At 52.4% G+C, this 70,674-nt stretch overlaps 2 protein-coding genes and 1 pseudogene across 2 annotated transcripts; 2 read left to right on the top strand and 1 right to left on the bottom strand.

Moving 5' to 3' along the window:
* The first annotated feature begins 29,639 nt into the window (after positions 1-29,639).
* LOC134366196 (histo-blood group ABO system transferase-like) lies at positions 29,640-33,748 on the top strand. The gene is made up of 3 exons (XM_063082612.1): positions 29,640-29,675; positions 30,855-30,989; positions 33,058-33,748. The coding sequence occupies exons 1-3, from the start codon at positions 29,641-29,643 to the stop codon at positions 33,746-33,748; spliced, it is 861 nt and encodes a 286-aa protein (XP_062938682.1). The 5' UTR covers position 29,640.
* A 17,388-nt stretch (positions 33,749-51,136) lies between these two features.
* Positions 51,137-53,208, top strand: LOC134365510 (ral guanine nucleotide dissociation stimulator-like; annotated as a pseudogene).
* A 775-nt stretch (positions 53,209-53,983) lies between these two features.
* On the bottom strand, positions 53,984-56,972 carry LOC134365509 (odorant-binding protein 2b-like). The gene is made up of 6 exons (XM_063081638.1): positions 56,883-56,972; positions 56,223-56,356; positions 55,913-55,983; positions 55,388-55,498; positions 54,589-54,690; positions 53,984-54,105 (listed from the first exon to the last, which is right to left on the bottom strand). The coding sequence occupies exons 1-6, from the start codon at positions 56,970-56,972 to the stop codon at positions 53,984-53,986; spliced, it is 630 nt and encodes a 209-aa protein (XP_062937708.1).
* Positions 56,973-70,674: the final 13,702 nt, after the last annotated feature.

Here is a 70,674-nt window from a genome sequence, read left to right as displayed (position 1 = left end):
TGGGAACATTCCTACAAGTGCCTTTTCTCTGTGACTAAGAGACGTAAAGGCTAAAGAAACTTCCACATACACCCCTGGGTAATAAGGAAAATCCTTATTGCCCCGAAATGTGATCTTGTTTCCTCCCCAAGTGATACTTGTGCAAATATCTATCCCAGGAAATACTTTGCTTATAACTGAATTCCATAAAGGGAGCTGACAGAGGAAATATAAGATAATGTTACAAGATAAACAGAAGAAAAGAACATGTAAAACAAACGGTAAATGGAGAACACAGGACAAAAAATTTTTATATGCAACAGATGGAGTTTTTTCAAATATTTCTCCATAAATTAAAAAAAAAAAAAAAGAAGAAGAAGCAATCATCACTATAAGACAAAATCCAAAAGAGAAAAACATGAGCATGTGGGGGAGACTATGAGTCAGCAGAAGTATTAAAAATGTAAGTTAGACGAGCTCACAGAAAGCGTGCAAGAGAAAAATAAATTATTACAGAACTGAAACAAAATTGGAAGCAGCCTGTGACAGAATAAACACTCCTAAAACACATTAAGGGATACAGAAGGAAACACATGGTGACAGTAAGGAAATGAAATGGGATGATAAGACATTAAAGATGTTTAAAGAGAAAAGGATGGGCAGGCTGGTTGGCTCAGTTGATTAGTGTTTGATGTTGACACACCAAGGTCAAGGGTTCAGACCCCCGTACAGGCCAGTGCCAAAAAAATAAAATAAAATCATAAAATAAAATAAATCACACTGAGCCAAACTTCATTCAAGCATAAAGGTGACAAACAGCTTTGAACGTACAAAAACTCAGGAGTATTGCTCCCATCAGCCCTTCTAGAAACTGTTAGAGAACAAACCTCAGGTGCTGTGTTTTGAGTGGGAAAAGGAAGACAAAAACCTGGAGGAAACAGGACACTATCTAAATCCAGACCCGAGTCAGAAGCAGGTGTGAAGACAGTGGCTGCAGAAGGTAAACAGAGATCACATAATTCCCACACGAGGTGAGAAGGGAAAACGGGAGGCATTAAAGTAAGAGAATTTCTTCATCTTTTATAGACATGAGTAAATGATACCATTTAAAACAGAAAAGTCAAGTAATAGAGGCATAGACATATTTACAGCACCAATGTACACATTTAGAAACACAACAACATCAACTAAATTACAGGAGGAGGGAACCGAAGGGAGAGTGTGGAGGGAAAACGGGCAGATCCGCTCATTACTCACGACAGGGCGTGCATGTTGCTTAAATAAACAGAGGGTGAAAGGTATTCCGTGAAATGTCGGTTATAAAATATTACATTAGATTAAAACCCAAATCTTTCCAATCTTAAAAAAAAAGAAAAAGAACTTGAAAGGTTTTTTTCAAAGCTATAAAAGCAAAGCAACATAAAATAACTTTATTGAAGAAAAGTAAACATATCGTCGTAGTTGCAACTGAAAATGTGTTCAGTTTCTTTATTTTAGAAAAATAGTTTAAAATTGCTTTCGCTTTTTTTTTTTTAAAAAAAAAGATGACCGGTAAGGGGATCTTAACCCTTGGCTTGGTGTTGTCAGCACCACGCTCACCCATTGAGCACACCAGCCATCCCTATATGGGATCTGAACCCGTGGCCTTGGTGTTATCAGCACCACACTCTCCCGAGTGAGCCACGAGCCAGCCCCTAAAATTGCTTTTGCTTTAACTGGACCACTTCCACCTGTTGGTAGCCCTGGCTTTGACTGTGCTTTGTCTTCTGGATCGTACTGGTGAAGACATGTTTTATCCCCTGTTGCAATTCTTCAAAGAAATGCTTCAGGGTCTTGATCCCGCTTGTTTAACATTTCCATTGAGAGCTCTGCCCTTGTCTGCAGCTCATCTGGGTATCACGGTCTTGGCACCATGAGCAGAAATTTGCTCAGCTGTAATTTTTCAGTCAGAATTGTGCAAGATGAACCAGTTGAGATGTCGATGGTGTTGGCTGCTGTTTCTGTGGTTAATCTTCAGTTCTGTTCAATTAGGGCATGAACAGGATTATTTTTTTCCTCACAAGTTAATGTGGATGGTCTGCTGCTGCAAGCCTTGTCTTTAACACCATCTCATCCCTTCTTAAAATGAGTCATCCATCTGTAAACTGCGGATTTCTTTGGAGCACTGTCCCCATAAACTTATTTCTTTCTTTCTAATTTCTTTTTCTTTTCTTAAAAAAAAAATTTTTTTTTTTTTTTTTGGTTTAAAAAAAAATTTTTTTTTTTTTGGTTTAAAAAAAAATTTTTTTTTTATTATTTCCTTTTTTTCTGTCCCCATAAGCTTTTCATAAAGCATCAGAGATTTCACCATTCTTCCACTCAGGCTTCATCATACATTTGATGTTAGTTCTTGCCTCAATTTTAGCAGAATTCATGTTGTTCTGATAGAGGCTGTTTTTTAAACTAATGTCTTACCCTTTTTAGGGCCCCAAACTAAATCCTGTTCAGACATGTTAAGACAAGTTATTATGAGTTGATTTGGGTACAAAAAAATACTGTCATCCATACAGTTTTTTTTTTTTTTTTTTTTTTAAGATGACCAGTAAGGGGATCTTAACCCTTTGACTTGGTGTTGTCAGCACCACCCTCTCCCAAGTGAGCCAACCGGCCATCCCTATATAGGGATCTGAACCCATGGCCTTGATGTTATCAGCACCACACTCTCCTGAGTGAGCCACGGGCCGGCCCTATCGATGGATAGTTTTTTCATAACACCCATTTCCACTGAAAAAAAATTTTTGTTTTTGGTAGCTGGCCAGTACAGAGTTCTGAACCAGCGACCTTGGTGTTATTGGGCAATGTTCCAGACAACTGAGATATGAGCCAGCCCCTTTCCATGAAATTTTTGGAGATTCCTTGTAAAACCCAACAAAGAGAGCACAAAAGAGAAAGCCAAATACAGAGAGCACTTAAAGATATAGGTGCAAAAAAAAAAATCTAGAATAAAATATTAGCAAACAAAATCCAGCAGTTCATTAAAAAAAAAGAATATACAAAGACCAACTGAGATTTATCGCAGAGAGGCAGAATGGTTCAATAACAGGAAATATAAAGTATAACTTATTATATTAACAGATCTAATGACAAAAAAACATATGACCAGTTCCTAGATGCTGAAAAGACTTTTGATTAAATTTCACTTCCTTTGTTTGTTTTAAAAAAAGAAGCAAACGGGCCCGGCCCATGGCTCACTCGGGAGAGTGTGGTGCTGATAACACCAAGGCCCCGGGTTCGGATCCCATATAGGGATGGCCGGTTCGCTCACTTGGAGAGCGTGGTGCTGACAACACCAAGTCAAGGGTTAAGATCCCCTTACCGGTCATCTTTTTAAAAAAAAAAAAAAGAAGAAGCAAACAATAAGCTAGGAATAGATGGGGTGGCAGGGGCTGCAAGTCGATCCTCGATATTCTCTCCTTCCTCCTTGATAATGAACTCCCCGACTTTTAGCTGGGTCTATGCCCACCTTAGATATTACTACGTTTCTTAGCCTCCCACACAGTTAGGTATGACTATGTGACCAGGTGTCGACAAATGGCACACAAGTAGGAATGCTGATTGGGGAGTCTCATTAAGTTGGGAGAGGCCCACCCTCCTCTGGCCCTTCCATGGGCCTGGCATGCGGTGTGATGATGGGAGCTCAGCCCTGCCTTTGGAGAGGAAGCCTTCTGCAAGGGGTGGAAGAGCCTGGGACTCAGACGCCAGTGTCATTCCAGCCTTGGGTGCCCATCCCCGGGCTTATTTTAAGGAGGAAGAAATGCACTCATGTCTTGCTTTGGCTACTGTGAAGAAAACCTGTTCATTTCAATTTCAGAGCAAGCACCATGCCTAGAGGAGAAACATTAGAGGCGTTCCCACCGAAACCAGGAGCAAGACAGAAGGTGTTCACTGTCACCTCTTCTCAACTGTGCTCCGTAGGTGCCAGCTAACGCAAAAGATGAAAGAAAATGGAGGAAGGAAGGCAGGCGCAGGTGACAAAGTGGTGACACGGCCTGGAGTCTGCTGAGAGCAGGCACCCTACTGGGTGCTGCAGCAAATGACTCATCGGACGATCCTCATCAGCAGTGCCCCTCAGGCTGGGGACAGTGACTTGGGACACTGAGCTAACAGGGGTGGCTAAGGGAGTTGAGGCCACCATGCACGGAATCGTGCTGGGGAGAGAGGGCAGGACAGGAGGACAGGGTGCGGGAAGTGAGGCGTCAAGGCCTGGTCTCAGCAGGTGGGGCTGGCAGGGAGAGAGTGCCAGATAAGGAGGGTCCTGGCCTACTGCTCTTCATGGTGACTCCCTAGTGCCCAGGACAGTGCCTGCCACATAGCCAGTCACCAAGCAGTGGGTAAGTGAACGTTTACGCACCAGGTGCTGTTCTGGGTGTTGAGGACAACCTCACAATCTTATCCCTGCCCGTGACCCTCACATTCTAGAGGGGACAGAAAGCACTCTTCGGTGGTGTGGTCGGGGCTTCTGGGGGAAATGCCCAGTGCACTATGGGGAAACTGAGGCTCCCAGTGCTGGCTCGAGGGTGTCAAGGAAGATCCCCAGGGAAGCAGCCATGAGGGAGAAGCCTGGAGAGCAGGCTGGAGCCGGCCCGTGTGGCTTCTGCTGTCACTACGGCCTCGCTAGCAGGTGTGCAGCAGCGTCGCGGGGCCTTGCTCTGCATCTCCCTGGTGACTAGTGACGCTGAGCGTCCTTCCACGAGCCTCATGGCCATTTCTGCGTCTTCTCTGGAGAATGTCTGTTCAAGTTCTCTGTCCATTTTTAAAACTGGGCTGTTTGTTGTTTTCGTTGAGCCGTAAGAATCCTTCATATTTTCTGGATATGAGACCATTGTTCGATAAACGATTTGCAAGTGTTTTCTCCCATTCTGCAGCTTGTCTTTTCATTTTCTTGATAACGTCCTTGATACACAAAAGGTTTTAACTTAGGTGGAGCCCAGTTTCTCTTTTTCTTTCTTTTGTAGCTTGTGCTTGAGGGGTCATATCTAAGGATCCAGCTCCAAATCCAAGGTCAGGAAACCCCCGCGTTTTCTCCTGAGAGGTTTACGGTTTCACTCTTAGTTCAGGTCACCGAGCCGTGTTGAGTGAATCTGTGCGTGGTGTGAGGCATGGGCGGCGCGGTCCATCTGCCCTGCACACGCCTGCTCTGCCCAGGCGACACAGGCCAGGGCACACCCTCGGGGTGCTGTGTGGCAGGGACCCTCTCTTCCAGCCCCAGCAGCCGGGCCCGCAGCTCAGCCTCGTCCCCAGACGCGGGTCTGGCTGTCCGGCCCTCTGTGCCTGTCCCTCCCCGCTGCTGCCTGGCCACCACCCCAGGGCTTGCTCAGCAGAGGCCTCCCCGGCCCCTGGCCCACCCCGTGGGGTCCGGACTCGTGCGTGCGGCGCCCCCACGAGGGGCGTCCTGTGCGGTTGCGGAGGACGCGCCGGCCGGGCCGGTGGCCGCAGGTCCCTGGGCGCGACGTTGGGAATTCCCGCCCCGGGGCCTGCGCCCACCTGCCCCCCGCAGAGCCACGCTGTCCCCCAGGCAGGCCCGGCACACAGGTGGCCCTCGGAGGGCGCCGCGGGTGCTCGGCCCAGTCCCCTGAGGACGGCAGGGGGCGGCCCGGTGGGGAGGGGACAGCGGGTGCCTCGCTCCCTTCCCTCCGGGCTTTTGGGACGGGACTGGCCTGGGGCCGGGGGCTGGCCGGGGAAGGGGCTTTGGGGGTCGTTCGGGGAGTCCAGGCTCCGCCGGGGCAGGACGCGCGCCTCCATCGCCTGGTACCTGGGGAGCCACCGGGCGCCCGAAGGATCCGCCTTCCTGGAAGACAGAACCCGAGGTGACAGCGCCTCTTTTTCCGATCACAGTTTTGCCGCTGTCATCAGACTTCTCTCGGGCTTCTCGTTGATGCGAGGGGGCAGCGCCACCGGCCTGGCACCGGCTGGGCACGGCTGCCTGAAGCAAACCTGTCGCCAGACGGGCTGGGAGGACGCCTGGGTGTTTGCTGTCACATGTGCGCTGGCTTCCTGTGTTCTGAGAGTCTGCCCTTTACCCCCAAAGCAGACAGGCCCTTGCTGTGGGTGGTGGGTGGCGGCGCGGCGACCGCCTCGCAGGGCCAGCCGGATCCAGAGGGCGCGAGAAGCCGTGAGCAGAGTCCAGGCGCCCCTGCAGGGCTCAGCGCCCGAATGCAGCGGAGGCTCCGAGCTTCCTGGTTCCCCGAAGGGCACAGCCCAGCGCTCTGCAGACGGCGACGCTCGGGTGGGGTTGCCCACCTGGAAGACGCAACTCGGAGAGACAGCCTCTCTGGAGCAGGAGGGTTTCACTTCTGTTTTTCTTTAGGTTTTTGGGGGGTTTTTTTGGCGACTGGCTGGTACAGGGATGGAACTCTGGACCGTGGTGTCATCAGCACCATGCTGTGACAGAGAGAGCAGACCAGCTGGCCCTGGAATAGAAGATTTTAATCGAGGACAGCAAAGGATTGTAACCCACAGAGTGCAGACCACAGGAGTCCCGCGCACACCAGGGGACCAGACAGAGGGGGCTTTTAAAGACAAAGAGAAGCTCGAAAACTGCCTGAAACGGAGCAGGTGGTCTCAGGGACTCACTGATTGCAGGAGCTGGCAGTTGGGGGCTTCGTTCACTGCGGGGGTAGGCGCTGCTCGGCTCCTGCCCTGGCCTGGGAGTCTTGTCTGAAAAACTGCAGGCCAGAGGACATTCCTGTGAGGTGCTGATTGCTCTGTTTATGAGGCACAAGGAGTCATGCAGGATTTTAGAAACGCAAGTGCAAAGACCTCTTCTGCACAGCCCCTCTTGGCTCCATTTTGGCTAGTTTGAGGTAAGTGATTCCATCCTGCATCATCAGCTTCCACAGCGACCACCACAGGCATGTGTTGGTCCTGATGCCAAGTGTCCCAGAGGATGCAAGGCTGGAAGCCACAGACTTAGCCAGCCACACCCCGCAGGGAGATCCTTCCTTTTAGAATCCCACAGGTAGCAGCAACCACCTTGGTCTGAAGGTCATGGACCTGGTAGGGTGATCAACTCATCCTACTTTACATAGGCCTACCTGATTTGAGCGTTAAAAGTCTGATGTGCTGGGACCCAGTTAGTCCCATGCCAATCAGAATGGGGGTCACCTCAGACCTGGGTTTGGGCCCCAACATTGTCATGAATTCTTCATGACCTCAGGTAAAACTGTTCCCTTTTCAGTGACAGGTCCTTGCCTGGCCCAGCGTTTGTGAGTAATACATTATTAAATGACTACACCTAAGGTTCTGACCTGTGCTCTCCTTTGCAAAACTTTTGTTCCTTCCCTTGCCCTGAACACTGACTGCGTGCTTTCAGGGAAGTTCAGGGTGGTGCTGGAGAATACCTGAGGGCCTTTCGATGACATATATATAAATCACTTCCTTGATTAGTTAAGAAAAAATAATTTAAGTGATTCATTTTCAGAAATAATTCAGGCCCAGCCCCAAAGTTGTCGACTGGTCCAGCCCACTCCCAGAGGGTCACTGAACAGATAAAGCTCTCCTTGAGATGATAATGAGATACTAGCCTTGACGCTTTCCTCATTGCCTGGTGTTTCTCCTTTCACAGGACTTTCGAGGCCTTTTTCGCAGCTCATTCTGGGCCCCCAGACAAAGAAATTACTTGCAAGGGGGTAATAAATTTTAGGAGCCGTCTGGAAAGATTGTGCACCCTGTAGTACTCACAGCCAGTGAGGAGGCAGGGGAGGGACTTTCGTACTAGGAAATAAATTGCTTGTTATGCCTTTTCCGTGTGCCTGCCCTTCAGACACCTGAACCTTATAAGGCCGTAATTAAAGTCTCCCTTCACTGTACCTCATGTCTCCATGTTCATCCTTTGGCCTTGGATGGTGAGGGCATTTCTCACAATTAGTGGTTAGTAAAGCACCTGTATTAGTCCATTTTTGTTGCTTATAATAAATACATGGAACTGGGTAATTTATAAAAAAAAAACCGAAATTTATTGCTTACAGTTTCTGAGGCTGTGAAGTCCAAAGTCCATCTAGTGGTGAGGACAGTGACCCAAGGGTCTCACATTGCAAGATGGTAGAAGCAGAGAGAGCAGAGAGAGAGAGAAAAAGACGCTTCTCTTCTTTTAAAGCCCTCAGAACCACACCCGTGGCCACCATTTTTAATCCATTCACTACTACATGGTTTTACAATCCAATCAGCTCTTCCAGGCTCCACCTTTCAATTACCGTGATAGGATTTCCCACCCTCTCAACAGTCACAGTGGGGTCTAAGTTTCTAATACATAAAACTTGGGGACACAATTCAAGCTTCAGGGAGTTTGGGGGGACATAATTCAATCCACTACAGCATCCTCTGTTCTTCTGACCTAATCTGTGGTCAGCAGCCCAGGGATACGTTTGGTGCATTTTCCCTTGTGTGGGCACAGCTTCAGTGGTCCCTCCCCCACCCAGCCCCAAACCCTCTCCCCCACTGTGCTCACAGTCTTCCCACCAAGCACTGCGGCACCATTTCACCGTCCTTCCCAGACGCCATGCATACCAGCCCCGGAGTCTGGCCTTCCAGCTCCAGTCTCCCTGTTGGATCCTCGGATGCTGGGTGCTTGCTGTCCTGTGCTGTCTTTCTCCATGTCCTTTCCACTGCTCCTGTCACCTGCCTGCCCCTTCCTGCCTCTCTCTCTCCTCTCTGTGTTCTGCCTGCTGGCCCAGCCCGGTGTCAGTGTTGCCTTTCTTCCTGGGCTGGACTCCCAGTCCAGAGGGTGCACGCTTTACCTCAGGGAGCACAGGAGAGCTCCTTGCACATTGCCATGACACCATTTTCATGGAAACAGTGAGCTGATGTGACCTTTGGACTCACCTGGTCAGCCTGCTCTGTTCTGGAAAGGAACAAAGAATGAGAGTCACATAAGGTCATCTGGAAAATGCCAGAACCCAGGATAGCCCCAGCCCTGAGCTGCATGCAGCTGCGTGGTTGTAGGGGAGGTGAGATCTATCTGAGGTTTTCAGCTGGGGGTCTTTAACAAATAGATAAAGAAGAGAAAAACACAGTGCATTAATGTGTGCAGCACACATCAGGCAGAAGAATTCTCAGGAAAAAGGAACTCAAACAGTAACTTGGAACAACTCCGCTTACCTAGGACCTCCAACAAAGAGCAGTGGATTGCAGGGAAGTGACAGGACAAAGGCAGGTGGTTTAGGCTTCCAAGGGCAGCAGCGGGAGAGGGGAGGGAGATGTGGAGAGTGGGCCCCGCCCCAGGCAGGAAAGGGAAGGGGGGCGGCTTTTCCTGCCTTTGCTGCTGCTTGATTGCCTTCAGCTCAGGAGAGCTTTGAGGCATGTTTGGGGTGACGTATTCCGATCTGCTTCGGTGTCCAAGGCATGGACTCAGGGGATTTGATCTGTGCTGTTATTAAGCCCCTCCCTCGTGCCAGGCAGCGCCTGGGGACCAGGAGAGGTGGCAGAACTCTCAGCCCCAGTGCCCCAGGCGGACAGCATGAGGCTGGGGGGAGCTTACCAGCAGAGCACCAGGCTGTGGGGCAGGTGGAGACCACGCAAGCTCAGTGTGGGAGCGGGCCTGTCGGAAAGGGGCCTGCCCAGCCCTTTCTTCCGGGGGCAAGAAAAGAGCCCCCAGGCCCCTTCAAATAGGTGAGGCTGCCCCAGGGAACCTCCCTTGCGCCCTGGACCCTCCCTCCCCTTCTCACTTCCTTCCTTCCTTTTTTATTGTGGTAGGATACACATAACACAAAGCCTACTGTCTTAACCATTTTCTAGTGTGCAGTTCAGTAGTGTTACGCACACTCACGCTGTGTGCAGCCATTGACATCCGTCCACAGAAATTTTATCATCTTACTAAACTGAAACTCTATAGCCATTCAATAAGCCCCCTTTCGCCCCTTCCCTGAGCCCCGGCACCTACCATTCTGCCCTCTGTAAGTCTCGCTATGCTAGGTCCCTCACATGAGTGGAATTACCCAGGATTGGTCCTTTTGTGACTGGCTTCTTTCACTGAGCATAATGTCCTCAAAGTTCATCTGCGTCGTAGCACGTGTCAGAATTTTCTTCCTTTTTAAGGCTGAGTGATATTCCATTGCATGGACAAACCCCATTTTGTTTATCTGTCATCCGTTGATGGACACTGGGTTGCTTCCACCTTTTGGCTACTGTGAGTAGTGCTGCTGTGAGCACGGGTGTGCAAATGTCTCTTTGAGACCCGTCTTTCAGTGCTTTGGATGTATACACAGAAGTGGAATTGCCAGATCATATGGTAGTTCAATGTTTAATTTTCTGAGGAAGTACCAGCCTGTTTTTCACTGCACCTGCACCGGGACACATTTTGAAGGTGGAGCTGACAAGACATGCTGGCAAATTGGATTTGGGGTGGGAAGTATCACAAATGACTCTGAACTTGCAGGGCAGGCTGGTGCCCTGTCATGAGGTGAGAAGAGTGCCTCGTTGGGGTTGGTGAAGGAGATCCACAGTCCTGATTGGCCACGATGAACTTGATGGTGGGGATTGCCTGTGAGTCGTCAGGTTTCCTAGTCCAGAGGTCCACAGAGTGGTTCAGGCTGGAGACACCCCTGGGGGAGTCAGCAGGAGAGAGACTCTATTTAATGCTCTGGTACAAGGTAGGAACCCCTGGGCAGTGAGTGCAGGTACAAAAGACAGCCTGGGAGCATGCCTGGAGCCCCCCATCTTTGTACTCAGGAGGAGAAAGAGCAAAGACAACTGGGCAGGAGTGGCCAGGGAGGTAAACTAAGGAGAACTCGGAGCTCTGGGAGCTCAACTTTCCCCAGGAACCATTGTCAATGGTATCAGCTGTGCTAGTGGTCAAACAGCATGAGGGCAGTGGAGAGAACACGGGATCAGGGCTGCTGAGTCCCCAGAGCGTTTGCTAAGAGAAGGTCCAGTGGAGCAGTTGGGGTGAGAGGCTGGTTAGAGAAGATGGAGAGATTGGGAGGAGGGTCAGAGGATGTGGACACAGATGACTTTCTCAAGGAGGTTGGGAAGGTGAGGACGGGCAGGGAGCTGGAAGGGGAAATGTCACAAGAACCCAGATGACATGTTCTGCCACATTCCTCTCATTCGTGTCCTGCTCTGATCCCAACTGTTCCTCCCTGCTCACCTGGCCTGGCACAGCCTTACCTGGGCGGGCACACCAGTGCCCCTCGCTTACCTGTTGGCTGAGAACTGGCATCTCCCGCAGTCCTCGTGGGCACTGCTGTCACCGTAGCGAGGTCGAATGTCTCTTTCCACGTCTGCATCCTCCCTAAACAGCCTGCTCATATCTTGTGCTATTTTTAAAACAACACAACCATTGCCCTTTTCTTTATTATATGGTAGGAGCTGTCATTAAGGGAATGAAGGCTTTTTGTAATATGAGTTGCGACTATTTTTTTTCCAATTTGTTTCTTTTGATTTTGTTTTTAACCATGCACAAATCTCTTTCTTTCTTTTTTTCCCCAATAGACTTTATTTTTATAGTACTTTTAGGTTTACAGAGAAATTGAGAAGAAAGTACAGAGAGTTCACATCCTCCCCCCACCTCAGTTTCTCCTATTGTTAACGTGTTACGTTAGGGAGGTACATTTGTTACAATTCTCAACCAACATTAATCTACTATTATTAATTCAGTTTTACATTAGTGTTCCCTCTTGGTGTTGTACAGTTCTATGGGTTTTGCCAAATGCATGTCACATATTTACCATAACAGAATCATATAGAATAGTTTCGCTGCCCTAAAAATCCTCCGTGGTCCACCTACCCATCCTCCCTCCTACCCTCATCCCCTGAAACCCTGGCAACCACTGATCTTTTTCCCCCATTACCTCAAACGTTTATTATCATTTCTGTGTTGGGAACATTCAAAGTCCTCTCTTCTAGCTGATTGAAAGTATACAATAAACTGTTGATCAGTCACCGCACAGTGCTATGGGACACGGGATCTCGTGCCTCCTGTCTGCTGTACCTTTGTATCTATTCACCAGCTGCCCCCTGCCCCCTGCCCCCTGCCCTTTCCAGCCTGTGGCAACCACCCTTCTCCTCTCCCCTCCGTGTGATGAGCGTCTTAGCTCCCGCCTCCCAGTGAGCACGTGCACTACTTCTCTTTCTGTTCCTGCTTATTTCACTTAACATAATGCCCTCCGAGCTCATCCACGCTGCTGCAGATGACGATTTCATCCTTTTTGATGGCTGAATACTATTCCATCGTGTAAATACACCACCGTTATTTGCTGATGGACACTGGGTTGATTCTGTGTCCTGGCTGTTGTGAGTAGCGCTGCAATAAACCCGGGGTGTAAATCTCTCTGCGACACTCTGACTTCCGTCCCTTTGGATACATACCCAGCGGTGGGACTGCGGATCACATGTCAGTTCTACTTTTATTTTGTGCACATCTGTGGAGCCACCGCTGCAGTCCAGACAAGGGCCACCTCCCGCACGGTCGGAAGTTCCCTGGTGGCTTCTGCGTCAGTCCCACCGTCCCCAGCCCTGCGCACGCGCGACCACTGGCCTGTGTCTGTCCCTGCAGAGCGGCTGGCCGTTTCTAGAATTCTCTGTGACAGGTTCGCAGTAAGTTGCTTCTTGTGCGGCTTCCTCCACGCGGCATAACTATTTGCAGAGTCACTCGTGGGGTTGAGTTTGTCCTTTGCCGTTCTCTGTAGGGACACGCCCCAGTTCGTGTGTGTCCCTGCGTCCGTCGGTGGACGTTTGAGTCGTTTCCAGTTTGGGGTCTTACAGATAAAGCTGCTGTGGGTCCCTGCGTGCAGGGCTCCGGGAGGACGTCCGCTCTCGTGTCTCGGGACGACGCGGCCTGTGCAGGACGTTCCCACAGAGGGCGAGTCGCGCCGCCTCCTCACCCGTGTTTGGCCTGGTGGCTCTTTTAGTCCTAGTGTAAGGCAGGTCACACGGTCCCGTCAGGAGTTTTTAAACTAAGCCGTGAACTGAGAAGTGTCTCGTTGCGGGTGTGTGTCTGTCTGCGGCGGCTGTCCGGCCGGGGACCCGGATCGCCGAGCTGCGACGTGCGTTTCCCCGACGACTGACGATGCTGGACACCTTTTCACGAACGTCTTCGCCGTCCTCGAGTCTTTGGCGAATGTGTCTTCAGATCTTCTGCCACGGCTGTGCCAGGCCTGGAGGGCTCGGGCCGGAGCACCCCGGGTGGGAAGGTGTGGCTTCGCCCGCCCGGGGCTGTGGGTGGCACCTGAGCCCGGCGTCGGGCGGTCGGAGCTTCTGCGGGCGGGACGACGGGGACAGGTGCGGGGGGAGAGGCCGGAGAGGAGGGCGGGGCGACAGGTGGTCGGGCCCAGGTGGCGGGGGGCGGGCGACAGGGGGCCGGGGACGGGCGACAGGGACAGGTGCAGGGGGAGAGGCCGGAGAGGAGGGCGGGGCGACAGGTGGTCGGGCCCAGGTGGCCGGGGGCGGGCGACAGGGGGCCGGGGGCCGGGCGACAGGGACAGGTGCGGTGGGAGAGGCCGGAGAGGAGGGCGGGGCGACAGGTGGTCCGAAACGGGGGCCGACGGCGGGCGACAGGGGGCAGGGGACCGGGGGCTGGGGCCGAGGGCGGGGCGACGGGGCGACGGGGACAGGTGCGCTGGGGAGAGGCCGGAGTGGAGGGCGGGGCGACAGGTGGTCGGGCCCAGGGGCCGAGGGCAGGCGACTGGGGGCCGTGGACAGGACGACGTGGTCGGGCCCAGTGGCCGAGAGCGGGAGACAGGGGCCCGGGGGCGGGGCGACGGGCGGTCGGTCGGGGGACGGGGTGACAGGTGGCTCCGCGGGCTGCGCGGGTGGCCCGCCCCTTCCCAGACGCGCCCGGCCGGCCTCGGCGCAGCGGCGGGTGTGGCCGGCCCGGGCGGGCGGTCCCGGCGGAGGCGCGGTGGCCGCAGAGCCGCGCGGGCCATGGCCGAGCTGCCGCGGACGCTGGCCGGTGAGTGGGCGCCGCGGGGCCGGGGTTGGGGGGTCCGGGCACCCGCCGGGCGCCGGAGCGCGACTGTGGCCGCCGCAGTAGCCGTGAGCAGTTCTCCTCTCAGACCGTCAGTCTTTCGTGACCTGTTTTATTGTCCTGAGCGATTGTCAATCAGGACGCCCTGCACTTATTTCCAAAGGCGATGAGTCTCGGGCGGAACAAGGCGCAGAGAAGGGACCTCAGCTCGTCCGGGAAGGAGCCCAGGTGCGTTGTCCATTCGGTCTGGACGTTTCCAAGCCTTATGTAGATGGCCGGAATATCCATTTTTTCTAAAACTGGATTTGCTGCTTTTTAAAAAAAAAATTGGTCTTGAGGATTCTCTCTGGAGGTGGCCGTGAACTCTGGTTTTGGCCTGACAGGTTTGTCAACCCCCCCTTTTTTTTTAGAAGTGCCCTGATGGGAGACGGTTAGGTTTAGGAATGTCATTTAGATAAGACTCAGAGGAGAATTTTATGTTATTTTTTTGGTGGCTGGCCAGTACAGGGATCCCAACCCTGGACCGTCATCCAGCCTAGGATTTTAAAAGAAATATTTAGGCATAAAATCATCAGAATTTACTACAGGATTTTACAAGGAAATGCATAGAAATTTTAGAAGTCTCTTCAGAACAAGCAGCTGAATGCCTGAAAGTCCTATGTTTGGGGACTAATCTAGTTAGACAGGTGACTTCTTTTAGATTAGGATTTTGTTCCTCAACTGGGTGACTGAGATAAGAGTGAAGCCCATTAAGGAGGAAAGACGAGAAAAAGGTTTGGTCAACTAAAAACATATAGCTTGAATTATTAGCTTTTAAGCCAAATTTAATCATAGAGCTCTAAAAACTCTTCTTAAATCCATCTTTAATTAATGAATTTATTTTTCAGCTGGAACAAACAGTAAATATTTTTGGCTTTTCAGTTTTAAGGTAGCGACCGAGAGACTCAAACAAAACCAAAGAGGTGCAGAGAAGCCCTCTCGAGATCCAGCATCGCTCCCCAAAACAAGGCCCTGAGAGCCGGCAGCAGTCAGCGTGCTGGCCAGAAACTTATTTAGCTTCGGAGAGAAATTAAACCGTAAAAGTTTTTAACACGTTACAAACCACATTTTAGATTAAAGAAATATCAGAACAAATGACCCCAAAATACAAAACAAAGAAGAATTTTATGCCCTTCCACAATCTAGACTGGTTTTAATGACACTTAAAGAGAAAAGCCGAAAAGCTTTGCTGGCTTAGAGGGTGTGACCCATGTGCTTGCGTGGCCATCGTTTCTAGATTCTCAGCTTCTTAGCTGACGTGAAGTTCCTGTGTGTCCCTGTAGGTGGAAGATCAAAACCCATTGATAAACAGGAAATCAAAAGCTGTCTTGGGGTAGAAGGATCACACATGTGTACCCCCAAAAGTTGAGTCATAATTTTTACATGATAATTTAAGTTAATTTTTAGAAATATTTCTTAACTAAGTTGAAGGAATTTTGTGGCTGTTCTGAAGAACTTTAACTGTTTTAAATTTAATCTCTGTTTAAAAGGCTGTTTTGTTCATTTTCCCCACATAGATATCTGTAAGACAGTTGTTTAAGACAAGAGCGCTATTAAAAGTGTATATATATATACACACACATATATATAAATATTAACAATAATCAATTTATTTGAAAGGGTACACGTTTGGCCATTGTAATTTTGAGGTCACCTTGAGTTATATGGGGCCATTTTCAAGTATTTGCAAAATAAAAACACCATAAGAAACAGCTGTTATTTTATTTTATTTTATTTATTTTTTTTAAAGATGACCTGTAAGGGGATCTTAACCCTTGACTTGGTGTTGTCAGCACCATGCTCAGCCAGTGAGCGAACCGGCCATCCCTATATGGGATCCGAACCCGTGGCCTTGGTGTTATCAGCACCACACTCTCCCAAGTGAGCCACAGGCCGGCCCAAACAGCTGTTATTTTAAAGCATGCTATGTAATTTTCCCTTCGGAGAGAAATTAAACAATAAAAGTTTTTAACACGTTACAAACCACATTTTAGATTAAAGAAATATCAGAACAAATGACCCCAAAATACAAAACAAAGAAGAATTTTATGCCCTTCCACAATCTAGACTTGTTTAACGGTGTCATATCTACCCGTACTGTGACCCAGTACACTCACCTGGTGGCGGCAATTGAAATGATAGAATTCCCCTTTTCCCCACCTCCTGCCCTGAAAGGAGTCAGCTGCCAAACCATAACCTAGAATCTCCCACTGTGCAGGCGGAGCAGAAATTAGCATCACCTTTATCTGAAACTCTCATTCTTAAAGGGAAGAGAGGGTTGGAAAAAACCCAGAAAACCCCACTCCATAGATCCTCTGAGCTCAGCCAAAAAGAGGGAGATCAGAACACAGGAGAAACTCACCCTTCCCCACCAGCAAAGCCCCTGGAGGCGGAAGGCATGACGGGCCCCTCTTTTTGCCAGAACTCAAGAGGAGACGCTGGGCGGTCGGGGGAGCTGGTCTGGAATCCCTGTTCGTGGTCACCAAAATGTTATTCTAAAAAAGAAACTGAGACCAAATATATGCAGCAGGGATTTATTGAGCCAATGTGACGACTGCCTCTGGGGCGACACGTAGATCAGGTGGCTCAGAAAACGTGATCCAAGAGGGCCAGCAGAGCTTAGCATGTTATAACACAGGAAGGGGAAGGGTCAAAGGACAGAGAGAGAAGGTCAGCCCCGCCTACCTGCTTCATCAGGCTCTGCACTGATTGTAGCTTTGGGATTGTTACAGGTTACATCCCGCATTCAGGGGTCTAGAGTAGGGGTAATAAGTCTTCTGGGTTATTTTATGGCTTTTTGGTGCTATTATGGCTGTTTCTGAGTAAAATGGTCTTAGGATAGCAGTTTTCAGGACTGGTGGGCACGAGTACTGACTTAGTCCGATCTCCCAAGACACTATCATTTAGCTGACCTGGTCAGACCAGATCCTTCTGGTTATCATTTCTGGGACCCTCAGCCGTTGGGACCCAGCAGGCAGGATGGGCACGGTTGCACTGCTTGCTGGCAGCAGCGGGCTCGCCTCCGGGATCCTGGGTCCTGGTTAGGTAGGGTGGCCCGGCGATGCCAGGGCCTTCTCCAGGCCTCTCCCCACCCCCTCTACTCTCACCTTGCTTTCCCTGAACTGGGATCCCCAGTGCTGACTGCCAGGGGGAGCGACAGTGAAATCGTGAGCAGGGACTCCGGGGACCCTGGGAAAGGCCCTGGGGCTGTTCACTGTGCCAGCCCAGCTCTGCCCCTTTGGCACAGGTGCCCTAGCACCCTCGTCTCCCTGGAAGAGCCTCCACGCCCAATAAGGGGAGGTGCCTCTGGAGAGCAGTGTGGGCACTTCAGAACGTGCGTGTGGACTGGGGCCAGTGCCAGGCCACCAGAGCGGAGTATGGGGGGCCGGCTGCAGCCGTGTGCCAGGGTGGAAAGGGGACAGGGAACCAGGGCTGAGGTGCCCAGAGCTGGTAAATATTCCTTTCAGTTAGAGTCCTGCTGTGTATACACGGTTGGGTAGGGAAGTGTTGGGCTGGAATCGGGAGAGGATACAGTAGAGCAGAGGCCTGGCCTGGGTTCCGGGAGGATGGCGGGGCAGGCGGGCTGTCCCGGAACAGGAGGGGAGGTGCTGTGCTGGTGGCAGTCCCTGTCCTCGTGGTGGCCACACTGAGCCTGCGTTTGCAGCCAGGACGACGGTGCCCACATCATGGAGCCCTCGGGAGGGCCCTGGGGGTGCGTGGTGTTCTCACGGACCTGCGGGAAGCCCCGTGTGGAGAGGCCCAGGACGCTGTCTCTGGTCACACAGGGAGGGAGGGAGGGTGGACTGCAGCGTGGCATCCAGGTGGCCGGATGCCGAGACCTGCCTCCTGTGTCACTGCTGATGCTCTCTGGGTTCTTCCTTGTTCCTCCTTGTGTCCCTCTTTCTGTTTTTTTGCTTCCTTTCTTCCTTCCAATATATTTATCAGCTTTCATACAACAAACTGCACATAAACTGTGCAGTTGGGTAAGTTTTGACACACGCAGACAACTGTGGAACAGTCACCTAATCAAAATAACCAACACCCGTCACCCCCGCCCCTCGGTCCCTGTGGGTTACACTGTCTGTTTTAGTCCATTTTGTGTTGCTATAACAGAAGTACCTGAGACTGGGTGATTTATAAAGAGGAGAGGTTTATTTAGCTTACGATTCTGGGACAGCTGCATGTGGCCTGGGCCTCAGGCTGCTTCTACTCATGGTGGAAAGTGGCAGGCAGCGGATACAAGCAGATCACATGGCGAGAGGAAGCAAAAGAGAGAGAGAAGGTGCTAGAGTCTTTTTAAGCAATGAGCTCTCATGGGAACTAATAGAACGAGAACTCACTCATTAATCCTCCTCCCCCAGGGAGAGCATTAATCCATTCATGAGGGATCCACCCCCATGACTCAATCAGTTTCCAGCACTGCCACGTCGGAGATCAAATTTCCACATGAGTTTTGGAGGGGACAACACATCCAAACTCCATCATTCTTCTCCTGGCCCCCCAAAACTCATGTCCCTCTCACATACAAAATACAATCATTCTATCCCAACAGTCCCAAAAGTCAGCTTGCTCCAGCACCAACTTAAAGGTCCAAAGTCCAAAGTCTCCTCTGAGACCAAAAGCAAAAGTCCTTCCAGCTGTGAACCTGTAATAGTCAAAACCAAATTTATCTACCAGCAAGAAACAATGGTGGAACAGACATTGGGTACACGTTCCCATTCCAAAAGGGAGGAATAGACCAAAAGAAAGGAAAAATAGGCCTTAAACAAGTCCAAAACCTAGCAGGACAGACATTATGTCTTAAACCTCCAAAATAACGTTCTTTGACTCCAAGTCCTGCATCCTGGGCACAATTGGGCATCTGGGCCCCCAAAACATCAGGCAGCCTTGTTCCCACAGCTCTGCCAGTTACAGCCCAGCGGGCCACACTGGTGCCTGTGGCTTTTCCAGGCCTACGTTGCACATTACCAGTGGCCGTGCAGTTTTGGGGTCCTGGCAGTAGCCCTGCTGCATTGGCTCTACTAAACATTTCCCTAGTGGGGGCTCTCTGTGCAGGCTCCAACCCCACTTTTCTGCTCGGCATTGCTCTAATAGATGACCTCTGTGTTGGCTCCGCCCCTACAGCAGGTCTCTGCCTGGGCTTCTAGGCTTTTCTATACATCCTCTGGAATCTGGGTGGAGGCTGCTATGCCTCCACTGCTCTCACGGCCTGCTGGCCTGCAGACTTAACACAACGTGGACGCCACTGAGGTTTCGCGCCTCTATTCTCCAGGGCTGATGCATGAACCACACTTGGGACTGCTCTAGCTGGAGCAACTGGGAGGCAGGGAGCAGGTTCCTGAGGGTAGCTGTGCCCCAGGTCTGTCCTCCAGGATAACTCAGTCCTTCTAGGCCTCAGGGTCTGTGATGGGTGGGGCACCCTTCCAGACTTCTCAAATGCCTTCGGGGCTTTCCTCTCATTTTCTCTGCTATTAGCAACTGGCTTCCTCACCCCCAAGATAATGTCTTTAGCAACCAGTTTATCTGCTTCACCCTTGCATTGTTCTCTGGCTCTCTGCTTCTTTACTGCATGGCCAGGCTGCAAAGTTTCCAAATCTTGACGCTGTGCTTCCATTTTAAATTCTGGCTTTACATCATGCCTTTGCCACCATAACTCAGAGTAGGCTGTTAGAAGCAGCCTTGCAGCGTCCTGAATGCTTTGCTGCTTGGAAATTTCTTCAGCCAAATGCTCTGGTTCACAACTCTTAAGTCCCACCTTCCACGAAGTCCAAGGGCATGGACACAATGCAGCCAGGTTCCTTGCTATGGTGTAGCAAGGGTGATCTTTTGTCCAATTCCCAATAAGTTCCTCATTCCTATCTGAGACCTCATCATCCGCATTTCCTTTACTGTCCACATTTCTATCAGCATTCTGCTCGCCACCACATAAGTCTCTAAGACATTCCCAACTCTCCCTCATCTTTTTCTCTTCTTCTGAGTCCTCCACACTCTTCCAACCTTTGCCCATTACCCAGTACCAAAGCTGCATCCACATTTTCAGGTATCTGTTTAGCAACACCCCAGTCCTCGGTACCAATGTTCTGTTTTAGTCCATTTTGTGTTGCTATAACAGAAACACCTGAGACTGGGTGATTTATAAAGGAAAGAGGTTTATTTGGCTTATGATTCTGGGACAGCTGCATGTGGCATTGGCCTCAGGCTGCTTCTCCTATGGCGGAAAGTGGCAGGCAGCTGGCGGGTACAAGCAAATCACATGGCGAGAGACGAAGCAAGAGAGAGAGAGAAGGTGCCAGGGTCTTTTTTAAGCAACGAGCTCTCATGGGAACTAATAGAGCAAGAACTCACTCGTTAATCCCCCTCCCCCATTAATCCATTCATGAGGGATCCGCCACCATGGCTCAATCAGTTTCCAACACTGCCACACTGGAGATCAAATTCCCGCATGGGTTTTGGAGGGGACAACACATCCAAACTCCATCACTGTCTTAGTTGGTCCCAGGCCAGGTTGTACCTGCCCTGGGGCCCTCTGAGGACCAGGGACTCTGAGGCTGGTCTCCACGCCCCTGGGGTTCCAGCGTCGGGTGTGGCCCTGGACTGGATTGGAGACACAGTCCTGAAGATTGAGACGCTCAGGTCTCTTGAGAAACGCAGTAAACAGCGCCCATTTCGGGTTACCCAGGTTCCCCTTTTTGTTCATTCATCCAGCAACTGCCAGGGCATTCAAAAGTTCACAGGAAGATTTGTGTCGTCTTTTAATTCTCTTTTTCTGTGAACTTTCTGAAGTACTGTCGTTTTTGCCAAACACTTGTTAAGTATCAGAGGGACTGGTGCTGTGACAGTGAGCCGGGTGGGGAGATGGCCTTAGAAGCTGAATGGTGCTGGTGGGCCGGCCGGTGGTGAAAATCTGGGGGTCAAGCATGCGGGGGGGAAGGCCCTACCCCAGGAGTCTGTCGGGCGTGTTAGGGCAGGGCAGCCACGACAGAAGGGATGGCAGGAAGAGCATGTGGACAGCCTGGGAGAGGACGAGGAAGCAAGCAGCTGGCAGCGCTAAGCTGGGCGTGGTGGTGCCGGCTGCTGGGTGGTGGCACCTGGAAGGGTACTTGGGTCCTTTGCGCCCACGTGACTCACTGGAGGACTGACAGGCCCCATGTGGGAGTTCTGGAAAATGGTAGAACCCCAGGTTCTGCCCACCCATGTTACGGTGGGCCTCACCCAGGATGGAAGAGAGTCAGCGTCTGACATGGAATGGCACGGGTGACTTCTTAAAAGCAGCCTGTACTGAGCGCTTCTCTGAACACAGTAGCATCTCTCTCCCTTCAGTTTAGGGCCAGTGATCTGTGACGGATGGCATTTTTAAAAAAAACAGCTTAATCAAGGTATCAGTTACATAACATAATATTCACCTGTCTTAGATGTACTATTCACTTATTTTCAGTCAATTTACAGAGTTGTGAAATCGATTTTAAAACTCTTCCATCACCCTCCAAAATTCCGTGTGCCTGTTTGCAGTTATGCCCCAGACCCAGCCCCAGGCTGAAACTTAACCCCAGGCACAGGCCCAGCCTCAGCCCCAGCCCCAGGCCCAGCCTCAGCTCCAGCCCCAGCCCCAGGCACAACCTCAGCTCCAGCCCCAGCCCCAGCCCCAGCCTCAGCCCCATCCCCAGCCCCAGGCGCAACCTCAGCTCCAGCCCCAGCCCCAGCCCCAGCCCCAGGCCCGGCCCCAGGCCCAGGCCCAGCCCCAGGCCCAGCCCCAGCCCCAGCCCCAGGCCCAGCCCCAGCCCCAGCCCCAGGCCCAGGCCCAGCCCCAGGCCCAGGCCCAGCCTCAGCTCCTGCCCCAGGCTCAGCCTCAGCCCCAGCCCCAGGCTCAGCCTCAGCCCCAGCCCCAGCCCCAGCCCCAGCCCCAGGCCCAGGCCCAGGCCCAGCCCCAGCCCCAGCCCCAACCCCAGCCCCAGGCCCAGCCCCAGGCCCAGCCCCAGCCCCAACCCCAGCCCCAGGCCCAGGCCCTGACCCAGGCAGCCACTTTCTGACTCTATAGCCCTGCCTCTCATGGACATTTCGTATAAATGAAGTAATGTAACATCTGACTTCCTTCAGTGAGAGTAATGTTTTTGAGGTTCATCCCAGTTGTAGCCTGTATCAGTATCTCTTTTTTTTATTTAATTGCTTTTTTTATTTTATTAATATTATATTTTACATTCCAGGATGTTGTTGCAGAGCAGTTGGGAGGGACGGCAGAGGGGAAAGGGGAAGGAAATGGGATGGAAGAAGGAGGAAGGAGGAAGGGGCGGGATTGAGGCCTGTGGCACCCCCGTCATTCCCATAGGGGAGACCAGGGGGCTTCCAGTGGTGGCTTGGTCATTGCTGGGCTGGGTGCAGATGTCAGGGGGGTGTGGCAAAAGCCCTCGCCCCCACCAACTCAGCTCTGGAACCCAGGGCCCTTCCTGCAGTAGCTTGGTGGTCAACACTGGGGTGGTTGAGTGTGTTGGGGGGTGTGGCCGAGGCCTTTGTACCCAACCAGGGACTGGTTGCGGGTGTCAGGGGCCATTGCTGAGGCCCCCCAGGCCTCCCCCTTTCTGGCTTGGTAGCCCAGGGGACTTCCAGTCCTGCTAGGTGTTATAGGTGTTCTTTGGTAAAGTGAGACCTTTACTAGTTAGTATCAAGCTTTGTCTCTGGTTGCGGGTCCCTTTCTTTTCTTTCAGTTCTGTGTTGGATTATTTGTTGTTCCCACCACTTAAACTCTGCACTGGAACTAATTTGTTGTCTTTTGCATACTTCTAAAATGGGGGAACTCCCTGTGGGGATCAGCACTTGAGCCCTGTGGTTGAGCTAAATTGCTGCTTTGCTGCTGATTTCCTAGGGAAGGCTTTTTGCACAGCTCAGGTTTTAATAGTTGACTTTGTAGGTACTTCTGGCTCTCAAGAGATCCAGTGTACCTGGTTGTGTAGAATCTCTGATCTGGGCCTGAGTCTTTCAGCAAACTGCACCCCATGCAATTCTGCATTCCCAACCAGTCTGCTCTGAGTGGTCCTGCGCTGACGAGGGAGCAGATCAGCTGTCCTTGCTGTGCCGCAGTGTTCCCCCAGTGGGCCCATCTCCCCCCGCTGCCCATGCTCCAAACACTTCCCATGGGACAGGCAATGCTCCAGTCCCTTGTGATGACTCACCAGCCTCTAAGTGGCTCCTTTTATTCAGTTGTTGTGGCCCCTCACTCCTGTGTGGGTCCATGGAAACACTGTTAGTGGTCTTGCTGGCCTGAGGGTCACCAAGGCCCTCTTCTCCCCTGCCACCTCCAAGCAACTCCATCCGAAGGGCTCCGCTGTTGCTTTTGCCGGCTCCTGCTCCGTGAGCTCAGCAGCCTGAGCCTGGAAGCGGCCGGGGCTCGAAATGGTTGGAGCGGCTTTTTCTTTCTCTCATCGTGGCTTCTCCTGCGTTCATGCACTCCATAGGTCTCTCCTCCTCTACCCCTGAGCTCTAGCGGCCCCAGCTTGGCTGTCAGCCCAGCTTGTTGCTTTTTTATAGTTGTAAATTGATTGATTTGTGGGAGAGAGTGATGCTGGGAATGTCTATTCTGTCATCTTGACTAGAAGTCTTGCATCAGTATTTTGTTCCTTTTATTTTTTGAGGGATCTGGCCAGTAGGGAGATCTGAACCCTTGACCTTGGTGTTAACAACACCACCCTCTAACCACCTGAGCCCACCAGCCAGCCCATTCCTTTTATTGCGGGATAATACTCCACGGACTGCGTTTTGTTTACCCATTCATCAGTTGATGGGCATTTGGGGCATTTCCACTTTTTAGCTGTTCTGAACGAGACTGCTGTGAACATTCGTGTACAAGTGTTTGTGTGGATGCATGGTTCCTTTTCTCTTGGGTAGATACCCAGTGTGGAATTGCTGGGTCACGAGGTAAACATGTTTAACGGTTTAAGAAACCAGCTCGCTCGTTTCCACAGTGACTGCAGCATTTTATGTTCCCATCAGCAGTGTACAGGGTCCCGATTCTCTCTGTCTGCACCAACACGTTATAGCCGTTCCTTGGGGACCAGGTGGTGTCTCACTGTGGTTTTGAGCTGCATTTCCGATGACAAATAAAGCTGAGCATCTTTTCATGAGCTTATTAGCCACATGTATATCTTCTTTGGTAAAATGCCTTTGAAAACTTTTTGCCTTTTTAAAAATTGAGGTATTTATCTTCTTGTTTGTTTATGTTTGAGAGTTTTTATGTATTCTAAGTACACATGATAGGTAAATGATTTTCAAATATTTTCTGTCCATCTATACTTTTCTTATGACTGCCTTATAGGTGCTTTTGAAGTAAAAACATTTTTAATTTTGATTAACTCCAATGATCAAAATTTTATTTTATTGATTGCGTATTTGGTGTCACATGTAAGAAATCTTTGCTTAATTCAATGCCCCAAAGATTTATGTTTTCTTCTAAGTTTTCTGGTTCCTGTCTTTTTAAGAATCTGCCCATTCTATCTAAGTTGTTTAATTTGTTGGCAAACAGTTGTTCTTACTATTTGCTTAAAATCCTAATTTTTTTTTTTTTTTAAAGATGACTGGTAAGGGGATCTTAACCCTTGACTTGGTGTTGTCAGCACCACGCTCTCCCAAGTGAGCCAACCGGCCATCCCTACATAGGGATCCAAACCCACGACCTTGGTGTCATCAGCACCGCACTCTTCCAAGTGAGCCACTGGCCGGCCCTTCCTTCTAATTATTTTAAGATTGTTTTTGATGTCTTCTCTTTCATTCCTGATTCTGGTCGTTCGTGTTCTCTGTCTCTCTCTGTTTGCTTTGGGACGCTATTAGAGATCAACTGTCCCGTGGTCCCAGGATTCAGAAACGTGGAGCTGAACACAGACAAGCATCGTAAGATAAGAAGTAGCAGATGGATCAGCTGAAAGGGGCTGATTTGGGGAAAAAGGAATAGGAGCTGGGGCCAGGCGATGGAAACCTTTTCAGAAGGAAGCCTTGTAGGAATATTTGTACTCTTGACTGTGAACACGTGACTTCCATAAACATAAGAATCCCCTTAAAAGAAGACCAGTGCTGGCCCGTTAGCTCATTTGGTTAGAGCGCAGTGTGGTAACACCAAGGTCAAGGGTTCAGACCCCTGTCCTGGCCAGCTGTCCCCCCAAACACCGGTTTTTATTTCCCCATGCACGCGCACACAAGGGGCCGTGGGATGCTTGGGGAGGTCAGTGGCCACTTTCTCGTGGATGCGCTGGTTTGAACATGCGGGTTAAACACGCGGGTCAGCCGCCGTGAGACCTGCCCCGCGTCCTTGGCGGGGCTCAGCTGTGGCTCTGCGGACTTCCCTTCAGTCTCCCATGGGGAAGGGGCGCTCCGGGAAGGGGCCACCGAGGGGCTGGGGGAGCAGCTGGGGTGATGAGCTGGGAGGGACGGGCGCGTCCCCCTGTCTGAGTGGGAGGAGGGAGCGGGGTGTGGACATGCTCGGGTTGTGGAAGCAGGAGGACAGGCAGGTCACAGGGGCTGGGGGAGCACGGTGTGCAGTCCGATCTCCCACGGCTGTTTTTCAGGAATGCCGACGTGCGGCTCGCTCCGTCCTCCAGCCCTTCTGCTAGTAACGCTCGTGTTGGTTTTCTTCGGGTAAGAGACATTGACCTGCGCAGCTGGCCCAGCTTGCGGGAAGCTGACAAAGCAGCCAGCCCGACCCTCGTGGGGAACCCCTGAGCTGCCCAGCCCCGAGCATCACAGGATGCTGAGGGCCCTGATGACGGGTGTGGCACATGCCTGGCTCCTGCCAGCCGGTGTGTCCCCCTTCGCCTGCTCCCTTGCTGAAGCCTCACCTGGGGAATGGGCTTGTCTCCCTCCCGTTTCACAAACAGGGGGGCTGGGGTTAGGAGGCTGAGAGCAGCTGCATGGCTGGGGGTGGGGAAGACAAGCCTGGGGGCCCGAGCTGTCAGCCATAGAATCTCCTGGAGCCACAGATTGAGGTCACTGGCCAGCTCTCCTAGGGCATCTGTGGACACAGCCAGAAAACTCTCCAGGGTGGCCTTGGGGGCTGCACTGACCCAAGTAATGGGAACCCCCTGCAGCTGCCATAGGTGCCCACACATGGAGCACAGTCCCCAGGGACCTCCTTCCTGCTGACCCCCTGGTGTGGGATGTGGGAAGTCACCTGGGCTTTGCCCAGAACGCACCTGGCCCTGCAGCAAGGCCTTGCGGCCTCCCTGGGAAGGTCTGTGCTGGCTCCAGCACGCGTTGTTCGGAGGGAGGGCTGGACAGGTGGTCGTTGGCTCAGTGTCCTGAACCGCTGCCTTCGGTGCACTTCCTCCCCACAGCTACGGGTTCCTGAGCCCCAGAAGCCAGACGCTGGGTAGCCCGGGAGCTAGGGACAGGTGAGTGAGGGCGAAGCACGTGTGACTCTCAGTGCTGGCCCTGGGGGACTGGCTCCACCGGTTTTCCCTGCCCTGCCAGGGCCTCCTCTTCTCTCCTCTCTATACTCTGCCTGCAGCAGCCTCAGCCACCTCCATGGGCACCACTGCCTCCACATCTGTGGCTCAGCCTCGACCTTCCTCTGACCTCCACCCCCAACTCCACGCTTACCCGGAGAGGTCCCATGCGTGGCCTCTGCTCCCTGCCCGTGCCCCTCCCCTGAACAGACCACTCAGTGGATGGCTCTGCCTTGCCCAGTGCCCATGCTGGAGGCCTGACCATGCTCCTGGCTCTTCCTTCCTCCTCACCCCTATGCGGGGTGGCTCCAGATCCTGTCGGCTCTGCTTTTCGGTGTTTCTCATGCCCATGGCTTTGCCTCCATACCCTGCTCCGGTCGAGGCTGCTCTCAGCTGCAGCAGCCTCGTGCTTGTCTCCCTGTCTCTCTCTGCCCCGACTCCTGTCCTCCTTGCAGTAGCCAGAGAGATCTTTCTGGAACATAACATAGCAGCCCTCTGTGGTCTGACCCCGCCTGCCCAGCCTCTCCAGCCTCATCTCTCCCACCACGGCCCCCACTCTCTGTGCTGCAGCAGAGCAGCCTGTCACCATTTATCCATGTGCTGTGTGGTCCTGACTCCAGGCCTTGGTCCCTGCTGTGCCCTCTGCTGGACCACTCCTGTGTCCTGCTTTCTGTATCTGCTAACTCCCACTCGCATCGCTTATCCACTAACGGAAAACACTCACGATCCTGGCTTGCCATCTCTCCCTGGGTTCCTGGGGCTGCTGGGGCTGACTGGGTTCAGCTGGGCGGTCCCCCGTGGTCTCTCCAAGCAGTCCTAGGCAGATGGTGGCTGGTGCCAGGATCATCTCAGAGTTCCTCATGTTTCTGGCATTGATGCTGGCTCTTGGCTAAAACACCTTCCCGGGGGCTCCGCATGTGCCCTGGGCTCCTCTCAGTTTGGTTGGGAGGTTCCAAGACCAGCATCCCAAGAGACATGAGACAGAAGCTGTATCGCCTTTCAGAACCTGGCTTCAGAAGTCACCCTGCATCATTGCTGTCGCATTTTATTTCCTAGAAGAATGGGGAATCAGACCCCACCTGTTGAAGGAAGGGGGCTTCAGAATTTGCAGACATGTTCTGAAACCTACACCCTGTTCAGCCTCAGCTTAGGAATGTCTGGTGGATGTGTGAGCCATGTGGATCTGCGGAGGAGAACCTACACTGCAGTGTGTGATGTTGTGGTGGGTGGGTACCTGGCAAGGACACGGGCCAGTGCCACAGCCCCTTGCCACAGTGGCAGCTGTGCTGTGACTGTTTCAGACAGATTCACTGCACATTCCAGGTCACCGCTGCACCCCTTCCACCGGGACCCCCGGCTAGATTTCCTGCTCTTGTGCCCCTACAACCCCATCTCGTATGTTCTCATTCCGCAGTGTGGCTGTTAGAGAAGTGGATGGCCTGCAAGTTGTAACACTGTCAAGGTATAACATCTTCATTGGGTGCCCCCCACATCCCAGAGTTGCCCCCCAGCGAGAACGGCTGCTCCTTCCCAGGTGTCCCCGCTCTGACTTTGCCCTCATCCTGCAGTCACCGAGAGACCAAGCTATAGCTGGTGCTTTTGTTTTGACCAGCTGCGTGTCATTGGCTTTGAAGGAGGCTGACAAGTATATTAGTCCATTTTCTGTTGCTTATAACAGAATACTTGAAAGTGGGTGATTTATGAAGACATGAAATTTATTTCCTACAGTTTCGGAGGCTGAGAATTCTAAAGTCCAGGGAACACATCTAGTGAGGGTCTTCCTCTAGGTGGAGACTACGGTGACGCAGGGTGTCACATGGTGACAACGGTCTGAGCGAGAGTGAGCTACCTGCTCACCTGCCCTCCTTATAAAGCCATCAGGCCCACGACCATTACTCCATGAACGGATCAATCCATTCACGAGGGCACAGTCCTTACAATCTAATCACTTCTCAAAGGCCCCACCTTGCAAACACCATAATCAGATTTCCCACCCTCTTAGCACTGTGACAGTTGGGGTCAAGTTTTCAATACATGAACTTACGGGGACACATTTAGTCCCTAGCACCAACTGACTTGGTTTGCCTGGGACTCAGGGAGCGATTTCCTGGGATGTGAACCTTTACTGGTGCTGAAACGGGGACAGTCTCAGGCAATCCAGGCTGAGTTGGCCACTCTGCTCTTCATGTATTTATTTTTATTTTTAACTGTGGTAAAATACACGTAACGTGAAAGCTCCCACCTTAGCCATTTTCAAGTGTGCGGCTCAGTAGTGTTAGTTACACCCACATCTTTGTGCAGCCAGCACCACCGTCCATCTGCAGAACTTTTTCATCTTCCCAAACTGAAAGTCTGTCCCCATGAAACAACTCCCCGTCCCCTCCCCCAGCCCCTGGCACCCACCAGTCATTCTGCTTTCTGCTGCTGTGAGTTTCACTGCCCCAACTACCCTGTATAAGTGGAATCACCCAGTATCTGGGTTTTTTGTTTTTTGTGTGTGACTGGCTTAATTCACTGGGCATAATATTCATCCATGTTTTAGCATGTGTCAGAATTTTTTTTGCTTTTTAAGGCTGACTCCCTACTTTTAAATTCCATCATTGGAAATGCAAATTATAGCCATTTTTTACATTGAAAATGGGCCACTGGCTGCTGTCTCCCGGGGGCTCTACCGTACTCTGGGTGGGTATCCACTGCTCACACATTTCCACAGGCTATTGCACCTGACAGTGCTCTAAGCCACCGTGGGAACTGCACCCGTGAGGACCGAGAGAGGGAGGTGTTACTCTCCCATTTCCCAGACAGGAAGCCTTGGCTCTGGGAGCCATAAGACCTGCCCTGTCACCAGCCTGTGAAGGGGCAGAGCAGACTTCAGGCCCAGGTGGGATACCCTGTGATGACAGCCTTTCCCTGGGAACTACCAGGGACAGAGGCCAGGTCCGACAGCCTCCCTGCCCACAGTAAATTAAAACAGAACCCCTTAGGTCTCTTCCAGCCTGAGTCAAGTAGAAGGCACCATGCCCTGAGGTGACTTCATTCCTCTTCCATTAAAAATGCTGAATCGGAGGCTCTAAGCTTCAGCCCTTCCCCAGGGCCTGGGATGATGGAATGCTTTCATTAGCGCAGCCTGCATGGAATTGCTCACCCTGGCCAGAATGCAGGAGCTCAGTCACATTTCGGCAGCTGTACGTGCCCCACCTACTATGTACACCCCACATAATTTTCATTCAAACTCACGTTATGGTGTTTTGCTTTTGCAGGATGGTATATCCCCAGCCAAAGGTGCTAACACCCTCGTGAGTAAATTTATTGAAAATCTAACATAGAACAAGGTGCTGTTCTAAAGATACTAAAGGGTGGTTTTCTTCATTTCAATCTCAATATCAGTTTGCTTTGTCAGAGTCTTTTCCTCTTAGGTTTTCTGATATCTGAATTTGCAGGCCCACTGTTGACCTAAAAGGAACTGACGCCAAATGTTTGAGTACGGGGTCTACTGAGCCCGTGTGATGGCTGCAGCCAGGAAAGACATACGTCAGGTGGCCAGGTGGCAGCAGAGCTCGGCATTTTATGACACAAAGGTGGAGAATCAGAGAGGAGAGGAGAGGACAGCCCCTGATCATGACATCAATTTTTCTATTGGCTAGTACCTATGTGAGGGGTCTTCAAAAAGTTCCTGGAAAGATTCACGTTATTTTTTAACCCTATTTTTCTATGAATTTTTGGAAGTACCCTCACAGATAGATTTTGGATCATTCCTAAGTTACATCCTACATGCAGGAATCTAGGGTAAAGTTTACAAGAAACATTCTAGGTTATTTCGTTTCTTCTTCTGGTGCCTGTATGTCTGGCTTCTTAAGTTAGAATGTCCTTATGATTCCATTTTCCAGAACACGTGGATGTGACGGCTAACGTATCCCAGATTTCCCAAGGCACTACAGCTTAGCTGACCTGGTCACAGCAGATGTTCTGTAGTTTATCAACACATAGAGGGCCGGCCCGTGGCTCACTTGGGAGACTGCGGTGCTGACAACACCAAGTCTAGGGTTAGGATCCCCTTACTGGTCATCTTTTAAAAAAACAAAAACAAAAACACATAGGATTCTCTTTCCCTTTTCTCTTTGACTTGGGTCTTGTTTCCTATCCCTTTGTCCACCAAAGAATGTGGAGAGGTGTGATGGGCCCTTCTTTCTCCAGCGGGGATTCCTGCCTCTTTGCTGGCAGATCTCAGCCTCCTTTGTGGTCCAGCAGAGTCTCACATTCAGTCAGATCTGACAGTGATCTGCCCAGTTGGAGTCTGGATGTGCCTCTGGGTGGTGTTCTGGCAAGTGCTAGCTCTGTCTGGAAGGGTGGTCAGCTCTGGGCTGTGCTGAGGAGACAGAGGCTGAGTGGGGGGCCGGGGGCAGAGGCCAGCAGCATGTGTGTGTGGTCACCCCTGCTGTCAGCTCACATGTTGCTGCGTGGCTTTCCCTGTGCAGTAGAAATGATGTCCTCGTTGTGACTCCTTGGCTGGCTCCCATTGTCTGGGAGGGGACCTTCAACATCGACATCTTGAACGCACAGTTCCGGCTCCATAATGTCACCATTGGGTTGACCGTGTTTGCCATCAAAAAGTAAGTAGGTGAGGTGACTGAGCGCAGTGACCTGGGATATAGTGAGTGACTGGGGACTTCAAGATCTGTCCTTATGTTCAGGACACAGTGGGGCGGGGATAGTCTTGTCCTCCCAAAGGGTACATGTTAAGGCTCATGTGCTCTATGGTCATACCGAGCTCTTGTGGGCTCCCTGGGTGAATAAAACCCAGCTGCTTCTCCTGAGGCTATGTCTCACCCAGGGGTGGCAGCTCCAGCCTGCGGCTCCCACTCTGTTCCTGTCAGAGGTGGGGGACAGAGAATCCCAGGCAGTCCCCCTTCTGAGCCTGGCCCAGCTGCACCCCCTCAAGACAGGTCCCTTTCACTGACCAGAGATGGCAGGAAGGGGGTAGCCTGTTTGCTGTCCTCGGACCAGTATGAATAGGATGCCCGCAGAGCTGCAGCTGCTCTGCCCAGATGTAGGATGAGGCAGAGAGGGAGGGTCGGGCCAGGCACCTGTGGAGGCAGCTGATCAGTGAGGTCTTGCAACGGGGTCCGGCCAGCTTCACTGGGAGCTCGCGAGGCCGCTGCAGGCGCGCAGTACCATCCCTCGGAGTCTGTGGAGCGGGGCTGGCAGCACTAACCAACCGCAGGGACTGCTGTGGGGCACGGTTCCTGCGTGCTGAGGTGCCTGCATGCGGGAGGGGTTGCAGGAGGGAGAAGCCTCCTTCCCTCACAGGCTGGACACCTGCAAGGTGGCCCTGGGGCCTTTGTCATCCCCTTTACCAATTCAGACATGGGGGCTGGCCAGTTTAGCTCAGTTGGTTAATTTGCACAGACTGAGGGCAGAGAGGTCGGCCTGAGAATTCCTACTCCAGCTCCCAGGGACAAAGGGCTGTGGAGTCAGCCCCCACTAAGCACACCGCCCGGCTCCCACGGCCAGCACAGGGCTCTGTCACAGCACTGCCTTGCTGTCTGTCTGTCTCCCCTCTCGATCCCGGGCGTGGTCTGTGCCACGTGTGGGCAGGTGCTGTGCCTTCATGGAGCCCTGCGTCCCCAGCCCCTCTGAGGGAAGTGGCCGCACAGCCAAACCACAAGCCCTGTCACCCATCCCTGGCGGCCAGGCCTGGAGCTGCACCTGGCAGCCTGGCTCTCCTGTCTGAACTCCGGGGGCTGGGCTTTGTCATCCCATGCGTGTGTGGGTGTCCCCTAATTAACCATAGTGCCTTCCTTCCCCTTGTGAGGGATTTACCCACCAGCCGGGTGAGGGTAAAGCAGCCACGGTGTCTGCTCCAGACACTTAGGGTCTCACAGGGGGCACAGCACACTCTCTGGGAGCCCCTGTCCCCATGGTGGGGAGCACATAGTCCTGGGGGGCCTCAAGGAGGGACCAGCCATCTGAATGAGTTGGAGAAACCTTCCCGGGGTGGGGGGCCTAAAACATTTTACCTCTGGATTCAAGGTTTGAGGCCTAAGCAAGCCCTTACATGTCCCTTCTTTCTGGGACCCCCTTTCCCCCCTTCCCCTGTCCACAGTGCTGGACCTGATCCTTGATCCAGTGAAAGAGTTCAGGAAAGACACCCTCTTAGGAGCATAAGCAGTTTACTGAGGGCCTTGTCAACACAACAACCTGAACCCTCCAAGGGAGGGAGCTCTAGCGTGTAGAGACAGGGGAGGGGGCCCCAGGCAGAGCCCACCGCAAGTGAGGGCAGCAGGTGACGGCCCCCGCTGGTCCCAGCCAGGCCGGCTCTGCCAGGGCAGCAAAGGGGGCGCGTGGGGGACGCTTCCTCAGGCCAGCCAGGGAGGGTCTGCCAGGGGAGCTCAGGCGGGGGCGTGTGTCCCACCTCTGGCTCTGCTGCCTGTGGACGGTGGCAAGTTTCCCAGCCTCCTCAGGCTCAAAGCTCCTTCCCTGCTGAGACGGGGGTGCTGATGGGCCCGCCACCTCTGGGCGGGTCACAGCCCACGCTCTGGCTCAGGACAGGGCAGGGGAATGTGCGCCTGCTGCTCTGAGCCTTCGCGAGGCGGCTGGATCCGCGCAGGGCCCGCCTCTTTGGGCACCGAGGTGGCCCTGGCCCTGATGTCCCCCGTCCCTGCTGTGGCTCCCCTGCAGGTACGTGGTCTTCCTGAAGCTGTTCCTGGAGACGGCGGAGAAGCACTTCATGGTCGGATACCGGGTCAACTACTACGTCTTCACCGACCGGCCGGCCGAGGTGCCGCGCGTGGCCCTCGGGGACGGGCGGCGGCTGGAGGTGCTGGAGGCGCGCAGCTACGCGCGCTGGCAGGACGTGTCCATGCGGCGCATGGAGGTGATCGGCGACTTCTCGGAGCGGCGCTTCCTCCGCGAGGTGGACTACCTGGTGTGCGCCGACGTGGACATGCAGTTCCGCGACCACGTGGGCGTGGAGATCCTGAGCCCGCTCTTCGGCACGCTGCACCCCGGCTACTACGGCCGCGGCCGGGAGGCCTTCCCCTACGAGCGCCGGCCCCGGTCCCAGGCCCACATCCCCCGCGACGAGGGCGACTTCTACTACATGGGCGCCTTCTTCGGGGGCTCGGTGCCGGAGGTGCAGCGGCTCACCAGGGCCTGCCACCAGGCCATGATGACCGACAAGGCCAGCGGCGTCGAGGCCGTGTGGCACGACGAGAGCCACCTGAACAAGTACCTGCTGTACCACAAGCCCACCAAGGTGCTGTCCCCCGAGTACATGTGGGACGAGCGGCTGCTGGGCTGGCCCGCCGTCATGAAGAAGCTGCGCTATGTGGCCGTGCCCAAGAACCACCAGCAAATCCGCCACCGCTGACCGCGTCCGGGAGCGCAGGGGGGCCGGGCCCGCGGCCGCGTCTCCCCGGGACCCTCCTAGACCCGGGCGGGCTGAGCCGGAGCTGCGCTTCCTTCTTCTGCCCTGTTGACAGGAAGGGCTGCAGCCTAGGCCGCGCCACCACCTCACGTTCAGACAGGCCTAGCAGCAGGACACGCGGACACGCAGACACACGGACACAGAACCGCGGGCGCCGGACACGCAGACACAGACACACGACACAGACCCGCGGGCGCCGGACACGCAGACACAGACACACGACACAGACACACGACACAGACCCGCGGGCACGTGGACACGCAGACACAGACACACGACACAGACCCGCGGGCGCGCGGACACGCAGACACAGACACACGACACAGACCCGCGGGTGCGCGGACACACAGACACAGACACACGACACAGACCCGCGGGCGCCGGACACGGAGACACAGACACACGACACAGACCCGCGGACACGCAGACACACGGACACAGACACACAGACACAGACCCGCGGGCGCGCGGACACAGACACACGACACAGACCCGCGGGTGCGCGGACAAACAGACACAGACACACGACACAGACCCGCGGGCACGCGGACACACAGACACAGACACACGGACACAGACCCGCGGGCGCCGGACACGCAGACACAGACACACGACACAGACCCGCGGGTGCGCGGAGACGCAGACACACGACACAGACCCGCGGGCGCACGGACACACGACACAGACACACGGACACAGACCCGCGGGCACGTGGACACACAGACACATGACACACGACACAGACCCGAGGGCGCGTGGACACACAACATAGACACACGACACAGACCCGCGGGCGCACGGACACACGACACAGACACATGGACACAGACCCGCGGGTGAACGGACACACAGACACAGACACACAGACACAGACCTGCAGGCGCCGAACACGCAGACACAGACACACGACACAGACTCACGGGCGCACGGACACACAGACACAGACACATGACACAGACCCGCGGGCACACGGACACACAGACACAGACACACGACACAGACCCGCGGGCACACGGACACACAGACACAGACACACGACACAGACCTGCGGGCGCCGGACACGCAGACACAGACACACGACACAGACCCGCGGGCGCACGGACACACAGACACAGACACACGACACAGACCCGCAGGCACACGGACACGCAGACACAGAGACACAGACACAGACCTGCAGGCACACGGACACGCGGACACAGACACACAGACACAGACCCGAGGGCGCGCGGACACGCAGACACAGACACACGACACAGACCCGCGGGCGCCGGACACGCAGACACAGACACACGACACAGACCCGCGGACACGCAGACACACGGACACAGACACACAGACACAGACCCGCGGGCGCGCGGACACAGACACACGACACAGACCCGCGGGTGCGCGGACACACAGACACAGACACACGACACAGACCCGCGGGCACGCGGACACACAGACACAGACACACGACACAGACCCGCGGGCACACGGACACACAGACACAGACACACGGACACAGACCCGCGGGCGCCGGACACGCAGACACAGACACACGACACAGACCCGCGGACACGCAGACACACGGACACAGACACACAGACACAGACCCGCGGGCGCGCGGACACAGACACACGACACAGACCCGCGGGTGCGCGGACACACAGACACAGACACACGACACAGACCCGCGGGCACGCGGACACACAGACACAGACACACGGACACAGACCCGCGGGCGCCGGACACGCAGACACAGACACACGGACACAGACCCGCGGGCACGTGGACACACAGACACATGACACACGACACAGACCCGAGGGCGCGTGGACACACAACATAGACACACGACACAGACCCGCGGGCGCACGGACACACGACACAGACACACGGACACAGACCCGCGGGCGCCGGACACGCAAACACAGACACACGACACAGACCCGCGGACACGCAGACACACGGACACAGACACACAGACACAGACCCGCGGGCGCGCGGACACAGACACACGACACAGACCCGCGGGTGCGCGGAGACGCAGACACAGACACACGGACACAGACCCGCGGGCGCACGGACACACAGACACAGACACACGACACAGACCCGCGGGCACGCGGACACACAGACACAGACACACGGACACAGACCCGCGGGCGCACGGACACACGACACAGACACACGGACACAGACCCGCGGGCGCACGGACACACAGACACAGACACACGACACAGACCCGCGGGCACGCGGACACACGGACACAGACACACGACACAGACCCGCGGGCACGCGGACACACAGACACACGACACAGACCTGCAGGCACACGGACACGCAGACACAGACACACAGACACAGACCTGCAGGCACACGGACACGCGGACACAGACACACAGACACCGACCCGAGGGCGCGCGGACACGCAGACACAGACACACGACACAGACCCGAGGGCGCGCGGACACGCGGACACGCAGACACACGGACACAGACCCGCAGGCGCCGGTCACACAGACAGAGACACACGACACAGACCCGCAGGTGCGCGGACACGCAGACACAGACACACGGACACAGACCCGCAGGCGCCGGTCACACAGACACAGACACACGACACAGACCCGAGGGCGCGTGGACACGCAGACACAGACACACGACACAGACCCGCGGGTGAACGGACACGCAGACACAGACACACGACACAGACCCGCGGGTGAACGGACACGCAGACACAGACACACGACACAGACCCGCGGGTGAACGGACACGCAGACACAGACACGACACAGACCCGCGGGTGCGCGGACACACAGACACAGACACACGGACACAGACCCGCGGGCGCACGGACACGCAGACACAGACACACGACACAGACCCGCGGGTGAACGGACACGCAGACACAGACACACGACACAGACCCGCGGGCGCACGGACACGCAGACACGCAGACACACGACACAGACCCGCGGGTGCGCGGACACGCAGACACAGACACACGACACAGACCCGCGGGTGAACGGACACGCAGACACAGACACACGACACAGACCCGCAGGTGCGCGGACACGCAGACACAGACACACGACACAGACCCGCGGGCGCACGGACACGCAGACACGCAGACACACGACACAGACCCGCGGGTGAACGGACACGCAGACACAGACACACAGACACAGACACACGACACAGACCCGCGGACGTGCAGACACGCGCGCACAGACACGCGGGCACACGCGTGTACTTAGCCCCAGTTAGTATCTGCGGTGGCCGCCACCTTCGGCCTCCCTGGACGCTCCGCGGCGCCTTCAGCTGGGAGGGTCTCAGCTCCTGACAACATCAGAGATGAATTCTCTTCCCGGACAAGGAAGAACACTCCGGGGCACAGTGTGACAGGGGTCTGCTTGGCGCAGTCGTCTTCAGCTTTAGGTAGAATTCTTTCCTCTCCTCAGTCACCTGCTCCTCCCCAGGCCCCCCCAGCTCAGGAGATGGCAACGCTGGTCTCCAAACTGTCAGCAGATCCTGCCAGCTCTACCTGCCCCAGACGTTTTTGATCAACCTCCACCTCTACCGACCTGGGCCAGGCCAGTGCCACACTGCTGCCTGGACGGTAGGAATAGCCCCACCTGGTCGCCCTGCTGTCCCCCGGGACCCCTCCAGTCCACACTCCCCTCAGCTGCTGGAGTGATCCTGTGCGTGGTTCCCTCGGGGTGCTCCCCTGCTGCCAACCCTGTGCCCACGTGCTTCCAGTGGCCTCCCTGAGCCAGCCCCCCGCCACCTGTCCTCCTGCCCACTCAGGGATGGAGCCAGGGTGGACGGGGCCCAAAGCTCGGGGGCTTGGAGGGCTCTTTAAGGAAGAGGATAAGCACTAGGCACAGATGCGACCATACAGAACGAGAGGAGGAGAAGAGGCCCCGCCAGGAGCTGCCAGCCGCGGGCACCTGGCTCTTCCTCCAGGCCGCAGGCACCCTCCTGCCTTCAGGCCTTTCCCCGAATCTTTGCATCCTGCTGTCACTTGCATACGATTTGTCCCCACCTAAAGTCGTGTTGGAATTTGATCCCCAGTGTGGCAGTGTTGGGAAGTGGGGCTAGTGGGAGGTGTTTGGGTCATGGGGGCGGGCCCTTATGTGGAGGTTAAAGCCCGCCCTCAGGGGTCAGCAAGTTCTGGCTGTGCCAGTCTCCACCAGGGTGGGTGTTCAAAGAGCCTGGCACCCTTCCCCGTTCTGGCTCCCTGTCTTGCTGTGTGATCTCTGCACACGCCGGCCCCTTCCACTTTCCTCCATCAGCAGAAGGAACCCCAGGCCCTCACCGGGCATGACTTTCCAGCCTGCAGAGTCGTCAGCCAAACAAACCTCCTTTCCTTACAAATGACTCAGCCTCGGGTGTTGTGTTATGGCAACACTAACCGGACTCACCTGGCCTTCCCTGCCCAGCCGCTCTAAAAACAGGACCACACCCAATACTGCTGCCCGAGTCTGCTGTTTTTCACAACACAGTGTTTTGAAAACTTTTTATTTTGAAATAATTACAGACTCATGGGAAGTTGAAGAAATGCTGGAGAGAGGGGTCCCACGTACACTTCCCCCAGTTTCACCCACTGGTTGCCTGTCATGTAACCACAGCAGCATATGCAAACCTGGACGTTGCCGTTGGTGCAGGGTGTACAGTTCTGTGCCGTTTTAGCCCATGTGCAGATTCCTGTAACTGCCACGGCAAGCAGGACGCAGAACTGTCACCGGCACAGAGAGCTCCCTTGCGTTCCTCTTTCATACCCACGTCACCCCTCACCCCACCAACGTCCCCACCTCTGGCTTTGTCATTTTGAGAATGTAATACAAGTGGGATCATTCAATATGTGACCTTTTGAGATTTGTGCGTATCAAGACTTAATTCCTTTATGCTGCTGAGTGTAAGAACCCAAATGCCTCAAGGGATCACACTGAGGAATGTAAGAACCCAAATGCCCCAAGGGATCACACCTTGATCCCATAAGTCCTTCTCGGCCACACCCCATCATGGCGCTGGTTGCCCTCTAAGTAGGGATTGTATTTTAAGCCAATCAGCCTTCCCTAGAAGCCCCCATGTGTGTGTGCCGCCTAATAAACGAGCTCTCTCGGGTGGATCGTCAACTGGTGTCGACTCGTCCTTTCATTTGGTGCTGAAACCCAGGACGCAGTTTCTCTCGAGCGGCGACACTTTTCGGATCGCAGCGGCAACACTTTCCGAGCCGGCCCTCGGGGCTCCCTCGAGCTTTAACACTTTTCAAATCGCAGCGGCAGCACTTTTCAAGTCGCCCCTCGGGAACTCGTTCCGCCAGGCCTCCCTTCCACCGCTCACCACTGACGGTCCACCCTCGTCCATTCTTTTCGGCGCTGGCTCCTTCCACTCACCACCGGATCATCATTAGGTAAGCCCCCTTTCATAAAGGGCACTAGCCCTTTTTCAGGCTACCACATCCACACCGTCCAGTCTGCCAGGCAGGAGAGAACAACGCACGGGGGAGGGGACGGCCTGTCTTCTCCTGCTCCTGGACGTCAGGGGCCCAGCTGCCAGGAGTAGGGCTCCAGGCCCGGCACCGCCGTGCGCGGGGGCTGGTGTGGAGGTCGTGGCCGCCTCCTGCGAGTCCAGGCCCCTCTGGCCGGCTGCATGTCTTTCCCCACGTTCCTTCTAATTGCTCAATCCCACCCAGCGTGGAAGGCTCATGTTCCTCATGACTGAAAAGGTGATACATACTCACTGCAGGAAACAAAGCCAGACAGCAGGAGGCGAGCCCAAAGCAAAACCTCCCCTCCCGGGAGACAGCCACGGAGAGCAGCTTCCCATGCAGACAGCAGGGCTTGGGCCAGTGCGGACCCCAGACCCCGACGGCCCAGCTTCCAATCCCTGCTCAGCTGCTGGCCGTCGTCTTGTCAACCCTGAGTCTGCGATTCATCACCTGTGAGACGGGGATGACAACACGACCTGGGCCTCAGGATGAGGAGGAGTTGGCTAGAGAGACACGGCACGTGCTAGAGACCGGTGCCTGTTGCTGCTCTACGCACTTGCACCTGCAAAGCTGCTGTCAGAAACGTCAGTGGTGTCATTCTGTACACACCATTTTGGTTTCCCAACCCATGCAGGTGGCTAAGCTTGCCTGTTGGTGGAAGAGAGAGCAGCCTCTGGATCACGGTGGTGCAGCTGGGACTAGCCGTGGTGTCCCCAGCAAAGCCCAGTGTGGAGACTCCAGAAAGAGCTCCAGCCCTGAGCCTGGAATCTCTGTCCCTTAGTGGGGATAACAGGACCTCAGAGGCTGTGGGGAGGATGACCAGGGGGCTCAGAGGTAGCCCCCGCATGGAGGGAAAGGAGAGGGCCTCGACTGCATGTCGTTTTATCTGCAGGACAGTCAAAGGCTCAGGTCCTGTTATGCTTCCTGCCTGACTTCCCTGTGCCACCAGCTCAGTGTGCATCTCTCGTTTCATCTTAAGGAGTCCCCACCTGCAAATAGCACTTGTCCCCGTGTTGACGGTGGGAGCTGGAGGCTCAGGGGGTGCTCGTCAGCGCCCACAGCAGTAAGTGCATCTGGCATCACAGAGAGCGTCGCTGGGATCTGTGCCTGCCGAGCTCGGCAGGTTCTCACCCCTGTCCAGGGCGGCGCCGCGTCCCTGGGGGGCTTTGGGAAATGTGGAAGGCATGTGTGGCTGTTCCTGTGCCTGGGGGTATGGTGGGGACAGAAAGCACCAGCACTGAAAAATTGTCCCTGCCCTCCAGCCCCATGCCGGGGCTGCCCAGTCAGGACCACCAGAGGCCTGGGGAGGAGCGCTCTGCTCTGGCCTCACTGGGTGGGGCCGAGGAAGATGCTCAGAACCAGTGCGAGAGGCTGGTCCCCGTCCTTCCAGCCAGAGCTTTCAGCCAAAAATAGAATTTTTTTCCCCAAACGAAGGGACACCCGGGACCAATACATTGTAAGGACAGAAAAGCATCTGTCCGTCTGTGCTGTGGGTCTGGGGGTGGGAGGCCCGTCTGGACCTCTGCATGTCCACATGGAGGGCACCAGTGTCTGACTCTCGAGATGGAGGAAAGTGGACAAGGCCTGGCTGCCCCTTTTCCTTCTGTGTGACCTTCATCATGCCCTTGAAACCTTGGAACCTTTCTCCCCCAGTGCAAAACAGACTGTCAAAAGGCCTGGAGATGGAGTTTCAGGATGACCCAATGGGACAGACAGGGTATGGAGAGTGGGTGGTCTGGATGGAACTGATGGTGGCCGTCGTGACATCATGGTCAGCTGCGGTGACATTCCTTCCTGAAACCTTTGAGCAGATGTGGAGGGGGAGACAGTGAACCCACCAGCCACGAAGGTGCAGAGGGGCGAAGCTGTCTCTTGTTCTGTCCACTTAACTTCAAGCACCTTCCTCGATGCGTGAGCTAGAACCTGTCGGCACCAGGAGCAAGAATCTGAAAGTGTCACTAGAAGAGACCGTGTCTCTCTCTCCCTGCCTCTCTCTCCCTCTCTTTGAAAGAGGTCAAAGGCTCAGAACTCAGGGCTCCGGGCTCCAGGGGAATCATAATGAGAAGGCTTTGAGTTCCAAGCTAAGTACCCTCCACCCCACGTAATCCTCCTGAACGCTGCTCCGACCGCCCACTCTCCTGCTCACGAGTCCTGCCACCTCTCAGCCTGTCCCTGGATGACCACAGGGGCCCCGCACTCTCTTGAGCCCACCTTGACCTCGGCGTCAGCAAACTCCCACTGCGCCCGCCCCGGCCCTTCCCCACCCCACTCCCTCCACCTGATCCTCCGTCTCCAACAGCCCAAACCCACCGTCCTCAAGTCCTCTTCCAGGGCACCTTCCCGTCCACTCCCTGACGCTCCTCTCACCTCCCTCACCCCTGCCCCCCAACACCCCGCACTCCCCCGAAGGTGCTTGTAAGTTGATTGGGGTCAAATGCAGGAGTTCCGCGCGTCCTCCTGCGATGCAGGTCCTGCAGGGCGGGGACACCGCGTGCATTCTCGCTCAGCATCATCTTCCTGGGCACAGCACCTGGTGCAGAATTCAGACTTGGCGAGGGCACCCGGCCTGGACGCGGGAGCACCTGGCACGTCCTGGTGTGCCTGTCCCGGAGTCGGGCCCTATCCCCACAGACCCAGGCGGAGTCTGCACGGCCAGAGCTGGAAATGCTCAGCCCAGGGTTGGTATATATACGGATGCCCGGCTCTGTGTCACAGTCCCTCCTGGGCAGGGATCTTGTCCCCAGTGCTGATGTATGCTCCAGGACGCCTTCTGGGTTGAGGTGGAGGCTCAAGTGGTGGGTGAGAGGGGAGCTCACCGTCTGTCCTCTGAGGTCATTCTGGTCGCCTGGGATGCAGCTGTAGGTCATATTACCACCCCATTGCATGGGGGGTCACTGAGCCCCTAGGGGTTAAGGGACCTGCCCAAGGGCATCCAGGTCACAAAGAGCCAGGCCTCTCATTCTGACTAAGTGACATTGTTATTGCAGATGATTAGAAAATAAAAATCCACAATAAAGAATATAGAAATGACCCATAATCCCACCCCTGAGAGTCTACCTTCCCTGACTCCCAGGTTTCTTCATGTTGGCATCTGAGTCCCATTAGGACACTTGTGTTTGCCGTGGATGGCCTTTCCACTGTCCCCCAAGTCTACAATGCTGGAGCTGCATGGACTAGCCGGCCAGAGCTGACCTGGTGTGTTCTCTCCTGGGTCTATGGTCGGGCAGGAGGCTGAGACAGGGGTGAAGAAGGGGCCCCCTCCTCAGGACCCTTCCTCCTGCACCCCAGCATCAGCCCTGACCTGTCCCCTCAGCCCTCACCTTGACACCGTCTCTGCTCTCGGTTCTCATCCATCTCCTCCCTGTGTCCTGGGCGACAATCCACTGTCTTCCTAATCCATAGAACAAAGAGCAGCAAGGACAACCACAGGAGCTATTGTTTCCTGAGTTCTTGCCGTGTGCAGCGAGGGTTAAATCCTCTCAGTAACTGAGAGAGAGGTACCATAGCCAACCCATTCTACAGATGAGGACACTCAACTTTTCTATTTCTGCAAAAAAAAAAAAAAAAAAAAAAAGTGCCATTGAGGTTTCGATAGAGATTGCATTGAATCACTTTGGGTAGTGTGGACATCTTAACTCTATCAAGTCTTCCAGTCCTTGAACACGGGACGTCTTTTCATTTATTTGTGCCGTCTTTAATTTCTTTCAGCAGTGCTTTGCAGTTTTCAGTGCAGCAGTCTTTCACCTCCTTGGAGATGTTTATTTCTCAGTACAGTCATGTGCTGAGTAACAACATTTCAGTCAAAGGTGCACTGTGTGCACGACGATGGTCCTGTGAGACTGTCGTGGCCGTGCCATGGCGCCCAGGTGTGCGGTAGCCCGTACCATCCTGGTGTGTGCACGCAACTCTACGATGTTTGCACGATGAGGAAGTCGCTTCCCAACACATGCTCAGAGTGTGTCTCCGTCATTAGGTGACGATGAACGTATTTTACTCTTTTGATGCCATCGTATTTGGAGTTTTCTTACTTTTCTTTTCAGGTGGTCGCTGTTTAGAGCATAGAAGAGTAACTGGTTTTTGAGTCTTGGTTTTGTGTCATGCAACTTTGCTAAATTCATTTATACTCCTAGCCATTTTCTGGGTAATCTTTAGGCTTTGCTGCATAGAAGATTATGTCATCTGTGAACAGAGATGATTTCACTGGTCTCTTTCCTACTTGGATGTCTTTTATTTCCTTTTCTTGCCTAACTGGCCTTCGATGAGTTTCAACACTGCGTGGACTACAAGAGGCAAGAGCAGTACCTCGCCTTGACCTTGACCTGAGGGGAGCTGTCGCCCTTTAAGTGTGACATTGACGTGGGCTTTTCACTAAAGGCCTGCGTCATGTTGAGGTAGTTTTTGTTGTTTTTTTTTTAAGTGCGAAAAAATGTTGAATCTTTTCAAATGCTTCTTTCTTCCTCAATGGCTTCATGTGGTTTGTTCTACGCTCTGCTGATGTGGTTACACATGGACTGATTCTTGTATGTCGAGCCATTTGCAGAACGTAGTTTATAATACGTCTGAATATCTCGTAGGGGAGTCCTCCAATATCGTGCCTCAAGAATCTTCTGACCCTATTTTGGTCCTTTGTATTTCTACATAGATTTTAAAATCAGCTCATCCAATTCCACACAGTGGTATCTGCCATGGAATTTTTTCAGAATTGTATTGAGTCTCGTGGTCAGTGTGGGAAGAACTGACATCTTCATGCTCATGGGGTGTGGGGAGAGAAGGCACCATAACTTGGAAAGGAAGAAGCAAACAGCCAGGAGCAAGTGCTTGTGACTCATGTCTCAGGCAGAAGGGCTCAGATCTGCAATATGCAAAGAGCTTCCACAAACCAATAAGAAGAAGAGCAGCCACACTGTAGGCACATGGGAGAGAAAAGACAGCACTGCGCTCCCACGTGCAGAAGAGACATACGAGAAAGGAAAGTGGCCCAGAGCAACCTGAGCCGTGTGAGGTCCCCTGAACTTATCGAGCCCAGAGAGATATGAGCACGGGGCTGCAGTCACACCCCTCAACCACGTCCAGGAAATTTCTAAATAGCACCTTCTGCCAGCTGTTTGCAGACTAGCTCCTGCCCCAGTGGGTATGAACTGCTCAGGTGTTGTCACAAGTTGTGCAATGTGACCCTCACCCTTTCTTTCTTGCAGGGTTCTTGGAATTAGACACAAAGAGAGATGTATAGCTAATCAGGAGCTCATGTTATTTCAGTAAACCAATGTACATGCTTGGCAAAGAACCATGGAAACTTTCTCCCTTTAAAAATCTGTGCACAGCCGCTGCCGGGTGGCGCACGGACACCAGGCAACTGCTCGGTGTTTGTTTTCCCGGCTACTGTCCTAAACCTTCACCCAAATGAACTGTTTTATATATTTTGCTTCAGTTTCCTCCTTAGGTCAACATGCAAAACCCTTAATCACATGAAAATCTGCCCCATCTCAGTCATAATATAACAAAATTATGAAGTCCAAAGGTCAGGCATCGGATCCCGTGGCTGCAGACACGGGAACCTTATTGCTGACGGGAACACACACTGCTGTCCAGCGGAGGCAGTCTGGCCATATTGGTCAAACGACAAATGTATTTACCCTTCGATCGGGCACTCCCAGTTTGGGGAGCTTAACCCACAGACGCACATCTACGCTTGGCACGTGTGCACGGTGGTTCCTGCGGCCTTCGTCATGACAGCGGACACTGGTAACAGCCCGACTGCCTCCCACAGGGTCCTGGGCAAATGACTGATGACTGTCCGCACAGTGAAATACAAAGTAGCGGGGGAAGAAAATAAGCAAGAAAGAGAGAGGGGAGGACGCCCTGTTTGTAGCGATCTGGAAAGCTCTCTCGTTGGTCCCGACAGCTGGCAGGGCTGACCTCGCTGGTCTGTGCCTCAGGTCAGGCTGGCAATGTGAGCACCTTGAGAAGTCATATGACCAGTTAATACTTGTGTCATCATAGCCTCTGGGGGGGACATAGCCCAATTCCCCTGGTAAACTCAAACCCCAGCCTTCTGGGGTTACCAGTGGGAAGACAGAGCACAAAGAGTCCTTTGTCTGCCTCAGGACCTGGGCCAGCTTCATGGAGGAACCAAGGTGGATTTACTCACATGCCTATTTTACAGATGGGAAAACTGAGGACCAGTGAGGGGAATGGGTCTCAGGTAGCACAAGGGTTCAGACCAAGGACCCCACATCCCTCCACCACAGGCCCCACCCGGGCTGGTCCTGAGCTGCTGGACAAGAACTTGTATATGACCTGCCCATCCAAGCAGCAGCTCTGCAATGACCTCAGACCACATGCCTGAGACCCGTGTTCCCTCATTAAACTCCTGCTCGGGCTGGCTCCACAACAGCAGGGACTCTGCTTGTTCACTGCGGTCTTCCCAAGCCTCTAGACAGCACCTGGCACACAGGAGATACTTAGTGTTTAATGAATAAATAGATGAATGAATCAGTGTGAACCCCCCAACAGCCCTACCAGGTGGGTGCTCCTATTTTACAGATAAGAAGCCTGAGATAGAAAGTAGCCTTGGGTGAGTTCATTCATTCACGTACACATTCATTCATTCATTCATTCATTCATTCATGCATCCAGCACCCGGGTGCTGCTCCCTGTTGTGGGCAGGCACCTGGGATGCAGAGGTTTAGTAAACCCCAGACACCATCTGCCCTCGAAGCTCACAGCCTAACAGGTGGGACTGCATCTCACCACAGCCTGTGGGGGAGGGGGGCTGCAAAGCTAGAGTCAGCTCCAGCACGGGGTCTTGCACCAGCTCCAGAGCTAGAGTCAGCTCCAGGACGGGGTCTTGCACCAGCTCCAGAGCTAGAGTCAGCTCCAGGACGGGGTCTTGCACCAGCTCCAGAGCTAGAGTCAGCTCCAGGACGGGGTCTTGCACCAGCTCCAGAGCTAGAGTCAGCTCCAGGACGGGGTCTTGCACCAGCTCCAGAGCTAGAGTCAGCTCCAGGACGGGGTCTTGCACCAGCTCCAGAGCTAGAGTCAGCTCCAGCACGGGGTCTTGCACCAGCTCCAGAGCTAGAGTCAGCTCCAGGACGGGGTCTTGCACCAGCTCCAGAGCTAGAGTCAGCTCCAGCATGGGGTCCTACACCAGCTCCAGAGCTAGTGCCACCTCCAGCACAGGGTCTTGCACCAGCTCCAGAGCTAGGTCCACCTCCAGCTTGGACACTCGGGCCAGCTCCAGAACTAAGCCAGCTCTATCACCACTACTTGCCCCTCTCCAGCTCCAGCACCAGCTCAGGCACCAGCCCCTGTACCAGCTCCACAGCCAGAGCGTGGCAGTCTCCGTGTCAGTCCCAGCGCTCGAGCCAGCTCCGTAATGCCTGGAGCACCAGCTCCTGAGCCATAGCCAGTGACAGTGCCAGCAACAGAGCTTCACCTCCCCACCCTGTGATCGCAACGTTTTCCTTAATTTTTTTTTCAATTTTATATTCTTCATGGTTTATTATCTTTTATGCTTTAAAATTTATGTAAAATAAAATCTAACCATTTAATCATTTCCAATTGTGTAATTCACTGGTGTTAACTGCATGGCCAGGCTGTGCCGCCATCGGCTGTGTCTCCCAGCTCTGGCACACTCCCAAGAGCCAGATCCATCTGCACATGTGGCGACAGAACCAAAGCCAGCTCCAGAGCCAGAGGTGCTAACACGTTGGAAGCAGTGCCAGCCGTCTGCAGCTGTGCCGCTGGACACAGTCAATTGGACACAAGCCAGCTGCACAATCAATTCCACCAGCAACCCTGGGGCCAGCACCAGCACAGGTCACCTCCCACCCGGGGAGCTACAGTGGGCTCTGGCCCAGCCTCCCTGCTGGAGCCGGCTCCACGGGTGAAGCTGGAGCCACTCTAGTACCAGACATGGCAGCTGCTGTGCAGCTGGAGACAGCTCTGCATTGGGGCAGAGGGAGCCCAGCCCAATCTGGGGTCCATCACCAGCTGTGGATCCAGAGCCAGCTCTGCCAGGTCCCTCCGTGCCAGCTCCTGAGCCACACCCACCACCCGCCCCAGAGCTGCCCTTCCCCTTGTCCATGATGGCATCTTTATTTATATTTTATATAAAAGGGAGGGGATGACCTGACCTTTCCTTGCCCAGACTAGGTGTCCACTGTCACCTCAGGTCCCCCTGAGCCCAGCCATGCACCCAGCTGGCCCCAGCAGGTGCAACTGGTGACCAGTACACTGGGTTGGGGGATATATTTCGTGGCTCTGGTGTCCACAGTTCTTCGTGCCCACCCACCAGTGCTCTGCACCCCTCTGGCATGAGGGTGAATCTGGGGCACCAAGCAGTGGGGACAGGAGACAGGAGGACAGGCCATGTGTGGGTCCATGGTGCGGGGTGCCAGCGTGGTGAAGTGGGTGACTGACACGCTCCATCTCTGTCCAGCACAGACTCGTGGGTGCCGGGCCCTGTGTGCCCACAGGAAGAGTCCGAGTGTGCCCCAGAGCACCGTCCGTCATGTCCACGCGGGGTGGGGCCAGCCACATCCACACCCAGGTCCACGGCCAACTCCCCTGAGAGCAACAGGAACTTGCTGCCGCCACATGTGGGCATATTCCAGAGGAGTTCCCACCTCCTAGGCCAGCTCAACCCTCCCATGGGGTTTGCTTTGGGAATGGGAGCCCTGATAATCCTGGGGACCCCTGCCCATTGCTTCCCATGTGGGGCCCTTTCCTGTCCAATTCATACTCTTGTGCAGGCACAAACACACACTCACACAGCCCAGGAGGGGGTCAGAGGAGGACAGGACACTGGGCAGGTGACGAGGGAAAGAAGGTTGGAGGAGCTCTGCCCGGGGCTCACAGCACGGGAGCAGAGACATGCCAGGCTGATGGCCAGGGGGTTCCCCAAGACTCCCACGGTCTGCCTCAGCTGGAGCCATCCCCAGGGCAGCCTTGAGGAGACAGATTGTGGGTTCCTGTGTGCACTGATTTGGTCACCTGGACATAGGATGAGAGCCCCTTCGTGGAGAGGGGGACATGTGAGAGGAAGCCTCAGATTCCTGCTGTGTAAGTTGGGGTGCGTGAAGATGGTGACCCAAGGGTCCCTTAGGCTAACAGAAGTGTCGGTTGGCCTTGGTTCTCCATGGATGGCCCACTGCCCTCCCAGGCCCTCGGGAAATGCTTTCTTCTACCTGGAGATCCTCCTGAGCAGAGAGCAGCCTGGGGTTGGAGAACTGAGGACCTGGGGAGGGGCAGAGCGTGGCAGAAGCCATATGTCTGGGGTCCAGGGACAAGACCGTCCTTGTTGGAGCCTCGGGGTCCTCATTTGGAAGTGGGACTGGGGTCATTGCCCTGGCTGGGGTGAGGAGGCCTGGTGAGGGGACTGGACACTCCAGGGCCAGCAGAGGGAAAGAGGGGAGCGCGTGAGGCTTCTGAGGTTCCTTGCATTACCCCTGGAGCCTGCAGGTCCTGCTCCTCTGCCCCACTGGGGCCCGAGAGAAGCGCTACCTTAGCAGCACCCAAACAAAGGTGTGTTTTGTTTCTGGGTTTCCTGCCTGGAGCTGCAGTGCTATCACTGGCCACCAGGGGACGGCAGTGACCACTGTGCTCAATGGAGCAACTGGAGCCAGGAGGCGCTTCCCAGGGTCATTCTGGGGGTTCCCTCACCTCCCACCCAACGCGCGCCTCCCATTACCGGCATCCCACGGTGTGAGCTGCTCCGTCGGGGAGGCAGCTGAGAGATCTTCTCATGTTCCATCCAGCAACTGTGCTGAGCGCTCACCCCGGGCAGGGCGTGTTGGGCCTGGGTGCAGCTCTGAAAGTGACCACGGGGCCCTGCCCTCCAGGAGCTCTGCAGGGAGGCGGACAAGAGCAGGGGAGCAAACGCGGGGGGAAGGAAAGAGCAGGAGCCACAGCGACACTAAAGCCGGTGCTGCGAGGGCCCAGGCCGCTGCGTGGGGTCGGGGAGGTCTCACTGAGGTGACACTTCTGCTGTGACAGAAGGACAGGAGGGAGCAGTCTGGGAGCAGCATGCACGGAAGGCTCAGCAGTGCAGAGACACGGAGGCAGAAGTGAGTTTGCCCAGAGAGGAGGATACAAAGGAGGCCAGAGTGGCTGCCGAGCTGGGGAGGGGAGGATAGGAGGCAGGACCAGGGCTGGAGGCTGCACTGGTACCCACCGCTGCGTGACAACATGGCCCTAACTCACAGCTCACAGCAGCAGACGTTACTGTCTCACAGGCTGTGTGGACACAGATCCAGGCAGGGTCGGTGGGGGCCTCTGCCCCAAGTGTCTCAGGAGGCTGGGGCTGGGGGCTCCACGAGGCTCTGCTGGGCAGGACCCACCTCTGAGCTCATTCGCGTGTTACTGGAGCTTTTCACCTTGGACTGAGGGCCTTAGTCACTCTGTGACTGTTGGCCCAGACTCTCTGCTGGTTCCCTGCCATGCAAGCCTCTCTATCAGGCTCAGAATTTGATTCCGCAAAGTGAGGGATAAAGATGGGGTGAAGGGCAAACGAGAGAAAACAAGCAAGACAGGAGTCACAATTTTTAAAAATCTTAGTAGTGATCTCACATCACTTTTGCTGTATTTACTGGTTAGAAGCTTGTCACCTCTGAGCTCATTTGGCTGTTACTGGCTCCTGCAGTTTGGGCCGAGGGTTTCAATTCTTCCTTCCTTCCTTCCTTCCTTCCTTCCTTCCTTCCTTCCTTCCTTCCTTCCTTCCTTCCTTCCTTCCTTCCTTCCTTCCTTCCTTCCTTCCTTCCTTCTTTCCTTCCTTCCTTCCTTCCCTTTTTCTTTCTTTCTTTTTTTTTTTTTTCTAACTGGCTGCTGGCTGCATCCGAACCCTGACCTTGGCTCAGTTCTTTTCTGCCTGTTGGCCAGGACTCTGTTGATTCCTTACTGCTGGGGCCTGTCCGTAGCGCAGCTCATACTATCTGAGCTTGCTTCCCTAGAGTGAGAGAGAGAGAGAGAGAGACAGAGAGAGAGAGAGACAGAGAGACAGAGAGACAGAGAGACAGAGAATGCAGGAGGGACAAAGCCAGACAGTAGCCACAGACTTCTCATAACTCAATCTTGGAAGTGATGAATCATCGGTTTTGCCGGATTCTTTTCCTTAGAGGCCAGACACTGAGTCCCGTCCACTTTTGAGGGGAGGGGATTACACAGCCACTTGGGTCCAGGAGGTGGAGATCGCTGCCCCCACACAGGCAGAGAGGAGGCGCTTGGGCCCCCTCTAAATATCACAAGAAGCCACTGCAAGGTTTGGGCCACAGGGGACGATTTCTGAGTTTGGGTTAATTTCCGCTTCCCGTGCTGCAGACTAGGAAATGAGGCCACGAGGGGAAGTGACTCCCCAGATCACACTGTAGAACCAGGTTGTTCTTTGTGCCACCTGCTGTGGTTCTCCCATTGCTGGGTGTCTGCATTAGCTACGTGTGGCCCTAGCCCCCGGGGTCACAGGTGATACAGGTACTTACAGGTCTCTACACCTGATGACATCCCTGGGAAGCAGGTGCTAGAACAGTCCCCAGAGCAGATAGGGAGCCTGGGGACTCCTGAGGGGCACAGTGACCCATCCAGGGTCACACAGCTGGGAAGGAGGAGCCAGGTCTGAGCCCAGCTCTGTCTCCTCAAAGCTGGGGCACTGGCCGCACCCAGGCCTGGCCAGGGGCGAGGGCAGGTTGTGCTGGTGCAACTGTGTGCGGTTAGCACGTGGTGGGGGAGGGGTGCAGTCAGCTCCAGCAGAACTCGGAACCTGGTTGCCAGGCACCCACAGTCCAGACACAGCCCCTTACCCAGCTCATTTCGCCAGAGTCACTGGAGAGAGACACATGCTTTCCTGTTGTGTCCCCATGTGCCGAGGCTCAGGCCTCAGGAAACCCAAGAGCGGGAGCCTGTGCCAACGCCTCAGGCGCTGGGTCAGCCCTCACCTCCCACGCTGGTGGCCTCTCGCCCGGAGGAACCCAAAGGTAACACGGGGGCTGACCCGTGGCTCACTCGGGAGAGTGCGGTGCTGATAACACCAAGGCCCCGGGTTCGGATCCCATATAGGGCTGGTCGGTTGGCTCACTTGGGAGAGCATGGTGCTGACAACACCAAGTCAAGGGTTAAGATCCCCTTACTGGTCATCTTTAAAAAAACAGAAAACAAAGGTAACACGGGGCAGCCAGGCCAGGGCAGCCCAGGCCAGGCCACCGCCAGCCTCTGGCTGGTGACAGGGGTGACCCACTCCACAGTCCCAATGCCAGGGATCTGGACCTCCTCCCTTCCTCCACCACCACGTCTGGCCCCAGCCTGGCCAGGTGCAAGGTCACTTCTCACACACCTGTAGAAACATCCAGGAACACACCGTGTGCTGTCCCTGTCCTCACTTGCCATTCTGGTAACAGGGACTCTGTGTTTTGCTACTGATTTTCTGTGAGGTGCTCTTTCTTGTCCCCACCCAGGATGAAAATGAGTCAGGCCCAACCCTGGATGACACCTGCAGGGTGGGGACTGTCACGGCAGGCACCCTGGAGAAGCTGGTGAATCACCTGTGCCTTCCCTGCAGAGTGGGGACCCCTTCTTCGTCCCCGCCTTCCTCTGCACCTACAGGAGGTTCGCCACCACCCGGCAGGTGCTGGACCTGCTGTTCAAGAGGTGAGTGTCTCCCCTGCAGCACAGTGGGGACTCGGCCAGCCACTGCTGTGGACCTGTGAATGCCACTTCACCTCTCTGAATCTCAGTTTGCTCATGTGAGGATGGGGGGTGCTCAGAGGACCCCCTCCTAGGGCCATTGTAAGGACAATGGGGTGAGCTGTGGAGAGAGCCCCCACGCCCGGCCCTGTGGGATGTGCTGCCCCGGGTGCTGTTGCTTCTTACGCCTGATTTTCCGTCCCCATGGAGAAGCTCTCTGCTTACAGCGTCACTCACATGTGACATCGGGCAAAGCGGTTTCCCATTTGTAGAGGAGGTTCCAGGTTCCATCTGGGGGTCCCTGTCTGTACTGGGTGTAGCCAGAGCAGGGACCCCTGGGGGTTGGCTGAGAGGCCCCAGGCCCACTCAGAGACCTGGGAAGGAGCTGGTTACGGCCCATTCATTCAGCAAGCATACATAAAGCGCCTACTGTATGCAGGCACTTCCAGGCACTTAGCATAACTCAGTGAAGGGAGCAGACAGTCCCTGCCCTCCGGGACTTCCGTTCCAGTCAAGGTGTCACCCAGTCCCACTAGCGCTCCTGGCAGGCAGTGGACACAGGACATTAGACGTGATGCCCTCCTGACCTCCTCTAGGTACGGATTCTTCTGCCCTGACCGTGAGGAGGACAACCAGCTGAAGAAGTGAGTGGGCTTTGGGACAAGAGGGAGGGATCCTGTCTCCACAGTGGGGACATTTGGGGGCTGTGGCTGGGGAGGGCTGACGGAACCCCAGCCCCACACATCTGGGGGTTCCCGCTAAAGGGCTGAGGTCTGGGGCTTCCCCCCAGGAGGAAAGGAGGCAAAGAGCTGGGGCGGGTCCCGGGCACCCTGGGGAGCAGAGGGGAGGCTGGGGGCTCAGAGCCGGCCCCTGTGACAATCCATCCCCATAGTCCTGTCCCAGCCAGGCTTGCCCACCCCCGTCCTGTATCGGGGGCCGTGGACAGGAGGTGTGGGGAGCGGCCGGCTCACACCTGGGCCTCACTCTCAGCCCTCCGGGTCCAGCGGCACGTGGGCCGGGGTGGCCTCTGACTCTGTGCCCGCCCCACCGCAGTGCCGTCTGCTCCATCCTGGGCTGCTGGCTGGACCTCTTCCCGGAGGATCTCTGCCAGCCCTCGGACCTCAGCAGCCTAAACCAGGTGATGGCCTACGTGCTGCTGAACGTGCCCCGCTCGGCCCTGGCGCTCCGCGTCCACCTCCTCCTGACCCGGCTGGAGGACCCGGAGCCCAGCCAGGCAGAGCCGCGCTGACCCCACGCCCGCCCGGGTCCCCACGCTGGTGGCCTTCCACCATCCTTTCCTGTTGCCCATTGTTGTTTGTATTTGTATTAGGAACTTGGTTTTTAATAAAATTTAACTTTTCAATTATTTAAAATTGTACAGTTCAGGGACAATTACGTGCATTCACGGTGCTGTGCAGCCACCACCCCATCTACTGCAGAACGGAGCCCCCAGACAGAGCAAGGGGGTCCTCGGGAGAGGGCCCTCACCAGGTCTCCCCAGAGGAAGTGAGAGAAGCCCCTGGTTTACGGGAAGCAGGTACATGTGGAGCCCGTGGAGGAATCCGGGAATGTTGCCCGGGCTGGGGCAGCAGGAGCTGGTGGACCCTGACACTGAGCTGCCCTGATGGGCCTCCAGGACAACCCGCTTCCCTACAGGCCTGTCGGACGCCATGCCACATGGGGTGTGGCCCCTGATGGCTCCCACATCTCCCTAACTTCCCCTGTGGCTCCATCTCCCCTCTGAGTCTCAACAGGCCTCCAGGGAGCCAACACCAAGGTCCCCTTCACAGACAGGACGAGCCCAGGGCTGCTGCTGAAGCTCTTTATTTGGAGTCAGGTGGGGGCGGGGCTGCTGCTGTGGCAGAGGCCGGTCCTGGCGGGGGTGGGGCTCTGTGTCCGGCAGCAGGGCGGGCTCCGGAGGTGCAGCCACGGTGGCTGCTGTGATGGGAAGAGGAGCAGAGGTCAGCGGGGCCATGTCGGGAGCACTGGGCAGGGGCAGGGGCTGCCACAGGAGCCGCATGCGGTCACTGCTGGGCCAGGAGGCTCGAGAGCAACCCCGGCCCCTCCATCGAGCGGGCAGGCTGCTGGGCATCCTCAGTGGGTGTGCGGGCTGGGGGATTGGACCGAGTGGAGACCAGGTGCTGAGCTGACATGGGAGAGAGCCCGCCACGAGGCCTGGGCTGTGCAAGATCCCAGAGGACCTCCCTGGCCAGCAGGGTGTGGGACGCACATAAAGGAAAGGAATCTCCACATGTCCCAGCAGTCACACTCAGGTCAGATTCCTGAGGTGACAGCCAGGCAGGGTCTCTCCTGCCTGTGTGGGATGGGAGGGGGACAGAGAAGACAGACCCTTGAACTCCATGAACCCAGCATTTTCCAACGTCCTCCCACGGAGTCACTTACCCTAATCTCCCTGGGGACTGCAGCTTTCTGTAGGAACAAAAACCCAGGGTTGAGAGGATGCCCTGGTCACCAGCCCAGACCCCATCATTGCCCACAGCTCAGACCCTCGACAACCAAGTCCCAAGGCAGGGCCTTCGCACCCCTGTGACACGTCACTGTGACACCATTTCCTCCACAGAGGGGAGAGGGGAACACGAGGGGGACGTGGGTAGAACCTTCCTCTCACCCATCTGCGTGGGTATGAAAATGTTGTCCTCCAGGAGTCCCTTGTGCCGTATGAATTTCTTAAACTCTTCCAGGGCCTCTGGGTTCATGTCGGGACTCCTACCTGTGGGTGAGTTGGGCAGGTGAGCCGAGTGGGGGATGGCTGCACAGCTCTGCAGGGAGCCGATGCCATGAGGAGACGGCGCCGTGAGGAGACGGCCACCACCCTGCATAGGGGGCTTCACCGTGGGGTGGCCGAGGGCAGGAGGGGAGGCCACAGAGTGGACGTAGAGCTCTTGGGTGGGAACAGGGGACAGAGGAGATGGCTGATGCCTGGCTGACAGGGCCCCAGGAAGGAGAGCAGTGGGGACACCCCAAACCACTGAGCGAACTCGGGGGACCCAGGAGGCTCTGGAAGCTGCCCTTCTGAGTCATGCCCCTGACCGGGAATGACCTCGTGTCCCTAAGGCACTGGCTGCCCTCCCACCCTGGAGGGTCCCTGTACCACGGAGGCCTCTGTCAGGACGCTCCCCCTGACACCAAAGACCCCAGGAAGCAGCGCTCGGCAGCTGTGAACCCCCTCATGAGTGGTCAGGTCACCGAGGGTCATGTCGGGCCCTGTCCCGGACAAGCCTCGCCCAGTCCGCCTGGTTCCCACTCCGGGAGGTCAGGTTGGCCGCCGGACAGCACAGGGTTCCAAGCACAGGAAGGCCAGTGCAGGGGGCTTTCTATGACCCCAAGCACGTGGCTGATGCTGGTTCCACTGGCTTCTGGAAACAGAGACATGGGGGTGGGAGCCACGGGTCTCCAGGGCCCCTCACCCATGAGCTTTCCGATGAGGTGCACTTTCCCGTGGTGGTGGCATTCGCAGTACCAGATGTCGTGGTCCTTGACTGGCAGCTCCTGTAGATACACGAGCTTCTTGCCCCCATCTGAGGACGACAGAGAAAACAGACCTTTAGTGTCTTCCTTTTGGAGAAAGCACCGGATACCTCATTAAGGGGCACTCTGGAATATTTTGGTGGTCACCAGGCAGCCAGCCAGCCTGAGCCCCGGCCTTGCCATTCCCCTCAGCCATGGACCTCGACACTGGGTCAGGATCCCCCTCCCAGAAATGTCCCAACCCAGGCCACAGAGTCACCAGAGGCCAGAGCTTGGTCGTCCAGCTCAGCTTCCCTGATCCTCAACCCGTCACACCTGGTGTCTCAGGTCAGGGCCACAAGACCCTGGGAGGATGAGGTCATCCCCACCTGGCAGGTGGATGAGGCAGGGACCCTCAGGCAGAAAGACTGTGCAGGAGATACCCTGCCCTGCAGGTGGGCTGGGGACAGCCGCCCGGGACTCACAGGTGCTGTATTTGCCTGGCTCCTCGGTTTTCTGCATCAGTACTTTCTTCTGGTGGCACTGACCCTCCTTCCTGGAAAACAGGAGTCATGTGGCAGCGACTCTGAGACACATCGGAGCCAGCCTCAGCTCACCTGGCACATCGGCCCTGACCCCGTCAGCCCAATAATGTCCCCCCTGGCTGAGCTCTAGGATGCCACCTGGGAACGACTCTGCACAAAGTCAGGGGGGCCTTTTACACCAACACCCAAAACTTCAATGGGGGAGGGGGAGATAAGAGGGCCTGAGGGGCTGGTGAGGGGTGACACTCACATGACGGTGAATGTGGTCTCCAAGTCCCCACCTTCCAGGGCTGTCACTGTCACAGGGGACACCTTGCTGGGCCTCTTCCCCTCCGGCAGGTCCCTGTCAGTCACTATGGCCTTCACGTACCAGGTCCCTGTGAGCTGGAACAGGCCGAGGCGTGCGTCCTCCTCAGGCCCAGCCCAGACTCTCCTCTGTGTCCCCCTGCACATGGGCTGCGGCCGTAACCACACACCCCGGGGCCCTGGCTGCAGCCCCCAAAGGCAGGCGGGGTTCCCGCACATCCGCACCTCTGTGCTCAGTTAGAGCGAGCCCAGAACTCGTGACCCCAGGCCCCCAATGGAGGCAGAAGGTGTCTGCCACCCCACGGAACCACTTTCTGCTGGGACTGGGCCCGGTACCGGGTGCGCCCTCACTCCAGAGGGCCCTGCCCTGCAAGGCCTTCGGGTTCTGGGTGCCAGTGCAGTAGGACCCCTGAGCCAAACCCGCTGCCCTGCTCCAGCCCTGTGCCACCAGAGGGGCCGTGTCTGCTGGCAGAATAACAGAACCCCTTGTCCTCTGACCACTCCAGGCCAAGAGTGCAGGGTCGGAACCCCAACCTTAAATGATGTCTCCTAAAACAGGGTCCCACGGCCTTTCTCCTACACCCACCCGCCGGCCCAGCCTCACATCCTGCTCCTCTGAGGTGAAGGACAGGGGGTCCTGGGCCTGCAGGGCAGCGACCAAACCGAGCACAATGGTCAGGAACAGGGTCTCCATCTCCAGGGATCTGTGGTCACCTCCGCCGGCTGGTCACCTGAGGTGTCAGGAGGAGGCTGTGCCGGCTCCTCGCACGAGGCCCCTTATAGCCCCTTGGCTGGCGGCCGTGAGCACTTGGCACAGACTGCGCCCCGCCCCCATCAGTGGTGGCCAACTCTGCATCCGGGAAGGTGGAATGTCAGTGTCATTAGGATCTGATGAGTAACAATTAAGTGTCACCCAGAGAACAAAAGATGCATAATGTTGTCCGGTGTTGGCACCACCTCAGGTGTGCACTCACAGGTGAGCCGTCCACAGGGGACTTACTGGAGCGGGTGTGCGCGGGCAACATGGGGCACTTCAAGCTGCAGAGGGTGGCCTCCTGCCCACTCGGTTCCATGCCCCAAGCCTGGGGTAGGCTCTTTAGAGCACTTGTCACTCCAGGGTCGCCTTGTCTGTTCATTCCTACACGTGCTCACGGCCCATCTCTGCTGCTGGAATTTAAGTTCCAGAAAGTTGAGGCTTCATTCCCGTCGTTCACACAATTCTCGTGCCTGCAGGGAGAGGTCCGGCCACTTGTCGGTGGTCATTTTATATTTGCCCCCTAAAGAAATAAAGCAAATTACTTAATCTCCGCCAGCCTCAGAGGATTCTTCTCCCACAAGGGGACTTATGCCTTCCATTACTGGAGATCATCGTGAAGACCTGTGATTACAATGCAGGGAGCCCCCAGCTTCCCTGACTTGAACCAGGCTCCGTCAATGCTGGCTTCCTCCCCACGATCCCACCGGGGTTGACATTCAGGGAGCAGGTGGCACATCACCTGCCACGAATACACACCTGTGTATCTCCATAATTTTAATTCCTCTAGAATGAGAGCCTCGACCTCCCCAGGGCTTTCATCTCCCTCATCAGGTTTGATAGCCCATGTTCCCCCAACGCAGGCCTCGTGTCTCCTACCTCTGGGTAAATGGGCACATGAGGCACACAGGCCACGTGCTGGCGTGTGTTCAGTTCACAGCTGAGCTCCTCTGGGCAACCAGCTCTGTTGGCTGCAGCCCTGGCCACCTCCTGAGCAAGCACATTGCCCTCCACCACCTGACCCTGCAGTTCCCGGGCCTACGTCATCTGCTCTGAGACCCAGGGTTGACCCAGGCACTGTAGGCAGGTGCTGGGGCTCTACAATGGTGTCATTGTGCCTCTCTCTCCCAAGATTGGGTGCCCCAGGTGCTCAGTAAATAACCATAATAAGCACTGTCTCATGAAGACCAGGGGCTGTCCTGAAGGTGCTGGCATGATCGAGTGCTGGACCCTGTGTGGGAGGTACTGCTGGGCAGAAAGGCCACCCTCCCTGGGTGGCTCAGGGCAGGGCCTGTGCTCTTTTAGGAGCAGAGATCAGTGATCAGGCTGGAGCCTTCACGTCACTGGGAATATTTTCTTTTCCCTGTTCTGTTTGACTGGACCCCAATCATATGGTATTTCACTTGTTATTTATGAATCACTGCCCTAAGCACTTTACAATGTTGGCACATGGAATTCACCCCTTGCAAAAGACAGTGGAACAACACGGGCAGACGACTGGGGAAACAGTGCTGTCAACCATAGATCCTATGCTCAGTGTGAATGATCATGTCCAGGTGCCTCCCATGGCCCACCCATCTTACCCACCCATTGCTGACCTCTAAGGAGTCTCCAGCTGTGTTCGTTTTAGATGCTGCTGGGCTAAACTGTTGCAGACACCTCAATAGATGGTAGGGCAGGAGGTCAGGGTCAACAGAGGATAGATGCTGTCAGGAGACAGTAGGGCAGGAGATTGGGGTCAACACTGGTAGGGGAGAGATATCCTGCCCCATTGCTCTGTGGCCTGAGGCACCTCTCTGACTGGCTGTGTTCCTTTCTGATGGTGGTCCTTGTTGGGCTGTCCCCACTCCACAGCACGAGCTCTCACCACTTCTGGTGACATTGCTCACTACCCTTGCCCTTGAATATCAAGGTGGTCACAGCTTTCCAGTGCTGCTAATTCCTAGGTGCCTCACTGCCGGGGAGACTTCCTGGCCCTACTCAACATTTGGGTATAGATGGTTTTGAAGGACCCACCAAACAAATACCCAGCCAGAAAGCAGGCTGGCTGAGATTGCGGTGCATTTAGAAGGCATGAGGTAGCTGGATTAAGATGAATAACAGTGAAGGCTGCAATTCCAACTGGACAGTGGGGACTGTAGCTTGTGTTGGTAGCCATCTATTTTAATAATTTTAGAGTTATTTACAATTGGTATAGGAATTTATACCAGATAACAAATCGTCTGCCAAATACTTTTCAATCGCAGCAGTGTGATGAAGATTCCAAAGATTAAAAAGAATAAGAAATTATAAAATTAGAATTGGCCAGAACATTTAAAAAGAAGATATAAAATACAGTAATTATGAATCATGAAGAGAAATACTATAGTAAATAAAAACTCAATAGACAGGATAAGTTTTGATTTGACATAGTAGAAGAAAGACTTAGTATACTGGAAGGCAGTAATGATAAAAATCAATGAATACATAAAAAAATTGAAAGGTATTAATAAAAAATTGAGTGTTAAGAATGAATTGAGCGTCTCCGGCTTATATCTAGTAATAAAATGGTATTGAGGAAACTGACCAGAGTGCAGCAGCTCTGAAAAACAAAAGGAAACACACACACAAACACACACATGAAGTTAATACACCTGGACAATAGATCAAGAGGCTCCAAGGGCTGCCCATGGCTCACTTGGGAGAGTGTGGTGCTGATAAAACCAAGGCCATGGGTTCAGATCCCTATACAGGACGTGGCTGATTAGCTCACTTCAGAGAGCATGGTGCTGACACCACCAAGCCAAGGGTTAAGATCCCCTTACCGGTCATCATTACAAAATAAATAAATAAATAAAGAGGCTCCAATATATTTAACAGTAGTCCCAAATAAAAGCAATTCTAAAAATGGCTTATATGAGTAATTCATGCATAAAAAATAAGTAAATAAGTTTACAGGAAAAAAAGTCAACTTAATAGCTCAGAATTCTTCAGAACTGAAAAGACTTGAGATCTCAGATCACAATTACAAACCAAATAATGAGCAAAATAGACACCTGAACTCCTAGAATATTACAGCAAACAGCAGAATATGCAGAACAGAGAGAAAAAAGTAAAAACTACCAGAAAGGAGAGACACATCACCTACAAAGGAAGTGAAATAGACTGACAGCAGATTTCTCAACAGCAACGCTAAATTCCAGAAGATGATTTCCTTTAACAAACTGAGGAAAATAGCATTCACCCTGCAATGTCACACTCAGTTCCATCTCCATGAAATACTGTCAGCAAAATAAAAACATCAGAGATGTCAGAACCACAGAGAAAGTCCACCACACTTTCTTCTCCTGGAGTTCCTGCCAGGCTCAGCTTATCTGAACACAGGACACTCTCTATCAGGTTTGCACTGTGTCACGGTGGGTGTCACGTAAAGAGGAATTTAAGCCTTTACATTAAGAGTTGTTATTGAAAAGTATTGATTTATTACTAGCATTTTTATTGATTATTGTTTGGTTGTCCTCGGTATCTTTTGTTCTTTGCTTTCTTTCTTTTTCTTTTTATATTTTATTTTGTCGATATACAATGTGGTTGATTATTGTAGCCCATCACTGAAACCTCCCTCCCTCCTCCCTCTCCCCCCTCCCACTCAACATTGTCCTTTTTGTTTGCTTGTTGTATCAACTTCAAGGAATTGAAGTTGTTATGTCTTCTTTCCCCCCCCGGGTTTTGTTTTTTTTTGTGTGTGTGTGTCTGTGTGTGTGTGTGTGTGTGTGTGTGTGTGTGTGTGTGTGTGAATTTATTTATTTATTATTAGCTCCCACCAATAAGTGAGAACATGTGGTATTTCTCTTTCTGTGACTGTCTTCTTTCACTTTTTCCTTGTATATTCTGGATATTAATCCTTTTTCAGATGTATATTTTGCAAATATTTTCTTCCACTCTGTTGGTTGTCTTTTAACTCTGTTAATGGTTTCTGTGGCTGTGCAGAAGCTCTTTAGTTTGATACAATCCCATTTGTTTACTTTTCCTTTGGTTGCCCATGCTTTTGGGGTCATATTCATGAAGTCTCTGTCCAGTCCTATTTCCTGAAGTTTTTCTCCTATGTTTTCTTTAAGAATTTTTATTGTTTCAGGGTGTATATTTAATTCTTTAAACCATTTTGAGTTGACTTTAGTGTATGGTGAAAGGTATGGGTCTAGTTTCATTCTCCTGCACATTGATATCCAGTTCTCCCAGCACCATTTGCTGAAGAGGCAGTCTCTTCCCCAGTTTATAGGCTTGGTGCCTTTGTCAAAGATCAGATGGCTGTAGGTGTGTGGGTTGATTTCTGGATTCTCTATTCTATCCCATTGATCAGTGTGTCTGTTTTTATGCCAGTACCATACTGTTTTGGTTATTATAGCTTTGTCGTATAGTTTTTTTTTTAATTTAATTTTTTTTTTAATTTTTATATTTTTTAAATTTTATTTTGTCGATATACATTGTAGCTGATTAATGCTCCCCATCACCAAAACCTCCCTCCCTTCTCCCTCCCCCCCTCCCCCCCAACAATGTCCTTTCTGTTTGTTTGTTGTATCAACTTCAAATAATTGTGGTTGTTATATCTTCTTCCCCCCCCCCGGTTTGTGTGTGTGTGTGTGTGTATGTGTGTGTGTGAAATTATATATTAATTTTTAGCTCCCTCCAATAAGTGAGAACATGTGGTATTTCTCTTTCTGTGCCTGACTTGTTTCACTTAATATAATTCTCTCAAGGTCCATCCATGTTGTTGCAAATGGTAGTATTTCATTCGTTTTTATAGCTGAGTAGTATTCCATTGTGTAGATGTACCACATTTTCCGTATCCACTCATCTGATGATGGGCATTTGGGCTGGTTCCCAGTTTATAGGCTTGGTGCCTTTGTCAAAGATCAGATGGCTGTAGGTGTGTGGGTTGATTTCTGGATTCTCTATTCTATTCCATTGATCAGTGTGTCTGTTTTTATGCCAGTACCATACTGTTTTGGTTATTATAGCTTTGTCGTATAGTTTAAAGTCAGGTAGTGTTATGCCTCCAGCTTTTTTTTTTTTTCCGCTCAGCATTGCTTTGGCTATGCATGGTCATTTGTTATTCCATATAAATGTCTGGATAGTTCTTTCCATTTCTGAGAACAATGTCATTCGAATTTTGATGGGGATTGCATTGAATTTGTATATCACCTTGGGGAGTATGGACATTTTCACTATGTTGATTCTTCCAATCCAAGAGCATGAGATATCTTTCCATCTTCTTGGATCCTGTGTATTTTCTCTCAACAGTGGTTTGTAGTTCTCATAATAGAGATTTTTCACCTCCTTGGTTAACTCAATTCCTAAGTATTTTATTTTTTGGTGGCTATTGTAAATGGGCAGGCTTTCTTGATTTCTCTTTCTGCATGTTCAATATTGGAGAATAAGAATGCTACTGATTTTTGTGTGTTGATTTTGTGTCCTGCTACTGTGCTGAAATCATTTATCAACTCCAAGAGTTTTTTTGTAGAGGCTTTAGGCTATTCAATATATAGGATCATGTCATCTGCAAACAGGGACAATCAGACTTCATCTTTTCCAATCTGGATTCCCTTTATTTCCTTCTCTTCTCTGATTTCTCTGGCTAGTACTTCCAACTCTATGTTGAATAGGAGTGGTGAGAGTGGGCATCCTTGACTAGTTCCTTTTCTTAAAGGAAAAGCTTTCAGCTTTTCCCCATTCAGGATGATATTGGCAGTGGGTTTATCATATATGGCTTTAATTATGTTGAGATACTTTCCATCTATACCTAACTTCTAGAGGGTCTTTGTCATGGATGAGTGTTGAATTTTGTCAAATGCTTTTTCAGCATCTATAGAGATGATCATATGGTCCTTGTGTTTGAGTTTATTAATATGTTGTATCACATTTATTGATTTGCGTATGTTGAACCAACCTTGCATCCCTGGGATGAATCCCACTTGATCGTGGTGAATAATTTTACGTATGTGTTGCTGTTTTCTGTTTGCTAGTATTTTAGTGAGGATTTTTGCATCTATATTCATTAAGGATATCGGCCTGTAGTTTTCTTTTTTGGTTATATCTTTACCTGGTTTTGGTATCAGGATGATGTTTGCTTCATAGAATGAGTTTGGGAGATTTGCGTCTGTTTCAATCTTTTGGAATAGTTTGTAAAGAATCGGTGTCTCTTCCTCTTTGAATGTTTGGTAAAATTCTCCTGTGAATCCATCTGGTCCTGGTCTTTTCTTTGTTGGGAGCCTTCTGATAACAGCTTCAATCTCCTTTATTGTTATTGGTCTGTTCAGATTTTCTGCATCTTCATGGCTCAGTTTTGGGAACTTGTGTGTGTCCAGAAATTTATCCATTTCCTCCAGATTTTCAAATTTGTTGGTGTATAGTTGTTTATGGTAGTCTCGAATGATTCCTTGTATTTCAGATGAATCAGTTGTAATATCACCTTTTTCATTTCTAATTTTTTTTGTTTCAATCTTCTCTCTTCTTTTTTTTTTTTTGTTAGCCATGCTAATGGTTTGTTAATTTTGTTTATCTTTTCAAAAAACCAACTTTTTGATTCATTGATCTTTTGTATTGTTTTTTGGGTTTCAATTTCATTGAGTTCTGCTTGGAACTCAAGTCAGTTTTTGTTCCAGGTTTTACTGTAAGGACAAGAGAGTTACAGAAGAAAAAGAATTGGCTGATCAATCATAGTGTGAACATAAATAGTTCAAGCAATTTACCATCAAAGAGAGTCATAAATCTAAGCTATGTGATGCACAAAGAGAAACAATGAGACGGTCACCCAATAACCCAACTCTCTGAGAAACTCAAGGAAACAGCTTAGGGCGAGATGTGCAATGTCCCCCAGGTGCTAACTAATCTAGCAGAATGTCCTTGAAGGTTTTAACTCACATACTTTCTCATCATTTAGGTTTAGCTGAACTGACAGCAACTGCCCCAGAACAATCACTTTTCGCTGTGCTTCAATTCTCTTATCTACATCAAAGACTTTAGTGCTCTGATAGTTTTCTGGTCTTTCTCAGTCTTAGCATTCTACGTGTCTTCCTAAAGAGTTGGGCTTTGGCACCATATACCAGAGGCTTTGGCCTCCTAAACCACAGGCTTCGGTCTTCTAAGCTACAGGCTTTGGCCTTCTGTACTAAGGACTTTGGTCCTGGGAAATACAAGTGTTTTATTTCTATCTCATTCATAAATTCTTAGACAATATCCTCTAGACAGAAGGAGGCTGAGTCTGTAGGAGGATGACGTTTCAGAGCTGTGGGTCACAGCAGCGTGGACTGGCACATGCTGCATGACACAGAGAGGGTGTCTGGCAGCAGAATGTTGGACTGCATGGGGCCTGATGCTGTCTTTGTTGAATTTCAAAGTCACGTGCTCTCAGCACCTGTCCTTCAGTGGCCAAGGTCTCCTTCCTGTGACACTCAACCCATCTGTGGAGTAATCCCCTGCAAGAGTCCTCCTCTGGTTATGGCTGTCCCTATGGTCTGCGGCCATGGACACCTGTGTCTAAACCCCAAAGAGTCCACAACCCCAGTTCAGCAGGGTAGTGTGATTCCAGACTCCTACTGTCCCTCAGGTGGCCTTGGGGCTCTTTTGACCCACAGTCAGAGAGAGCAGAAGCAAGAGGCCCAGAGTCTGTGGCTGGAGACCCCAGGCCTCACCCACCAGTCAGAGGGAGTCCACAGCGTCAGCCCACTCCTGCCGGCTCCTGATCCCACACTGGGTTTATCTCCCGCCATGAAAGCAGCACTGACGGCCCTGAGTCAAGGGACAAATTCTGGTCCTGCCTCCCAGGGGTCTGTGGCTTCAGCCACACCCACGGCTCTGACGTCCTTTCTGGCACTGGAACTCGGATATTTTCCTTTCAGGAGTTTAAGTGATTGAGGGGTAGATAAAAATATTTTTTTTATGAAACATTTGATGATTTGATTATACTCCTGTCATCATTTGTGTGCTGGAGAAGCCCTGCTAGCAGGTGCCATGTCACCATCCTGGCAGGCCAGTGCCCATCATGCCCAGCATGTTCCTCTCCCAGCTCCACCTCAGCTAGGCTGTACACTCGTGCCCCTCAGGCCCTACAGGTGCCCCTAAAATACCTGCAGGTGTCCAGGTGCCTCTAAGAATGGGGTGGCACCATGGAGTCTAATTCAGGAGTGGGGGGACAAGGGGTCCAGAGGAACAACCTGTCCTCTCTAAGATTCAGTAGTGGGAGGGAATCCTGCCTGTTACTGGGAGAAGGTCAACACAGGCAGGGGATACCAGAGCCTTTCTCTGTGGCCCTCGGAGGCTTGGACCTGCCTATTTGATTCTAGCCTGAAAGGGCACCGGCCCTGCCCCTTCCCACCTGGGAGGCCAGGGCACCCTGAATAGCACTTCCGGTGGTTAATTACTGGGTCACACAAGATAACACCCCAGGAGTTACTTAGAGAGTATGGCAGGGCAGTGGGGGATGCAAACCTTGGGCCTGACAGGCACAAAGATGCCATTGTGAGTCCCCGCATCCTCCTGGGCCCCCGACCTCCTTCTGGGGCAGCTTGTGGGCTCAAGACCTAGACTCAGGGCACTGACTCTGAGGCCCTGGGAGGAAGAAGGCAAGTGCCCTGCTGGGGTAGCAACAGGCCAGATTTTCTGTCCAGGGGACTCTGCCACAGGAGGCCCGGTGCCTGCCACCTTTGTGCCTCCCTTTACAGTCTCTCAAGGGAGGAAGTGAGGAGGAGGCCTTCTGGGAGGGTTGGGGGGACAGAAGCAGACCGACGAAGGAAAATATCCCTGTGGCCCTTGGGGCCTGCCGAAGGAGCTATTCAGGGTCTGTCAACTGGGGTGTCAGTGAAAAGGTAGGAATGAACCCCTGACCCCTGTTGCATCTTCAGGAAGGCAGGTGACAGGGAGGGGAATGAGCCCTGCTGAGCTGAGGACTGTGGGAATTTCCTCCATGAGCCTCATGACAGCGCAGAGCCAGGGAATGGGCCTTCGTCCCCTCTAGAGATAAAGAGTCGGAGATAAGAGGTGTAGTGGATTGAATTATGTCCCCCCATCTTACTGAGGCTTGAATGGTGTCCCCCAAGGTTTATGTATTAGAAACTCAGCCCCACTGTGATTGTTAAGAGGGTGGGAAATCCTATTATGGTGATTGAAATGTGGAGCCTTGAACAGGTAAATGGATTGTAGGACCCTGCGCTGGGGAATGGACTAAACATGGTGGTCAGGGGGGTGGTTCTGAGGGCCTGAAAAGAAGACGAGAGGAGAGTCCGTCTGTCTCTCTGCTCTCTCTGCTCTCTCTGCTTCCACCACCTCGCAATGTGAGACGCCTGGGTCACTGTTGCCACCACCAGACGGACTTTGGTCTTCCCAAATACAGAAACTGCAAGCAATATTTCCTTTTCTTTATTATTGTAAATCACCCCGTTCCAGGTATTTTCTTATAAGCAACAGAAACATTAATACAAGAGGTGATTAAGTATTTCATTCAATAAACATTTGAAGGGCACCACGATCTACACAATCTCTCCTATTTGATGAGAAAGTGACCAATTCCCTTTTTTTCTCCAAGTTGATAAAACTGCTTAAATATCTTTGCAGTTGTTCTATGTATCAAATTATAGAGAATTACAATAGAGTCACTTCCACAAATATCTTCTGGAGATTGCTGTGCGATCCATCACCTCGTCCACTCCGAGATCCACGTTAGGTTGTGGGCTGTACAGGGTGACTTTCCTCAGGTTCTCAGAAGCCCTTTTGTTAAAATCAGAGCATGGGCTGGGCATTCCCTGAAATAAATCTGAGGTTTAACACAGCATTTTCCAGTTGCAATCTTGATTTTATCTTGAACCCCAGCCGCTGGTGCTCACCAACGGTATAACAAACATCACGGAACAAGTGACTTGGAAGAGACAGACTCTGAGACACAGCACAAAGGGAGACTTCAGGCTGAAGGTGGAGCAGGCACTGAAAATAAGAGTCTCCTGGCAAATCTCCATCCCAAACACAAGCTGTCACTAGAGGGACTTGAGCCTGTGGTGATGTGAGGGTAACCATAGCAACAACAAACCTCAAACCCAGCCCTCACCACCCCCTGAGCAAGGAGTTTATCCCCAGGGATATTAACTCCACCCCCTTTCCAGCCATGAATATTATTTACCACAGTCCTCACTACCAAACACATGATTCCAACTTTCAACGAAAAAGGATGAGGCATGGAAAAGGCCATGAAAAACAACACACTCCCGAGAGAAGAAGCAATCATCATAATTAGACATATGACATCCATGTTAAAACTATCTGACAAGGAGTTTTAAATAACTGAGATGAATATGAAAAGATCTAATGAAAAGTGTAGGCAACATGCACTATCAGATGCATAATTTTAGCAAAAAAGATGGAAACCATAAAAAAGAATCAAGGAAAACTGCTGGAAATGGAAAACCCTGTGGTAGAAATGAAGGATGTCTTCAATGGGATCCTCAGTAGACTCGACATAGCTGAAAGAAGAATCAGTGAACTGGAACATGAGTCTAGAGAAATTACTGAAAGTTAAACACAAAATAATAATAATAATAATAACAACAACAACAACAGAGCATGTAGGAGCTGTGGAACAATATCAAATGCCCTAACATGCATGTAATTGTAATCGTATGAGAATAGAATGAGGATCAGTCCAAAGAAATGTTTGAAAAAATAATGACAGAATTCTATAAAATTGATGACAGACACCAAGCACAGATCCAAGAAGCTCAGGAATCACCAAATGAGGTAAATGTAAGAATTGCAACAGATTTCTATTCAGGAACTACGAAAGCTAGAACACAGTCCAGTGACATCTTCAATGTGCTGAGAAAAAAAGAACACAAAACAGCACCTGTCAACCAGAATTCTACATCCAGCAAAAATATCTTTCAAATGTGATTTAAATATAAATATTTTGTCAGAGAACCCTACATAGAGTATTCATAGTTAGCCTATATTCACTATAAACATTTATGTGAAAGAAAGTTCATCAGGCAGAAAGAATAAGATCAGTCAGAAATTTGGATCTATACAAAAATGGAGAGTATTTACAGTGGAATAAATGAAGGTCGGTATACAGTGACTGCTTCTGTATTTTCAGTGGCCCTAACAAACAACTCACTGTCTAAAGGAATAATACTAGCAATGTATTATAAATTAAAACATAAATCCAAATAAAATGTATGTAAACAATAGCACAAAGGATGGGAAGGAAATGGGGAAATACTATTATAAGATCCTAAGACTATACACAAAGTGAAATGTTAGTTAAAGATAGACTCAGATAATTTCAATGTATTTTGTAAACCCTAAGGCAAGCACAAAATATTTTAGAGAAGTAGAAATGATAAGTCAGTAGTGGAGCTAAAATGGAATCTTTTAAAAAATTCAATCAACCCAAGAGAATGCATAAAAAGAAGGAAGATGGAAAACACAATTGAACAAATAAAAAACAGCAAGCAGGATCATAGCTTTTAATCCAAATGTATTAATAATTACATGAGATATACATGGTCTGAACACATCAAATAAAAGACAGAGATTGTCAACTTTGATAAGAAGCAAGTTCTAATACTCATATATGCTGTTTTAAGGAAATTGACTATAAGTGTAAAGACATAGATACATTAAAAGTTTTTAAAATTTAAGAAAATGTTCCATGCAGACACTAACCAATTTGCGGTAGCTAGAATAATATCAGACTAAGTAGAACACAATGGAAGGAATACTACCAGGGACAAAGAGAGGCATCACATAATGATAAACAGGTCAGTTCTCCAAGAAGACATAACAATCTTAAACGTGCATGTATCTAACAACAGAGCTTCTAAATACCTGGGGCTAAAATCAAAGGAACTGAAAGGAGAAACACACAAGTTGACAGTTATAACTGCAGACATCAGGATTCCTCTCTCAGTGACTGATAGAACAAGTGCACACACTCAAAAATCACTAAATATATCAGTGTCTGAATAACACTACATAGCACCTGTAACTAATTGACTTTTATAGAATACTCCATTCAATGACAGCAGAATACCTACTTTTCTAGTGCACATGATGTGTTCTCTTTTTTATATTTTGCTAGACTCAATTTGCTAAGATTTTGTGTCTATATTCACAAGGGTGTAGGTCTATCAGGTTCTTAGAATGTCTCTCCCTGGCTTGTGTTTCAGGGTAATGCTGGAATCATATAATGATTTGGGAAGTGTTTCTCTCTGTTTTCAATTTTCTGGAAGAATTTATATGTAATTGGTATTATTTCTGATTTAAATGTTTGGTAGTTTTTCCAGTAAAACCATCTGGTTTTGGAGTTTTCTTTGTTGAATAGTCTTTAACTACAAATTCAATTTCATTTATTCATATGTATATGCATATATATGAATCTGTGTATAAATATATGTGTGACTATTTCTATTTACTTCATTCATATATATATACACACACACATATATACACACTCTGGTAATCTATGTTTTCTTGAATGGACTTTAGCAGCTCATTCATTTTGTCTAATTTGTCAGATGTATTGGTGTAAAGTTGTTAATATTATTACCCTATTACCCTTCTAATTTAGAGTCTGTAGTAACATCATTGTCACTTCCCTCATTCATGATGTTGGTCAATTGTGTCCTCTCTCTGTCTCTCATCAGTACAATTGTATTGATCTAAAGAACCAGATTTGAGGGCCAGCCTGTGGCTCACTCAGGAGAGTGTGGTGCTGCTAACACCAAGGTCACAGGTTCTTATCCAATATAGGGATGGCTGGTTCGCTCACTGGCTGAGAGTGGTGCTGACAACACCAAGTCAAGGGTTCAGATCCCCTTACTGGTCATCTTTAAAAAAATAATAATAATAAAGAAAGAAAGAAAGAACCAGATTTGGGTTTTATCGATTTCTGTGTACTGTTTATTAGTTTACTTTTATTAATATCTACTCAGACATTTCTCGTATTTTTCTTCTACTTACTCTGGGTTTAATTTTCTCTTTTTTTTCCTCTTTTCCTATGATAACAGATGAGGTCATTGATTTGAAAACTTTTTCATTTTCTCATATAGGTGTCTAGTATTATAAATTTTTTCCTAATTAGTGCTGTAGTGACATTCCACAAATTTTTATATGTTGTGTTTTCATTTTCCATTCCTTCAATAATCTTTCTAATTTCACCTTTTATATCCTCTTTGCTTCATGGATTATATAGATGTATGTTATTTCGTTTTTAAATATTTATGGATTTTCCAGAGATATTTCTGTTATTGATGTCTAATTTATTTCACACTGCTGTTGTTAGAGAAAAATACCTTCTATGACTTGTCCTTTAAAATTTTTTTGAGACTTGTTTTAAGATACAGAATATGTTCTATCTTGGTAAATGCTCTATGTGCCTTGAAAAGAATGTGTATTCTGCTATTGTTGGTTAGAGGATTCTGTAAATGTCTATCAGATCAAGTTTTTTGATAGTGTTGTTCAAATTTTCTAGGTCCTTTCTGATTTTCTGTTTACATGCTATGCAAATTATTTAGATGGAGGTATTGAAATTTCTAATCACAGTAATGGATTTAACTACTTCTTGAAGTTTTATCAGTTTTTTCATGTATTTTGCAGATGTTATTAGGTGCATATGTGTTTA

This window comes from Cynocephalus volans, chromosome 17 (genome assembly GCF_027409185.1).
Source record: "Cynocephalus volans isolate mCynVol1 chromosome 17, mCynVol1.pri, whole genome shotgun sequence".
NCBI lineage: Eukaryota > Metazoa > Chordata > Mammalia > Dermoptera > Cynocephalidae > Cynocephalus > Cynocephalus volans.
The sequence above is the reverse complement of the archived record's forward strand: the minus strand, read 5'-3'. Positions and strand labels throughout refer to the sequence as shown.

Excerpts from the sequence above, each read along its gene's own strand:
- LOC134366196 (XM_063082612.1), top strand. The coding sequence starts at position 29,641 with ATGGTATATCCCCAGCCAAAGGTGCTAACACCCTC. Across the intron at positions 29,676-30,854 it reads CCAAAGGTGCTAACACCCTC|TAGAAATGATGTCCTCGTTG; the intron begins GTGAGTAAATTT and ends TTCCCTGTGCAG. Across the intron at positions 30,990-33,057 it reads ACCGTGTTTGCCATCAAAAA|GTACGTGGTCTTCCTGAAGC; the intron begins GTAAGTAGGTGA and ends GCTCCCCTGCAG.
- LOC134365509 (XM_063081638.1), bottom strand. The coding sequence starts at position 56,972 with ATGGAGACCCTGTTCCTGACCATTGTGCTCGGTTTGGTCGCTGCCCTG. Across the intron at positions 56,357-56,882 it reads TCACCTCAGAGGAGCAGGAT|CTCACAGGGACCTGGTACGT; the intron begins GTGAGGCTGGGC and ends GGCCTGTTCCAG. Across the intron at positions 54,691-55,387 it reads CCTCATCGGAAAGCTCATGG|GTAGGAGTCCCGACATGAAC; the intron begins GTGAGGGGCCCT and ends ACTCACCCACAG.